Source organism: Ambystoma mexicanum, chromosome 10 (genome assembly GCF_040938575.1).
Source record: "Ambystoma mexicanum isolate Mex_15411 chromosome 10, UKY_AmexF1_1, whole genome shotgun sequence".
NCBI lineage: Eukaryota > Metazoa > Chordata > Amphibia > Caudata > Ambystomatidae > Ambystoma > Ambystoma mexicanum.
Genome location: NC_090932.1, coordinates 283,008,079 through 283,080,167, shown reverse-complemented (window position 1 = coordinate 283,080,167; position 72,089 = coordinate 283,008,079).

Genomic DNA, 72,089 nt, shown 5'->3' with positions numbered 1-72,089 from the left:
TTAGGTTCTCTTGCTGTGTAAAAGTCTCCCTGTACATCAAAATGGTGGACGATGCCATTCCGAATAGAATCTAGATCGTCTTGACCTCCGTACAGCTAATGTATAACTTGCCTACAGGCCACTTGTTAGGGTCGTGAACTGAGACCTTGTCCTTCTGTTGACCTGCATGTAAATGGATTACCTGTATCAACGGAACTGATCTATGCGCATACTGATGTATATATTAGAGGATTGACCTGGCAGAGACCCTAGACCAGTAATACATTCATGGAATGGTTAACCCGCGAAGGGGTTGGACAACAGGCTGGGAAATGTATAAAAGCCTAAATGTCCCAATGTACAGTCTCTCACTGAATACATTGAACCCCGTTGAAGTTTGTTGTGTAATACTGAGGGCCGATAGCTATCCGATTTGTCATTGACTTTGTCATTGCTTGACCTTAAAATAAAGTACTTTGTATGTTCCTTTATAACCGGTGTTTGGTGTGTTTCCTTTGGGTTTCCCGGCCTCATATTATTTTTTCTCTTTTCACAGTTGGCGCCCGAATAGGGACCCTCAAGATTGATGCCGGACCATTGAAGGTTGACGCATGCTATCGGTCCGGGATCGGACGGTGTGATACTATGGGCCCGACTGAACGAGATGCGACACCTCTACAACGCTGTTCGATCCGATCCTTGGACGATAGCCATGCGGTCTGAGATGGCATCTTGACGAGGGTCCACTTTTGAGGTGGGCAGATTTGCCGAAATCACCAAATACAAGGTAAAATTTGTTAGGTAAGTTCTTTGATAAACCGTACGGTGCTCCTTAGGTTTGGTCAGGTGAGTCATGACCCGACTCTTAATTTAACCCTGACAATTTGAATTTGGTGCATTGTATCTGCAGACACAATTATTGACCAGGTAACACCAAGTTTTTGAGAAATGCCTGGGAAATTGTCTAGCTGCTTTAGGGCATTATTCCGCAGCGATCGACAATCTTTGGAATTTAGCCGCCCGGCACCACAGGAGGGGTCGTCTGCGTTTACTAGGTATTGTAAACATGGCATTGGAAGTGTAGTATTTAATGATATTTGGCACAGACAAACCAGTCATGCCTCCGTACTTCAGTGGCCAATCAATGGTAGTTTTGAGATCCCTCGTATTGAATACTTAGAGTCGGTCTTGTTAAAGAAAAATGCCAGACCCGCATCATTTGATGTTCTACAGAATTGGAAAAAAGAAGCGTTGCAGCAGCTTAAGAGTAGGGAAAAACATGCGCGCCGTCACAAAAAAAATGCTGAAAAGGCGTTGTTATATGATCAGGACAAACAGTCTGAGTCAGTTAGGAATATGGATAGGGCTTTCTCACTCGGTATTCAGAAAATCTATCCTTCTAAAGACCTTCATGTTTCTGACGAGTTTCTCGACAAATTGTTAAACGAGCGAAGGTCTGGTGCCTCTGCACCACCTCTGTATGATCCTCTTCCTGTTGCTTTGCCTCTTCCTGCTGTTATTCCTGCTCTCCCTGCTCAACCTGTTGTTCCTATTCTTCCGGCTGTTGTTCCTCCGCCTGCTCTACTACCTCTTCCCATTGCACCAGTAATAACACCTCCATTGAATCTACCTGCACCTCCACTCCCGAGTGGTTCTGTACCGACTATAGTTGATCAGGATGCGGGGTCGAAGGTTGTTACTCGTAATACTGTCCCTACAGATAAAAAGTGGGATTTGTTTGCATGGGCTAAGCATTGTATGGAGAGTGATGATCGAGCTAATGTTTTTGCCACACTGTCTAATATGGATAATTTTCCTGAGAAAAATGTTTTTATTGAAGGTTTAGGGATTCATTTATGCGTAATGTGGGGTAAATTAAATAATGTGGATCTCCCACAAGGGCTTAGGGATCTGAATACTTTAGCACTATCAAGAGATACTGTGGAGAAAGTATATGAGCATGTTGAAAGGTTATTTGAGTATAGGAGAGATTTGGAGAAGTTACGGAATGAGGATGACGAAGAAGAGAGTATGTATGTACAGAAACGATTTCTTCCGTGTCGTAAATTGGCATCTGAGGAGGCACAAATTTGTACAAGAGATGCGATTTGATGGATTTCGGATTTATCGATAACTCTGGTTGAGGTATATGACACATACAGTCAATATACACTAGAAATGCAGAGGAAGGTGATTCAGGTAATGGTAGAATACCTGCAGGATGAATGTGTGAGGAAGAAGGTTAGTTGTTCCACAGAGTAACTGGGTATTTATAAGAGAGATTTTTCACTTGACACTTCTTTGACTGCTTTAGCGCTCGACTTAGCTCTGTTGCTTAGTAAGCATTCGGAGTTGCCTATATCTCAGTTGCCTATAAGAGAGGTACCTCCGACATTTGTCCCAAAAGTTGAGATTGCCGCTAATGCTGCAGCAGGTATAGCTGCTGTGGACATTCCTGCACATTATGTATCGCAGTTTGTTCACGTCCCATTTTCACAACAGGAAGTGAACACTATTAGGCAATCTATTCCCGACATTAGGAAAAATCCTACAGGATTCTATAAAGAGATAGAGTCCGTCTTGCAGTCCTCAGTGTTCACCCTAGGCGATATTGACTTGTTATTCCCTGTACTCCTGCCCGTAGATTTGTGGAAGCAGGTTAGAACAATAGATGATGCACCTGGGTTGGGAGATACGTGGGCTAATATAACTAGGCTTGACGGGGAAAGGCCAGCTGGTGAGAGACCGCCTCCAGTGATACTCACTTTGCCTGACAGAATCATTGCGAAATTAAAAACTATAATTCCCGAAAAAATAATTATTTGGGACAAGCTTACGGCCTGTGTCCAAGGAAAATCTGAGGGTGCCACCGAGTTCTTTGATCGGTTCGAACAAGTAATCTCGGACTTCAGTGGACAGGATTTCGGCACAGAATCTGGGAATAGGTTATTTGTAGACAAATTTGTGCGTGGATTGCTGCCTGACATCCAGTCACAGATTATGTCTTCCGAGAGTGCTTGGCAGGCGAAATCCCAATCAGAAGTACTGCACATGGCTCAGTACTACGAGAACCGTGTCAATAATGAAAAAGATAGAGTAGAAAAGAGAAAAGGAGACTTAAAGACCAAAGTATTATTACAACAAATTGTTAGAGGCCCCAGAGGGGGTAGTTCGCAGATTAGAGGCCAGTATGTTCCACAAGGGAACGTGCCCTTGGGTCCTGTGAACATTAACCAGTGTGCCTATTGTCGCCAGGAGGGTCATTGGCGTGCACAATGCCCCGTCCTTCGACAGAGGTCGAATAACACATTTGGGAGTATGGGTAGACGACCCAGAGGTCGGCCCGGGGTGGGGGGCCCTGGTAGAGGTCAGTTTCATAGGATCCTCAGCAACCTTTTTCACAGGACATTCAGACTTCGAGTGTGGATACTAGAAACATATTCGATCACCCTTCTGCTGCTTACCTCTCTGAGGAGCTTCCTTCTGATGATATTCTGTTTCGTTAGGATTGCCCGAAGCAGAGTTTGGAACCTACACCTATTCCCGTTAGTCAGAAAGGTCCCTACATTGAAATGGTAGTGGGAAATAGGAAACATCAGTTCTTGATAGACACTGGAGCACTGAAGTGCTCCATTGATCATTCTCGGGTTCCAAACATTCCACTGTCAGGGCAAACCAATGTCTCCGTAGGGTTTTCTGGCACACCAGTCATTTGTCCGGTTTCTTCGCCGGTACCTATTTCTTTGGGTCCCTTTACGGACCGCTGCCCATTTCTTTTGACTTCGAATTGTGGAGAGAATTTGTTGGGGTTGAATCTGTTGAAGGAATTAAATGCGGTAATTCATTGTTCATCTGATGGAGTGCATTTGACGATTTCACCACAGCAATTTTCTGTTTAACTATTTTTGACTAGACCTTTGCCACCAGAATTCAGTAATGTCCCGGAGTGTTTGTGGGCAGCTGACGACAATGATGTTGGTGTTCTACAGATTGAGCCTGTTAGAATAGTCTTGAAACATGGTATTAAGCTGCCACGTATCCCGCAGTATAAGATCTCGGTTGAAGGTGAGCGAGCTTTGAAGAGCATTGTTTCCGATTTTGTGCATCGTGGGGTAATTGAGGAGATTACAGGAAGTTTGTGCAATAGTCCGATCCTACCCGTGTACAAAAAAGGCGATAATGCTATTCCGTTTCATTTTATAATTGATTTGCGTGCCATCAATAGAGTTGTCGCTCCACAATTTCCAATTGTGCCTGATGTGACGACAATATTATCTATGATTCCAGCTACGGCTACTTACTTCAGTGTTGTGGACCTGAAGAATGCTTTCTTCAGTATTCCTATACACAAGGACAGTTGATATTTGTTCGCGTTCACCTTAGGGGGACGCTCATTCACATTTACTCGTGCACCTCAAGGTTACACCGAGAGTCCTAGCATTTGTAGTAGGGCCTTGAAAGAACAGCTTTATACTCTTGAATTACCCCCTACTTGTACGCTGCTTCAGTACGTTGACGACTTGCTTTTAGCAGCAGATTCTGAGAGCTCTTGTAAAGAGGGCACTGTATTGTTGCTCATCCATCTAGCTAAGCATGGTCACAAAGCTTTGCTTAAAAAGTTTCAATATTGTTGCCAGGAGGTCGCCTATTTAGGCTACCTCCTGTCAAAGGAGGGAAGAAGATTGACACCTGAAAGAATAAAACACATTTCTGACATGTCTGTCCCAAGTACACAGAAGGAAGTCAGAGCCTTAATAGGTATGGCTTCTTACTGTAGGTTATGGATCCCGAACTTTTCACTAGTGATAAAACCGATGTTGGCTTTGACAAAGAAGGGCATTTCTTCGCCATTGTCATGGAAATCGGAACATCAACAATCATTTGAGCTTCTCAAGACTGCATTATGCTCTGTACCGGTTTTGGGTACACCAAATTATAACAAGGCTTTTGTGTTTGTTTGTGCATGAATGTGATGGATGTGCTTTGGCTGTATTAACACAGGAACATGGAGGGAAGAATAGGCCGTGCGGTTACTACTCTTCCGCCCTTGATCCTGTCGCATGCACTTTGCCAAGATGTTTGCGAGCTGTCGCTGCTGTTGCTGCGTCTGTAAAACAGAGTGAGAGAATGGTCCTAGGCCATGATCTAACCCTGATGGTGCCTCACTCTGTAGATGTTCTATTGAACAAAACTCAAACGCAACGCCTCACTTCCGCACAATTGATGAGATATGAATTGATTTTGTTTGCTCCCCACATACAAATTAGGAGGTGTTGTGTTCTTAATCCGGCTGAACTCCTACCTTTCCCGCAAAATACTGTTTGCTGTGATGATGAGTCACATGACTGCCTGTATACTACTGAACAAGAACCGAAGGGCAGAATTGATCTTAAGGACACTCCTTTGGATAATGCGCAAGGGGAGCTATTTTGTGATGGCTCCTGTTTCAAACTTCCGGATGGTACATCCACAGCTGCTTATGCAGTCACTACATTAAGCACGGTTGTAGAGACGAAGCGAATTACACATAACTCCGCGCAGGCCGCAGAGATTATAGCATTAACCCGAGCTTGTGAGCTTTCCGAAGGGCTAACAGTGAATATATATACTGATAGTCAGTATGCTTTTGAGGTGGCTCACAACTTTGGGAGACTTTGATCAGAGAGAGGGTTTCTAACTTCACATGGGACCAAGATTCAGCATGGCCCCCTGATAGTACAATTGCTCTCGGCGCTCGTGCTCCCTAGTCAGTTAGCGATCATGAAATGCGCAGCGCATCGCAAGATCACAGACGATGTAGGAAAAGCGAATGCTTTCGCTGATCAGATAGCCAGACAAACGGCCACAGATCTTCGCACAGAAATGTATGCTCTAAGAGAAACTAGGGATGTCTATGTAATGGACGAGGATATTGGGTCTGTGCGGGATATCCAAGCTGATGCCACAATGGAAGAATCTAAGAAATGGGCTGAAGGCTTGGGGAAATTAGATGATGATGGGTGTTGGGTGGACACAGTTGAAGGGAAATGGTTACTTCCTAATGCCTACATAGTCATGATGGTTACTATGGCACACGGTCCCACACATATGTGTGCTCAACAGATTACGAAAATGTTAGAGAAAGTCTGGGTACATGATAAGATTTCGAAAATTGCTCAGCATTATGTCCAAAATTGCATGATTTGCCTACAGCACAATGTGGGGAAGGGGACGGTAACTCCAAGGGGTAGCTTTGGGCCTCCTTCTGTCCCATTTGAAGTGATTTATTTTGATTTTATTGAGATGTAGCGGTGCAATAGCAAAGATGCTACAGCCATGACCACCCCGAAAATTATGATAAAAGAGTACTTCCCGCGGTTTCGGTTGCCAAGAGTCATTTGGTCAGACAATGGTCCACATTTTGTTGCTGCTGTAATTTTACAGATATGTACAGCACTACATATTGATAAGCAATTTCATTCGGCTAGACATCCTCAAAGTGCCGGGTTGGTAGAGAGACATAACGGTATCCTAAAGAACAAACTTGCTAAGGCGTGTGCCGGTACCAAACTAAAATGGCCGGACGCTTTACCGATCATATTACTAGCCATGCGCACTACCCCTCAAACTAAGACTGGGCTCTCTCCATTTGAGGTGGTGATGGGGAGGCCTGCCAATATTTGGGGTCTTCCAAAACCTAAAGCACTGAGAAGTGTTGAGAATGTTTTGCTTTCAGACTACTGTAACCAGTTGACTAAAAAACTGTATTTCATTTATCATCAGGTACGATCAGCTTTACCTGTACGCTACGAGGGCCCAGGTCACAACATCCGGCCTGGAAGCTGGATCCTGGTGAGAGCATACGAGCGGTCCTCTTGCCTCGTGCCTCGCTGGCGGGGACCATTCCAGGTCTTGTTGTTCACCCAAACGGCAGTTCGGGTGGCTGGAAAGAAGAACTGGATACATGCGACGCATGTCAAGAAACTTCCTCACCCAACGCCGCACGTTACAGAAGAAGCAGAACCCCTCGCTAACGCTGCAATCGATGATCCTGAAGCAGCAAATAGCACTGTGAGTGAGTGGAGAATCTCTCTGAGCCCTTGGGGCTTGGGGAACTGTCCATTTTGTCTCCACACTCTTTGGAAAAGTCATTTCCGGAAACCATTGCTCCGAATTCTGCAACTTCCGTTGCCTCTGATACGTTGCTTCCCTCAGGGAGTGACGTTAACTTATTTCCGGATCAAACAGTACCGGGAACCACCAGATATAATCTTTGGCAGAGAAAATAGACCTACGGCACGGTTCGACTGTGCACTCAAAAGAAGGAAAGGATCATCAAGGGTTTGCTTTTGCCCAAATTTGAGAAAGAGGGTTCTGTTGGCTAGGGTTGGGGAAGGACAAAGAAGCCGCGCGACCAGGGGGTCGCCAGCAACGAACATTGGGTTTCCATCCAAAGACTACGATGCCTGCCACTGCTACTGCCCGTATTGGACTTTTGAATAAGGGGGTGACCATCTTGTACAATGAACAATGTGCCTGGGCCCCGAAAACGTATTGCTGTGTTTTGATGATAATAATTGGGGTTCTTATAGTAACTGCTTTAGGATTCTGGTACGTCGAGGAGATTTATCCTCTAGAGCCTCTTTTGCCAACTGAAATTGTACCTACTGTTTTTACTCCTTTTGTACATTTGCATACTCTGTCACCTAGGGACTCTCAGGATAGACAGAAGTATCACAATAATACTATGATGTTGATTATGAATTCAACACATGCCATTTTTAACAAAACCAATTGTTGGGTCTGCTCGCATTTACCGCAACATGGGGATAAGGGACTAGGTTGGTATATTCATCCCTTACCTTTGACGACTGCTTGTTATGCCTCTCTTAGAGCACTGTTCTTTGGCCGATGGAATGATAGCAACTCAGGGAATTTTGATGGAACTATTTTGAATAATTTTGAAAAACGTGTTCTGACTCCCCTGGGATGCTCGCTTTTCGCAAATATGAGCAAACTCAACGTTGCTTCAATTAGGCCTTCTGATAGACTATCTCGTATTTTCCAATCTTTGGTTTCCTTTAAAATGGCTCCGATAGGCAATAAGGATGCCGTGCCTCCTTCTTACTCTGTTAACCAAAGCCCCGATTCAGTTTCTTTCTGCATACAGAGGAATGGTACCCGGTCAATGGGAGATTTTAAAGGCTGTGCCAACGTTGCAAATTTGACTGGGGAAAACAGACCTTTGTATGTGGGCGAACCTGTCTATTTCGTTTGCGGTAATGTAGCATTTCCATGGTTGCCCAGGGATTGGCAGGGAACCTGTTATTTAGGAATCCTGTTACCTGGGGTATTCATAGCAAGCACTTTGGAAGTTTCAAAGGCTCGTCCACGGCGGGACGAGAATGGTGATACCCCCGCACAAGTGATGGGAGATATAGCAAAATCAATTGTGCCATTTTGGGGGCAGATAGCAAATTCCGAAGACATCAGGAGACTAGCGAGAGTACTGGAGAGAACCATCAACCGGACCACAGATATACTCTGTAACATGACATTAGAGCAAAAAGCGATAAGATTAGTAGCACTCCAGAACCAGATGGCATTAGATGTCATTCTGGCTGAATGTGGTGGAGTATGTAAATTAGTGGGGTTCGCTTGCTGTGTTTTCGTACCAGTCTCCTCCTCAACCATTTTCAAAGCAATTCAGAATCTGCACGTCCTTAGCTCAGAAATGCATGTTCCCGAGGGGAACTGGAATCTTAGTGCTTGGTTTTGGGATTTCTTGCGATCTTGGGGTTGGAGGGTACTTTCAGTTTTGTTGATCATTTTGGGAGTTCTGCTATTCCTTTGTTGTTGTATCCAATGTCTGCCTAGTATATGTTCGATGCTAGGAGGATGTTGTGCTCAGGCGATAGGTACGATAGGACAAAAAGTATATGCCCCGGATAAAACTTCCAAGGAGTATGTGTTAAAAGAGATCTTAGTGAACGACCTGATGGCCATAGATATCTCTGACAGCGATTCAGGGTGTATGGACGATGACGTATGGAGTTACTTGCAAGGGGATCAGAAGTAGTGTTAGCACTTGGCATAGGCCAAAAGGAGGGTTTGTCAAACTGGATATTAAATTATGCCTCCTATTGTAAACGATTGTATGTATATTGGCCTACGCCAAGTTCCTTAAAACTGTACACGAATAACTCTCTACGGCAAGGTTTTCACCTTGGAAATTGATGTAAACCGCCATCTTAAATCAAACCGCCATTTTAGGTTCTCTTGCTGTGTAAAAGTCACCCTGTACATCAAAATGGTGGACGATGCCATTCCGAATAGAATCTAGGTCGTCTTGACCTCCGTACAGCTAATGTAGGCCACTTGTTAGGGTTGTGAACTGAGACCTTGTCCTTCTGTTGACCTGCATGTAAATGGATTACCTGTATCAACGGAACTGATCTATGCGCATACTGATGTATATATTAGAGGATTGACCTGGCAGAGACCCTAGACCAGTAATACATTCATGGAATGGTTCACCCGCGAAGGGGTTGGACAACAGGCTGGAGAAATGTATAAAAGCCTGAATGTCCCAATGTACAGTCTCTCACTGAATACATCGAACCCGGTTGAAGTTCGTTGTGTAATACTGAGGGCCGATAGCTATCTGATTTGTCATTGACTTTGTCATTGCTTGACCTTAAAATAAAGTACTTTGTATGTTCCTTTGTAACCAATGTTTGGTGTGTTTCCTTTGGGTTTCCCGGCCTCATATTATTTTTTCTCTTTTCACACACTGGGAATGCTAGAGTCAAACTTGGAGAGCAGATCCTCACGGATGTTCAGGAGAGCAGTTTCTGTGCTTCTGCCAGCTCTGAAGCCAGACTGATGGTCATGTAGACAGCCAACTGAATCGGAATGAAGGTTTAGCTGAGAGATGGCCAGATTTTCCAGATGTTTGCAAAGAAAGGGAGCAATGGAAATTGGGCGATATTTGGCCGAACAAGAAGGATCAGCTGTCTGTTTCCTGAGAAGAGGATGGACCAGAGAGTGCTTAAGAGGTGAGGGAAAGTATCCTGAGTCAAAGGAGTGGTTGCAAAAATCAGCAAGGGCCTGACTGAGGGTATCAATGTGGTCCATGCTAGTTTTAGAGGAACATGGATGAACCTGTTTTGACGAGGCTTTCATAGATCAGACTTGTTTAGCGACCTCATCAGGGGAGAAAAGAAGAAAGGACGAGAAGGAGGTTTGGGGGATGGCTGAATGAGAATCAGCAAGTACAGCCAGAGAAGGGAGAGGAGAGGGAGTGGAGGAGAGGGTGGACAGGATGTCTTGGGTTTTTGAGATAAAGTGAGAGGCAAGGGCATTGCAAAGAGTCTGGGAGGCAAGAGGAGGGGTGAGACTGCAGCAGGGTTGGCCAGCTCCTTGCAGATTTTAAAGAGTTTGGCCGGGTTGTTAGATGCCGCAGCGACACAGGCTTGACTGTGGGCTCTCTTCTTGGTACGGAAACAGAGTCGGTATTGTCTTGGAGTAGGCGACAGGCCAGTTTGTCAGAAGATGAACAGGAATCCCTCCATTTTCTCTCAGCCGCCATACACTTACGTTTAATTGTAGCTAGGTTGGAGTCATACCAGGAATTGCCCTTGGCTTAGGACTTCAAGCGGATCCTCATGACAGGGGCAAGAGTATCAGGAGTATGAGAAATAGAAGAGTAGAGAAGAGACAGAGCTGTGTCAGAGTGTGAGTCACCCAGAGGATGAGGGGGAGGAGGTGACATTGAAAGCCTCAACTGACACACACTTCATGGGCCGGATGTCCAAGAAGGTAGGTGGTAGTGTTGGGCTAGGCTTGGCTTTGGGGAAGAGAGAGAGATATGAGAGGAGAGGAGGCATTGGTCACTCCAGGAGAGAGGAGTGGACAGAGGGATAGAAAGGGGGAGATCAAGACATCAAGTGTGTGCCCTGCAGAGTGCGTGAGAGGAGACTAGTGAGGGAGAGGGAATCGTTGACGTCACGAAAGAGCAGAGATGAGGGACAGGGAAAGTCAAGGTGAATGTTGAGGTCACCAAGGAGGAGGAGTTGAGTGGTTGAGGCCAGGAGGGAGGAGGAGAGGTCAGCCCACTCAGAGAGAAAAGAGGTGATTTGACCAAGGGGCTGGTAGAGAGTAGCAACAGTAAGAGAGTGGCTAGGAGAGATTGAGACCCTGCATACAAGGCATTCGAAAGAGGAGAACCGACAAGAAAAGAAAATATAATGTCACCTAATGAAAGAAGTCATTGAAGAATACAAGGAGAAACATTCTAAAAATAATATTTGCTGTTAAATATAAGAAAATTAGCAATAGATTACCAAACAAAAGCATTGTTCAACCTAAAAGCACATGAATTAATTAGAATATTTCATAAAAACAAACAAACATTTTGTAAGCATATATATTACTCAAACAGAGGAAATGTCCGTCAAAAAAATAGAAAGGCAACACATGGTTACCCATATTTTAACAATTAGTTTCTGCTTGTTTTAATATTCAAACTATACTAAAAGTATTGTCACGTAGTCATCAATTAGAACAGAATTATGAATAATATGTGAATGGATTGGATGACACAATGTCATTGAGCCAGTTAATAGAGTAAAAAAGGCTGCCTACTCTTTAACAGTACTCGATATTTTGGAAATTCAGTTATCTGCCACTAAAACTTTATCTGGCAGTTGTTTAACTGGACCAGTTCTATTTGTTGCCGTACATGTTTTCAGATAATAAAATGATCCAGTTAATTGCTGGTTAGCACACCTTTTATTTTAGACACACAAGGTAAAAACAGACAAGAAACAAAACAGAAATATCTAATAGCACATCAGATGTTTACGCCTTTCAATATATTTTTAAATGTAACATTCACATGTCATCTTAAATGTAATATTTCATATTCTGGTCAAAAGCTTTCAAGTCGTGGATATAATCGTGCTGGTTTCATGTTTGACTTTTAAACTTTCAAAACCTTTTATTTTCCATGAGGTGCATTAACTTTTTCCATTAAAGATAACAAATGAAATCTATGAGGAGGAAAAGCCAAACAAGATAATGAATGGGTCCACATAGAGTGTTCAGCTTGCAATCAGCTCCATTGTGTACATGACCTTGCCCCAGAACTGTGCATTTCTGTAATATGAAACAGAATCATGTTATTAGCATATCTGAAATCCAAATTATTTAGAGCTCTCATAAATTAGTAAATATTTTAATCAGTTGTATATCACACAGTTTAGGTCAAGGTGCCAGTCACATCTGCCTATCATGTAAAGCAATACAAATTTCATTGGAAGTGTTTAATGGTTTATAGAAGGAGTAGGAAGAAGTTGGACAAGATCATTCTGAACAAGCAAATCCACTAACATTCTATATAATAAAATGTCATTGTTTCTTAATTCATATTTCGCATTCAAGAGATCGAACATAACTAGAAATCAATCAAATGAAACATTGGTTAATCTCAAGATTCAACTTGGCCCCAAATATTTCCGATATAGAGACATATTATTGCAAGGTTTCGCCAGGCTTCTCTGGTGCAAAGCTTCCCCATGCAGCAAAAGAAGTGTCCCTCATCTCAGAACCAGCATGTCCCCATTTGTTTATGGTGTGATTGGAAGTATAGGGAGAATACGCTGGCTGCAATTTTTTATCCTTGGGAACATCCATTGAATGATGAAAAATATGTGCAAGTTAGCATTTGCACACTATTGCATTAAGCATAGGCATATAAACACTTCAGTTTCCCAACGTGTGCTGTACATACAGCGGAGAGCACAAGGGGGATGCAGAGATGTTCTGCGGTTCAAGCTGGAGTTCTGACATTGCGAGTGACCAGAGGACCAGAATCTACAACTGTCTTTTGTTATTCAAGCAATATAAACCAAGCAGGGGAGCATTACCAGTCAGGTAATGCCCCGGACATCAGTTATAAGCCGAGCCAAGCAAGGGTTTTAACATAAGCGCTGGGGTATTATCTGACCAGTAATGCCCCCTGTGAGGGTTATATTGCTATTAGTACCCCGGCACATTGTACCAGGGTAGTAATAGTGTTTTTATCTGAAGTTGAGAAACAACGTGTTTGCCATTTCTCAGCTGGAGATAAAAACTACAAATCAACTACATCGGGGATGCGCGGGGAACATAGGACGCGTAGGCGCACTCTTACCTGATTCATTGTGAGGGAAGATGGCAGCCACCTGCTCCGAGGAGGCTCAGAAGAGGGTCTTTACCATGTGATATAGACCACGTTCTGAGCCTCCTCATTGTCTGGAAGGCCACTACATCCCCTTGCAGGGTTCCAATAGTCATTCATTTTACTTGGTAATGTTAGTGCATTCTGTAATTTATGGGCCATGCAAACCAGTATAGATTGTAATACATGTACAGATTCAGCAGTGAATTCTCAGCAAAATAAGCTTTTAAAACAAAAGCACATTGTTCAATTCTACTATATTGTAAACTGCATATTTAAAACATTTCACAATTTCATTTCTAATGATCACTTTCAGTATATAGTGTAGGCATAATATGAACATTATACTTGTCTTACTGAGGTGAACACACTATCAAAACCTAGGTTAAAATCATAGAGTATGGTCAGACAGAAGGTTACCATTCCATGGTGGACAATCTGGTACACTCCTTTAGTTCTCTTTCAAAATATCCCTATGAGAAAGGGGAAGGGGATACATCACATGAGTGACCTCTCCAGCTTGCTCTACATACAATTCAAGAACATTTTGGGAGCATAGGAATGACCATGTATGTTCACAAATATGTCAGTAATAAAAAAGTATATGCTTCAGTCACTACATGATTTAGGCATACTGGACTTGGTGTTCATTTACTTTTTTGTAACTCTCACCATAAGATTAAAGTGTTTGCAACCATGAATCATATATACTCATTCAGACATTATCATGATTTGGATTTGTGGAGAATATAGCGAAGACATCTGTCACAGAGTTGCCATTTGAGACGCTAGCAAATTTTCAGAAGATGAGGGTCTGAGAGGTGGGTTTGTGTGTGTGCAAAGCTCAGACATCCTCATATAATTATACATAGGATGTCTTTATGTTTGTGACTTTAACAACTTTCGAACAACAAAGCAGAAACACTAGTAGGTCGACACATCACACAGGATCTATCAGTGATGATTTAAAAAAATGGCAACTCTAATACCACAGACAGAAGAACATAGAAACTCAAGTACCGGAAGATGCTTAAGCTAAAAGACAGAGGTCTGATCATAGATATAGGTGTTATGGCACTCTATGGCCAACTTTGAGCCCATAACTAGCAAGTCAATCATATCAACAAAACCTGAAGATGACCCTCCAGTCCCACCTCTCACCAACAGTTGTTGGGCACTACTGTTCAGGACCCCAAATTAGTGATAACAGAGGACATTGACAACAGAGATCTTGGGTGTCTTATCTCCAATGGTTGGGATCCATTATAGAGCAGGAGACCCACTGAGAAAAGGCATTGCACCATTAAGCAATGGATAACTAACATCCTCCTTGGAGAGGAAAACACTCACTTGTGGTGTACATCTTTGTATTTGGCAGCGCAGAGACCTTTGCAAATATTGCCCGGGCTCCAGTGGAAGCTGCCAAAGCTCGTATCAGATGCAACCTGGCTATGCAAACACTCTAAGAGAAGCTGTTCTGAGAATGCATGCTAAAGAAGGGCTTTGGGCATAAGTATTTAACAATAACAAATTAACTTACCAACTAAGGGGCCGATTCATGGAACAACTGTGTGCCGAAAAAAGGCAGCGCAAGCAGGCGCAAGTTGGTGAAAGCGTGAAAAAGCAAGCACATATACATGTGTGCGATTTAAGGAAGGGCCTGCGTGTGTTTCCCCCAGGATGTGTGCCAAATCCGTGCGTGGCGCACACGGGCGCACGCGTCATTGCAACATCCCGAACACCGTGCACGAGGCGGACAGCAAAAGCGCACAACGATAGCGCACACACCAAAAAGAGGGCGTAACACAGGGCATAACGCGTGGAATGGCGAACAACGCGTGAAAATAAGGGTGTAACTGGGGATGTACTGCTGGGAAGTACACGGAATGCCCACACGCAGGCGAACCACACGTATTCATGGAATCGAATAGGGCAAACCCACGCACGGCCAAAGACACGCACAGGCCTAAACACGTCTGACACACAAAGGCAAAAACACGTATATACAGCTACGATGAATGTCCCATTCAGTGGCCCCCTAGGATAAATGACATGTCACACAACGCACAGGCATCCCTGAAAAGCAATAAAAAGAGATGTGACCCCTGTTGCCTACGTGCGTGTAAAAAAAAACGCAATACGCTGTGGCAGCCAGGAGCCCCAAAAATACGTACGCCATCAACACGCAGGCTAGTATGCCCGTGAAAAAAAGGCTACGTGACAAACATGGACACCCCCAGTGTGAAAAATAGCATGTGCGACTAACCGTCTGCCTTGCCTGTAGAAGAAGAACGCGTAGCCAACACCCACCCGCTGTGAAGTAATCGCGTGTGAACCCCAATGCCTGAAAAACACATGCACCGCATTCAACAAAAAGCACGCACAGAGTGATGGAAACCCAAGTGGGACCTGTGCCAGGGAAACGCCCGTGCGTGTTACGTCACTTACGCGCTTAGGCCCTTTCCTCGGATTACATGTGGACGTGATGTTTTTTCATGTGCTGAATCACTATGCACCCTCACGTGCCCTGCTATTTAGTGCCTGCACGTCAGCCATCTGCAGGGGTCCAGTTGCTGTGTCCACCCCTGCTGGAACAGAAGACTCCTGACTGGTATACCATCGCTCCACAGCCCAGCCCCAGGACCCAGTTGCCCACCCACACCTGCCTCGGGGGTTGCCATGTCGGGGCAAACACCATCTGAAACCACTGGCGACCCCCAGCCAGAGGGGCAGAGGGCTGCCAGCTCCAGCAATAAGAAAGTTGGTATCCTAGTGGAGCAAGTTCTGGGGCATTATGATGACCTCTTCACACCATCGCACGCCGACAAGGAAGGACGGGAGAGTATCTGGGAGGACGTAGTGGTTGCCATCAACTCAGAGGGGGTATCAAACACGTCTGGAAGCGCTGGGAGGACTTCAGGTCCAGGACCCTCAGCAAGGCCCGGCGCCTCTTGAAGGCAGAGGATGCAGAGGGGTGCCGGGTCAGCATGACCAACATCCAGACGAGGGTCCTGGAACGCATAAACCCAGCGCTCCACATCCAGATCCTTCAGAGGCAGACCCGTCTGGAGTTGAGCGGTAAGTGGCCATGCATTGCTGTGTGAAACAGGGCATGTTGAGTGTGCTGGTAGTCAGCTACTTGCCTGTCTGTGTGACATAGGCCATGTATGGATGTGGTAGAGTTAGTGAACAAGTGTGGATATGAAACTGAGTATCTGTGCGCTAGTTATCACTAGTATATTGTAATCAAGAAGTAATTCAAAGGAGGTGCAAGCAGCACTTCAACTCCCGTCAACCAATCCACCCTGGTTGGAATTGAAATAGAATGCTTAGAAAAGGAGAGTGGGTGGTCGTGCGCTTTACACCATTACAATGAAACAAAGCAAAAGTAGTTCGATATTTAATTCTGAAAAGCCGACACGTGTTTTGACCCACAGTTTGTCTTCAAGGCGCGCACCAAAATCAAACGAGAAGTAAGGAAAACTCCTTACATGCTGTTTCTGGGATTTCCCCTTCGATTCTTGCGTCACTCGATTTGACGAGCGATATATACACTTCTGCCACTACGGCCTGACATTTCCATTGTCTGTCAATTAATTGACTTCATTGATCCACTAGAGCCGTTTACCCACACGGCCCTCCATTAGGAGTTTTCCATACTTCTCATTTGCTTTTGGTGCGCGCCTTGAAGACGACCTGTGTGTCGAAACACATGTCGGCTCTTTCGAATTAAATATCGAACTACTTTTGCTTTGTTTCATTGTAATGGTGTAAAGCACACAACCACTCCCTCTCCTTTTCTAAGCATGTATGGATGTGTGTGTGCAGGGACATCATGGTGCTGCATGTGAGACCAGTCATGCATGAACCACATAGATGGTGCATGTGTTACAATGCAACATGGGGAGCCGCATGCGGAATGCACACATGAATGCATGCCTGTCTCTGTTCTTGGACATGGATGGGGTGTGAGAGATGGGTGCTGCTGTCATGGATATGTACGGTGTACGTGTCTGTGTGTCTGAGTAGCGTGTGTGTGACTTTGAAACGCCATGGATGCATGACACATGTCCGTGACGATGTGTTGATTCACTGATGCAGTCTAGTCATCCTTGTATCCACTGTGTCTGTGGTGTATGAGGCCAGATGCATGAGCCTCAGGTGATGTGTGTGCATGGGACCAGTATGACCCATGATGCATGTGAGTTTGAAGACAACATTTATGTTAATAGAGGCCCTCGTACATGGATGCTAATGTTGATTGCATGCTCCGTGCCTGTTTCTGCATGTGTGTTGCCTGCATTCACCCATGTGTTGTGGAGGGACAGGATGGAAGTGACATTTGACAGTGCCACTCATGTGCTATTGCTTCCTGTCTAGGGGACTATTGTACAGTACACTGATGCTTGTGTTCTAAGTCTCTCTCTACAAACTGTCGAGTGAAGAAGAGGGCAGAGACGGCGCTGTGGAGCAAAGTGGCGGGGATGCCTCTACCAGCCGGCGACACAAGGACCAGCCATCCTCCAAGGAATTGCCATCATCCGGGAGCGAGGGGACAGGTGCCGCGTCTGCCACTACGGCTGCAGCGGAAGGGCTGAGTGAGCCTCCACAGGGGCTTACGATGGCGGAAGACAGTGCAGAGCCATCCAGGTTGGTGGTTTACACAGAGGAGCAGGAGTCCACTACTGAGCCGCACATGGGGCCTGGTGGGGGTGGTATCACTGGTGCAAGTGGTGCAGTCCAGAGCCAGGGGCCGGAGGCAGCACAGGTCACCACAGAGGGGCCTGTGCATGTCACTGTCCCTGACCCTGTGACTGCACCACCATGCACCAGCAGAGATGCCCCGTCCCAGGCCCGTCTGCAGTTAGGGGGGAGGCCCACGTCCCATGGGATCCATCCTGATTGGTGTTGCGTTGCGCACGCGTGACATTCGTGATGACGTGCGTGCTTCCTGGGGGGACCACGCACACCATCACGAAGAGCTGCGTGGCAACGTGGCACAGTTGGGAGGGGCCCTGGTTGGATGGTTCCTACATGTGTCGGGCACTCTGGCGGCCCTCTCCTCCTCTGTGGAGAGTATGCGCCAGTCGTTCTCCCTGCCGTCTTCCGGCCCAGATTCCACCAGGGCCCCCTGTGGACCTGGCCTGACCAACGCAGCCAGCTTGGTGGAGATCACATCCCTGCCACAGTCAGGAGTTGGAGGTCCAGCAGGGTGGACACCCCATCAACTGGAGACCAGCAGATGGAGGATGTGCCGGCATCATCAGGCAGGGCACATGGACAGCAGCAGCAGGCTCAAGGTTGGAGCGATGATGGCGCGGGGCCATCAACATCAGTGGGGCAGGCATTGGCCGGAGGGCAGGAGGACCCTGGAATGGGAGTGTGTTCTGTGTGGCATCGGTTGGGCCAGCGGATAGATGCGGAGCGGTGGCGGGCGGAAGAGGCATGGCTCACCATGGTCAGGGCGGAGTTCTCTATGCGCAGGCCGTTGAGGCGGGCTGAGTGCCTCGAGTCAACTCGCAGGGAGTTGAACAGGCCATGACTGCATCCCTGTGAGACCTTGGGGCCAGGGGAGAGGCCCGCCTCCGGGACATCGACATGGAGTTCGATGATGCCATGGCCCGGGACATCACAGAGTGAGCCGTAAGACTTGCCTGCCACCATTGTATATAGATAGTTAGTGTTAGGTTTCCTTTCTGTTTTCATTCATTTTGGGGTGCTTGGACAATGGCCCACCTTTTTGTATATAGTTGTTCATAAGGTAGGGTTTTTTGTAGGTTTCCTTTCAATGGTTGGGCTCATGGACCCTGGATTAGTACTTTGTTTATAGTTCTACACTGGATTTCACTTCTTTTATTTTTTTGTTCCATGCATCAATGGTTTTGTCTTGTTTTTTTCACTTTGGATTTGTTTTGATGGACAGACACTTTGGACCCATGTGCTTTTGGATTCATTTGGATTCTGCTTTCACACATTTTTATTTTATATTTTGGACATTCCCTTGCTTTTGTGTTTAATAAATGTTCATTTCATACTTCAATGTGTGGTATTCTTTCTTTGGTTTCATGCATGTCATGATGTGTGTTTTCTCTATCACATGCACCCATTGTGTGTGTATGACGGAAATGTTTTGATGTGCAAACTTGCCATTTGGGATGTATCATGTGATGGGGATTTCAATGTGGGGTGGATGTAATACCTGGTTGTGTGTTTGGACTGGGGTGGCGTGGGGTGTGATTTGGGTGGCCATGAGGCCCATGATTGTGGATCGTCATGACGTGTTGGGGGTACATGAGTCGGGGCCTGCTGGCAGGTGCCTGTCACTGCTGGGTGGGTGAGTGGGGGGGACATGAGTCGGGGCCTGCTGGCAGGTGCTTGTCACTGCTGGGTGGTTGAGTGTGTGGGGGGACATGAGTCTGGGCCTGCTGGCAGGTGCCTGTCACTGCTGGGTGGGTGAGTGGGTGGGGGACATGAGTCGAGGCCTTCTGGCAGGTGCCGGTCACTGCTGGGTGTGTGAGTGGGTTGGGGGACATGAGTCGGGGCCTGCTGGCAGTTGCCTGTCACTGCTGGGTGGGTAAGTGGGTGGGGGGACATGAGTCGGGGCCTGCTGGCAGATGCTTGTCACTGCTGGGTGGGTGAGTGGGTGGGGGGACATGAGTCGGGGCTTGCTGGCAGGTGCCTGTCACTGCTGGATGGGTAGGGCTGCAGGGGGACATGTGTTGGTGCTCACATGTGCATGGTGACATGTGGGCTGGCTGGGGGACATGGCCAGTGTGGAGGGGCTGCCTGCAGGGCATGGCCACGGGTGCAGGGTCGTCCCCTGTGTTGTGGGCTGCCTGCAGGGCCTGGGGAGGGGGGAGAGGGCACACCTGGGAGGACACTCACTGCCAATTCATGTTGGGGCACCAGAGGAATACACGTATCCCCCCGCGGCAGTGAAAACGGGTGTAAAACTCCCTGCACACCCCTCAGAATACACGTACCCCTCCCGCGGCAGCTAAAACACATGTAAAACTCCCTGCGCACCCCTCAGAATACACGTACCCCGCTCGCACAAGGCCTATCGCGTGTAAAACATCCCGCGTACCCCTCTGAATACATGTACCCCACTCGCACAAGGACTATTGCGTGTAAAATGTCCTGCGCACCCCTCTGAATACACGTACCCCACTCGGCCAATGCCTATCGTGTGTAAAATGTCCCGTGCACCCCCAGAATACACGTACCCCGCTCGCACAAGGCCTATCATGTGTGATACTTCACGCGCACCCCCCAAATGCACGCAGACACCCCATCCACCCTGGGCATGCCCCACAGGCAGCCCACGCCACAGGGGGGTTGCTTTTTCTACGCTACTCTAATAATAGCTGTTATCATTTCACATTTTTACGGTACTCCACTTCACACCCCTGGAACAATAATTAGGTGCATTGGCAATGCTGGGATTTAAACTCATGAAGTAGAGGCTTGCCTCATGTAAGAGGAATTTGCCTAACCCGTGAGCTAATCATCTGAGGCTATATGATGAATATGCATAGTGTCAAAGGCTTTACTTGGCATAATATGCCTTTAATCTGGCATTTGAGGCAGCACTCGACAATTGTTGCCAACACCTAAGCACAAGCCTGGACATGTCCTGATATTACAAAGTGTGACTATGCTTGGTAGGTGGGCTTTACCTGGCATAAAATGACAGTACTTGGACATTGGAGATTGCACTCGGCATAGGATTACAGCATCCAGGTATGTGTGGCTGTTGCTTGCATGTGTCTTTCCTGGCATGGTGTAACAACACCTGGCCATGTTTGGCTGTACCTTGCCTCAACTTGGGTATTCGAGGATGCACTTCGCACAAAATGCCAACATGTGGGCAAACTATCCTGTATCTCGCACATAATAGTCCATTCTGTCAATTCAGATGATACTTGTTATATGATATGGCTACATGGATAGTTGATGCTGTCATCGGCATAAGGCGCTATATGAATAACATAAATATAAACAGCTAAATACTGTCCTTATGTGTCGTGAAGCTGAGGCCTGCTGTCTCACCCAGCCGTGCCCAGGTTTTGGGATCTATTTTTCTAATCTAGGTAGTCATAAGAACCAAAGTTGGCTAACAATAGGCACTATTTTTCTCCCACATGAAAATTGGTAACCTAGTTGTGAGTATGTATAGCGATCTACTTACATCACATCTCTATTTATTTCACTCAGACATTTATGTATATATGAGTGCCTGTGGCCCACACACACATACATATATTTATATACATATATGTGTGTGTTCCAGTAAGAAAAGTCTGAGTGGGAGTAGAACTAGACTAGAGCCACACATCAAGAGAAAACCCACGCACCTATGTCCAAACAGGAGTTCTCTTATCATTCAGGCAGTGTCCAGGAGCCCCAGGCGATATATAACACTGCAGAGGTAAGAGCACCATGCTTTTAATCTAGGGTTATCTGCGTTAGTACTTAGCTAACTGAGCAATACCTCATTTTTCAGTGGAAGTTTAGTGTTTCAGCTCCCCTCTGGATGCTTGCCTCGTGAGATTAAGAACATTCCTTTGTATCCATTTTTCTTTCAACAAACCAGCGGTGCCACAGTCTGTGTCCACCCGCCTCAACTGACTACCTGTACAACACACGTCAAACACTACATCGCTATGGTCACTGTTATTATATATACATGGAACAATACTATGAGTTAGGCTTTTTCAAATAGTGTCATGCAGTGTGACCTGAATCAACTCTAGGAAATTCTAATTTTGGCCTAAACGGCACATTGAGATAAAAACATTTTGCCCAGGATCACACACTTTAGGTAAGAAGTGAAGTCAGGAATTGGCACCAATCTGCACCTTAGGCCCTTGACCACCTATCTAGTCAGCTCTAGCATTGAGAAATATGTTATTTGGCACTAAAGGCTATTCTGTTTGTAGTAATTATGTGAAAACTACATACATTATAATAAGCAACCTTGACAAATATATATAACTTGTTTGTAGCTTTACTCTCCCAATCTTGAACAGAAGCTTACAAGTATAAAAAGGCAAATCTGTGTCAGGGTAAAAAAGAAATAACCTCTAGGTTTTGTAAATATACTTTGAATTTTAAAGATACCAAGCAAAATGTACTGTGCGAAAAGGTCACCCGGTGAGCAGGCAGCGTCAATCATGCTTTTACAGGACGACATGGCATAAATTGGGCACAGCCAGCATAAACACGTTTCTACCGAGGTGTATAATGGGCACAACCTGCATGAAAATGTGTTACGTCAGTGGCAGTGCTGTGGAAACATTGATCATTAAAATGTGTTGTGTTCTAAAATCATCTTGTGTGCTGTTGTTGATATGAAATGCTCATGTTGTCCTTCAGAAATGATTATAAATTATATGGCTTTTTTGGTCAATTTTCCTGCTGTGCAATGCACCATTTCAGCCCCATATTTGAAAAGAATGTTTTGGGGGGTAATCCTCCAAAACCCTCCCTAAATCCTTACAGCCCGCTCGCTACGCTCGGTTGCTCCAACTATTTCAGGAGACTATTAACACCTACACTGACAGAAATCACAAGCCACTGACATTTTATCATTTATGATGGATGGGCCCCCTTACAATACTCACTGCCGCTGACACCAAAAGCCATCTTTGGGACTGGATGGCACATCACTGCCTTTGATGCTGTTGTGTCAAAGGTCACACACTATCGCTTTCTAATTTGATACTGCTTTTGGTGAGGTCGTTGAATTTGGCTTGCCGGCCCACTGTGTGACAAAACGTTAATGCTTCGGCCCCACATTCAAAAAGGTTGGAAAAGCCTGATCTAAACCCTGGTTAATAAAGGGGAAATCCTCATACACAATAAAACCATGACAATTACCAAGAATGTTGATTGTACCCATTGTACATTTCAGTGTTAATAAAAAAAAAAAAAAAAATGTTACAAAATGAAACTCATCAATATGCGAGCCAAAACCTGAGGTAAAATCTCACATGTCAGCACATATATAACACAGGCACCAGCTATACAGCACACAATAAATTTAAGGCAGTGATTAGACGCACTCCTCATGCCATACGTAAATTGCAAAATGCACCCAGGGTAACAGTAACGCCCACACATATTTGTGTAAGTATGCACTACTGTAATGACTAATAAAGTGTTGTGTGCAAAGACGTGTTTTGAATAAACATTCGATTCGCCAGATGGTATATATCACAAGTAGGGTATAGCTGTGGAGCGCACATTAAATGCTGTACTAGCTATTCAATGGCATAATCGTATATAATCCCCCACAAATAAAATGAATGCAGTGCTAATGCCAGAGGATACAGGCCCACTTCAGCAATAATGCAAATAAAACATAGGCAACTTGATGGAACAGCCTGGCATCACATACAAGAAAGATGCAGAATACATCATCCAGAAAATAAACAGATAAAATGGATTTGATATTAAAGTGCAGGATGCGCTAACAATAGACCAGCCAATCTGCACACTCCTGAAAGTGCAAAGTACCTGATAGTTCATTTAAAGTGGAAATGCAAAACATATACATGCAAAGTGCATGATCAATATTAAAGTGCACATGAATCTCATAAACAGATCTATGCATAGAATACAAATATCAAATGTGCTAAAACTTTCGAACACTGTAAAAAGAAGAAAATGAAAGCCAGGATGACTACATCAATGGGCCCAGATCTAAATAAAGTGTGTAGTGCTTGCAACAGTCCACCTCTTTTAGCACAAAGGTAGAATCTCAATACAAATAAGCCCAGTACCATCAAAGATCAAACAATGATGATACAGACACACATGGGATGAACAGAGGGCCAACGTACAACACAACATTCTATCAGAGGGTAAATGTGTATCGAAAATAACAAAATAAAACAAAAATGCTCAATGACACAGCCTAATGTAAATCAAACATCACAACACCCAAATGCTATAGCATACATCCTCACATGAGCAAAACACAGACAAAACTGAAGGAAAGATATTAAAACAGACAAGAAGCAGCACTGCATCAACAAGTAGTTCCTAGACTCCAACAAAAGTATACAATTCCTCATCTATGTCATGACTCTTCGGTACTTTAGTGTCCAAATCCAAAACCATTGTGTTTCCAGTTGTCATAATGTACATTTCTTATTACCTCGTTGTGGATGCACAGGTGCATGTCCAATACTGAAAAAAGACAACTCATCAATTTTGCTTGTATGTTGCTCAATTACATTTTTCACCATGGGATAGGAGTGATCAACAGTTCTAATGGCATGCAAATGTTGGGGTATCCAATGTACATGTTGTGCTCCCTACTTACGATTTTTTGCATGGGCAACTCAACACATATACCACTCCGTGGATAAATGATCACTCAGCAGGCCATCCCGGTTGAGGCTGCTATCTTTCAAATAGGCACTTTCTGTCAATAACACAAAGGAGGAGAGAGTATCAACACTCTCCCCCGAACTACAGAAGCCGAAACGATCGACCCTCGTACCGTGGTTGGCACGGGTGCCTGATGTTTAGATGAACAGGTAGTCACGTGGCAGTCAATGGGGGGAAGAGGGATAAGGGAGAGGTTGTGGATGGGGGTGGGGAAGTAAGGAAACCCAGAAAGAGGGAATAGGGAAGCATAGTTGGATAGGTATGGGGGAAGTCAGGAAAAAACAAGACACACATATATCCACAAACCTGACCTACTCTCAACAGCAGACCTGCCTGTCGCCTGAACCTAGAACTTTAACCTGGAGACTTCTGCCACGGCCCACCACCACCCTACGATGATTGAGACACATAAAAGGGACCTTAATGCAACATGGAAACACATATGGACATGGTATCAATGTAACGCTCACCTGACTCTCACGGAGGAGCTGGCCTGGTTTGCGCTGCTATGACCTCTTCTAAGGTGATGCGCAGGGTTCGGAAGACGGACTGGACCGGCCCCCCAAATCTGGCTTGTCTGGCTCGCAGAAGTATCCTTCTGTAGGCGAAAATAGGGGATTAACTGTCTGCGGGGTAATGCAATCGGCCTCCCACTTTCCCCTCTCACCCTCCTCGAAACCCTTCTGTAATTCCTCGTAGCGTCTCACCTTAGGGTCTGGAAGGACAAGCTCTCCATCCTGCTTCTGATGCAGGGGCGCGTTGGTATACAGTTACTTCACTGGATTTTCGGATTGGTGAGAACCAAACTTGCTTGGCTTCCAGGTAAGTTTTTTTGATAAGAGGTTCCCCTTGTGTCCATGCATTAATGTACTAATGCTAGTGTCTTTTTTCCCCATAGGGGCCGGGGTACGGAATGTCGGGGAACAGGCACCGACCCGAGATGAGAGGTGAAATCCTTGTAGAAATCAGGTAAGTCTTTAATGAGCGTTTTTTGGTAATGTCTTTTCATTCTCTCATTAACGCTGATGTCTCTTTTTCCCCGTAGGGGCCGGGGTCCGGAAATGCCAGGATGCGGCGCGGACCCGAAATGGAGAGGGAATGAATCAACAGGTAAGTCTTAACATGGAGATTTAGCTTTCCTTATTCCCTTCTCTCTCTCACCTTTTGTTCTGGTCTTTTTCTCCCTAGGCGCTGGGGCGTGACTGCGAATCCGGATGATCGCTGCTGAACATGGAGTCGCCCTGTAAAGGTGAGTGTAATGCGGCGCTGCAGCGATCGACGCAATGAGCTTTTAAATAAAAGTCTTCCTTTTCAGGATTGTCGGCAATATGTCTCCGGGATGCGGTTTTAGCAGGTAAGGACTTTTCCTTCCTCTGTTCTCTTCTTCTCTTCCTTTGCAGGTGATCCAGGATGCTGGCAGGCGTGGCAGAAGTCAGGATGCAGGAGCAGACACGGTGAGCGTCCAGCTGCTAGATGCAGAACAACGCGAAGCACGTGTGTGTTACAATCGTTCGTCCTGCTCTCCCCGATAATAGTGCAAATCCAGCTCCCTCGCACCGTCTCAGGCATTCCACGCACTTGGCACTCGGACACAAATAACCCACAAAGCCAGAAGTGGGGTTGTAAAAGTGCTGTAATGTTAACACACACACCAGGCTCTGGAGGGCTGCATCGACTCTGCCCCCTCCCAGGCCTGGCTCATACTTATGTACAATGCAAAGCTACATATTAATCTCCTCCCATTAGCCGTACGTATTCATAACAATAGTTCATTTCGCCGAAGAAAAGGCAATCAAGTACATTTCGTAACTTCAGATTGTCTTTGCAAGTCAGGCTCTTATCAACCTTGGGACTTGAGCCAGCAGCATCCGAACTGTGTACATTCTCGAAGGGAGGGCTGTTCATGCCCGTCTCTGCGAGGCCTGCGGCATTCCACAGCTAGCTGGGCTGGTTGTGCTCTGGTGGTTCTCTGCGACATCTGCTTTCATGGCTGTTAGATGTTTAGGCCAGTCCTTATGTCAAATCATTAGGCCAGTGTTCCTGCTTCAGATGTGATGTATCTCGAACCAAAAGAAAGTGCAGAATCAGAAATGTACCACGTAACATGTGCCCACTTTTTTTTCATCTCTTCTTATTTTATCTATCAATCACTAACGAAAACCCTTGCACTACTTCTACATAAGCACATTGTAATAAAACTATTCTTACTCAATAAAGAAGCAGAAAAATAACAAAAAACATTACCAAACTAAGACAGCTTATTTATGTCTTTACTCATCTAAAGCCCTTCACTGTACTGTATTGCATAAACACTGCCACCTATTAACCTCAGCCATAATCTACAGTGCATCTAAAACAAACATAACTACATGTCCCGCCCTTTCCAGCTCTGAGCATCCCTGTCACTCTCACATTCAGCAACACCACATACATGTGCCTGTCATGTTTGTTTGCACTGTCCAAGTCAAACTCTCCCTTACTTTCCAATAGATAGTAACCCTCTAGTACCTCCCATTCCCTAGGTGCACCCGCAGTCAGTGTCAGCAGCCACTTGTCAGTGCTTGTCATATTTTTCCCAAGTAGCATCTTCCATGGTGAATACCTGGTCGCTGAAAACTCTCTCAGCAGTCCATGGAGAACAAATGACAGCCAGTCTTGCCACTGTGTGTCTTTCTCATCCATCTGTTTGAACTGCTCCTTCTTGGGCACCTCTTTCTGTTTGTTCTTCCATTGAGCCACACAAATGTCCATGTGCTCCTGCCACTCATCTTTTGCTGTGGGCCCCCAGGCCCTCTCTGTCGGGCACTGAAATGCATTGTCTTGCCCTTTCTCTGCATTGAGAAGCTTAATCATTAGTTCATCCTCTGCTTTCCAAATACCCAGGAGGCGCTCACATTTCCTTTGATCCTGCTTCTTGCTCTTCTGTAAGATAATCTCCACCACTTCAAGCTGTGGCCCCTCCATCAAATGACACTCCTTATCTTCTATGGATGCCATTAGCTCTGGCTGTGGATCATTGTCAGGTGCCACGGGCCACTCTCGCTCAGATGCAGTTACCATCTTTCTTCCCAGATGCAGCACCACTGATTGTGCTTCACCATGCTTTGCTCTTTCCCCCCCAAACACTATTAAGTGACGCTGACACTGACCACCAACTTCATATGTGGGCCTGTCAATGTGCTTCTCTGGTGCACATGCCCTGAAAGCGTCTTGTTGTGATTTGACATTCTCTGGCATGTATTCGCTTGACACTACACCTTTCACTATCATCTTGTTCAATTCCTTGTCTAAGGTGCACACTGCACAGTCACCTGTCCTTCTGAAATTCAGTTTATTTATTGCCCCTTTGTCTGGACATGCCTTCCCCCATTTTGTCAGGACCCCGTTTGCCAAATAAGTGATTGCATCTCTCTCTTCCAAAATGTCCTCCCTCCGGTATCTTCCCCCACTTCCTTCCCTTTCTCGGAAATACATAGAGCCATCCCCACAGCGTTGTGCGTCATCCACCCCAACCCCCAAAGGCACTGGTGCTGGCACCTCACATTCCTGCCCCTCTTTGTGTCCTCTCTCCTCCCCCTCCTTTACTAACACTGTTTTTTTCATTTTCAGCCATGCGTCATCAGCTGCATTCAGAATGTCTGCCCACCCCTTGGCGGATCTTAACCTTTCCTCCACATTCCCTTCAACCACCCTTTGTAACTGATGTTCGTGGGCAGCCCCAAACTCCTTCTTCCTTTGTACCGACTGGGGGATCACATCCCAATTGTGCAACATGCTCTTCAGCCTTTCTAGCACAGCCCTTGCCCCCGACTTATATGACAGATCTTCACCCGCCTCTTGCCTTGTCAGTGGACCGGCATCTGCCATGTTGCCACTGAAACTGTATTCTGTAATCTGTATTCTTTAATCTCTTTTATTCCTCTTTTATTCCTCTTTTTATTCCTCTTTTACTCAACCTTCATACAGACCTCCCACTCTGTGCCCTCTACAGCATCGACCCTACACCCACTCTCCACGCCCCGGTGCTCTGACTGTATTACAGGTGCCTAAGAATGCTCTGCCCTATCTTTGTATTATTCCTAGAGTCCCTGAAGACTCCAAATTCCCCAAATTCCACTACCGCAACATGCAACAGGGTCCGCGAAAATGTTTTCACTTACCCGTTGTATTGCTGTTATCTCTGTGCACTTGATGAACAGAAGAGCTCCCGGGTTTCGGCACCATATGTTACAATCGTTCGTCCTGCTCTCCCCGATACTAGTGCAAATCCAGCTCCCTCGCACCGTCTCAGGCATTCCACGCACTTGGCACTCGGACACAAATAACCCACAAAGCCAGAAGTGGGGTTGTAAAAGTGCTGTAATGTTAACACACACACCAGGCTCTGAAGGGCTGCATCGACTCTGCCCCCTCCCAGGCCTGGCTCATACTTATGTACAATGCAAAGCTACATATTAATCTCCTCCCATTAGCCGTACGTATTCATAACAATAGTTCATTTCGCCGAAGAAAAGGCAATCAAGTACATTTCGTAACTTCAGATTGTCTTTGCAAGTCAGGCTCTTATCAACCTTGGGACTTGAGCCAGCAGCATCCGAACTGTGTACATTCTCGAAGGGAGGGCTGTTCATGCCCGTCTCTGCGAGGCCTGCGGCATTCCACAGCTAGCTGGGCTGGTTGTGCTCTGGTGGTTCTCTGCGACATCTGCTTTCATGGCTGTTAGATGTTTAGGCCAGTCCTTATGTCAAATCATTAGGCCAGTGTTCCTGCTTCAGATGTGATGTATCTCGAACCAAAAGAAAGTGCAGAATCAGAAATGTACCACGTAACAGTGTGGCTGTTCGGGTGGGGTTTAAATAGCCTTGGAAGAAGTTCCAGGTATGTATCCTTCCTCCAATCAGGTATGTATCCTTCCCCGACCACGCCCGGATAGTAAATTAGTCCCACAGGTAAAGTAGTTCCTTTCAGGCCTCAAGGAGGCCGGGATCCTGAAGGCATGGTCTGCATCAGGTAAGTGCACCCAAGCACTCCCATAATGAGCCTGGCGCCTATGGCGCCAGGACTGATGTCTTTTATGAGCCTGGCGCCATAGGCGCCAGAACACTGTCCAAAGGGCCCCTATATGGGGTTGCTGGGTGTTAAGACGGATTTCTGAACTCTGTCCTGGTGGCGCAGAGGTTCAGAAGGCCAACCTAATTACTTGGAACAGGGTAACCTCTGGACAAGCCAGACCAATCAAGGTAGCGATCGCGGCGGTCAAGACTAGGTCTCAAGAGGGGTGAGGGTGACTGAAAGCCCGCAATGAGCACACAAAGCAAGAGCGCTTACAAACTACTCCAAACAGTTGTTTATATCAAAAATAGATACACATTTATTATAAGGCCTTGAAACTAATAACCACAGTAAAAGCAGCAATATACAACGATATTAAACCAACACATACACTATCCACCCAATATATATACAGAATACACAGTTTCACAGCATTAGCAGCACGAAATATGTTATCCACCTGCAGGGGAAGGAAAACAGGCAGTGCGAACCAATGCGAGTGATATGTCCGCCTTCTGAGGCCCCTAACTGGATGGTAGTCCAATCCCTACGAAGAGTGGAGCCTAGCGCTCAAAAGTACCTGCACACGCCGGTGCCAATGGGCAGAAGGTGAAGCTCTTCGGAGGACGTTGAACAGCTCTGTAGGGAGCTCTAATGAAGGAGAACACGGTCCGCGACTCTAGCGCAGCCTCCACTGTGAGGCAGAAGCCGGGCGCGAGTACGGACAAGGGGTGCTGTATTCACAGCGGGGAAAAGCAAAGGGCACTGCAGGAGGGCGACCAGATCCTAGCTAATCTACTCACCGGTCCCCGAAGCAAGCAGGCCCGAGCTTCTCCTCGATAGATGCAGCTTCTGGCAGGTTCTGAAGAGCAGGGAACGTCTCGTCGTCGTGCAGAGTAAAAAGACGTCCCGATCGAAGAAACAAGCACAGTTTTGTCGCCACCGCAGGGCAACGGAACGGCCGGGTGTATTCAAGCCAAACGAGCACCGCTCACCTCTAGCTTAGGACTGCTAAGCAAACGAAGCGTGTGAGCATGCCCCGGACTCAGAATACCACCCAACCTGTCGGCGATTACAGAGCAGGCCTCCTTAGTAAGCTGGTCAGTCAACTGGATGGCCCAGAGACACTTCCGAAGGCTTACAGCAGGAGTTGATGAAGGTGCCGGGAATAGCTGGTCCTGCTATTCCAATAGGTCGAAGCGCCAGTACAGGCCTTCTTGTTCGATCTTAGGTGGAAAGGGCTTCACCGGACGACAGCAATGAGGAGCAGAAGTTCTTCAGGGGGTCACCAGTGATTCCTCGGTCCAGCCTCGTGTTCGCAGGATACTTGGCTCCTGTATCCCTGGGTTCGTAAGAACTCAGGAGATCGACATGGTAGTGGTGTTTCCAGCTCCCTCTTATCCACGGTTCCCTTCGCGCCAAAACGGAGGGGAGCCAATGGGAGATCCGCTCATCAACACCCATACCATACGTGGACCAATCACGGACCACAGTGGTCCCAGGCATTCACACCACCCTAGACTCTCTGGCACCCAGGATGTGTATTGGGACCAGACAGCCCAGCCCACATCCTGGGGGCACTCAAACGACATGTAGAAGCCCGCGAAAGCAACCGTGTTTCGCGGGAAACTACATGCCCAAATAAGGAAGGCCCCGGGTCGCCTGACCTGGGGGAAGGTAAAGGGAGCAAGACGGACAGTGGACGAGACAAAGGAGCCTCGTGGTCCGGCCATTTTGTGTAGCCGGGCCACCCTTTTGTGTTCGCGGCAAAAACGTGCTCAGAACGGCAAAAGGAGCTCAAAATAAACCAAATGATCGCTGCCACCAGCCCAGTCCCTGAATGACTTGCACCGATCCAAAAACCATCCTACAAGAGTGTCTAGGGTCTGTAGAAGGCTAGAGACCCAAGAGAGCTGTAACTTAGCTTACAGTGCCCTCTTGTGTCGTGTTGCACTAAAATGGCGACACGATAAGAGAAACTACGGGAAACAGCGTTCCCCGGTACTGACTGTCTTAAGGGCATGTCAGTTTCCCCGTAAGAAAGGAGCGAAAGCCCAGAGGAGTACAGCAGAAGGCTGCACTTCTCTGGCAAAGTCAAGAAAACAGGTTGAAAACAATAGCAAAAAGTTTAGGGGTTGCCACATGGAAGGAAAGTTCCCTACAATAACGAAATCTTTCCTAACACTCGCCCCTCCCAGACTATGGACAGGGGGAACTAATCCACCCCTGGATGAGTCTCTTGTTCAGGTCGGTAAAACATTCGGGACAACCCATCAGCATTGCTATGTTGGACACCTGGCCTATGCTCAATAGTGAAGTCGAAGCCTTGTAGACTTATGGACCACCTAAGCAACTTTGGATTCTCCCCCTTCATGTTCATTAGCCACTTTAACGGCTTATGGTCAGTCTGCACAGTGAAGTGGGTCCCATAGAGGTAGGGCCGCAGCTTCCTTAGGGCCCACACAACAGAGAAACATTCTTTCTCTACCGTGGACCATCTGAGCTCTCTGTCCTTAAGCTGGCGACTAATAAAACCGATAGGGTGTTCCTTACCCTTCTCATCTACTTGTGATAGTACAGCTCCTATCCCAGTGTCAGAGGCATCCGTCTGCACGATAAAAGGTCTTTGATAATCAGGGGCCCTGAGCACAGGGGCCTGGCACAAGGAGTCTTTCAAGCCATTGAAGGCCTTCTCACACTCGTCAGTCCAAGTTACCTTCTTGGGTTTCTTCGGAGTTGTGAGGGCAGTCAGAGGAGCAGCTATGGTGCCATAGTCTGCCATAAAATTGCGGTAATAACCCGTGAGTCCTAAGAAGGCTCTCACTTGGGTTTGTGTAGTGGGGGTAGGCCAGTCTTGTACTGCTTGTACTTTACTGGGGAGAGGCTGTATCCTTCCTCCACCTACTTCATGCCCAAGGTAAACCACTGAGCCTTGTCCAATCTGGCATTTACTCGCCTTTATGGTCAAGTGGGCTTTCTGAAGAGCCTGGAGCACAATCCCGAGGTGTTTCACATGGTCTTCCCAGGTGGCACTGAAAACTGCTATATCGTCCAGATATGCAAGACAGAATTCGTCCAACCCATTCAACACATGATTCACAAGCCTCTGGAAAGTGGCAGGTGCATTCTTCAATCCGAACGGCATTACCCGGAATTGGTAAAGCCCGTCGGGAGTTGAAAATGCTGTCTTCTCCTTGGCATGTTCTGCTAAAGCTATTTGCCAATAGCCCGCAGTCAGGTCAAACGTGCTGAGGTACTTGGAGGCACCCAAGGTATCCACCAGCTCGTCAGTTCGAGGCAAGGGGTGAGCGTCTGTCTTGGTGACAGCATTCAGAGCCCTGTAATCCACGCAGAACCTCAATTCAGAGGTGCCTGCCTTTGGAACCAGAACCACAGGACTGGACCAAGGACTACTAGAGGGTTCAATCACCCCAAGGTCTAACATCTTGTTGACCTCGGTCTTAATATAAGACCGTACTTTATCCGACATCCTGTATCCCCTACTTTTGGTAGGTACACTGTCTCCTGTGTCAATGTTATGTTTGCACCAAGGTGTCAAACCAGGCGACTGTGAAAACAGGGGGGAAAACTGCCTAAGCAAACTTTTCACCTCAGCCTGCTGATCAGAAGTCAGGTGAGGGGCCACTCGGACACCCTCAACGGAGCTATCTGAAGGACCGCTTTGGAACAGGTCGGGAAGAGGTTCTGACTCCTCTTCCTCAACGTCTGACGCCAGTAGCAGTGCTGCGATTTCGACTCTTGGGACGAAAGCCTTCAGCCTATTTACGTGGAACACTTTTGGGGCCTGTCCAGGCCTTCCAAGGTCCACTAAATAGTTCACCTCACCCAGGGGCTCCACCACTGTGTAAGGGCCTGACCATTTGTCCTGTAAAGCGCGAGGCCTTATAGGGTTCATGATCAGGACTTGCTGACCAGGGGTAAAGTGAATTAAGGAAGCTTTCTGGTCGTACCAATGTTTCACCAGCGCTTGTCCTGCCTTCAACTTTTCACTAGCCAAGCCCATCAGGAGTACCATCCGTTTTCTGAGCCCTAGCACATAGTCAACTACATTGGTAGTAACCGGGGGAGTGGGCATCTCCCATCCCTCTTTGACGATGGCTAAGGGTCCCCGTACGGGATGACCGAACAGAAGTTCGAAGGGGCTGAAGCCAACACCCTCCTGTGGTACCTCTCTGTAGGCAAACAACAAGCATGGTAAAAGAAGGTCCCATTTCCTCCTCTGGGGCTCCTCCAGAGCCCCAATCATGCTCGTTAACGTTCTGTTGAAACGTTCCACCAGACCATTGGTCTGGGGGTGATATGCAGAAGAGAACTTGTAGGTGACCCCACATTCTTTCCACATAGCCTGCATATACTTCGACATAAAGTTGCTGCCACGATCTGACACAACTTCTTTAGGGAAGCCAACCCTAGTAAATATGCCGAGTAACGCTTTTGCAACTGACTTGGCAGTTACAGTCTTTAATGGGATGGCCTCAGGATACCTGGTTGCATGGTCGACCAGCACCAGGATAAACCTATTGCCTGAGGATGTTTGCGGGTCAAGGGGACCAACGATGTCGATCCCTACCCTTTCAAATGGTACCCCCACAACTGGGAGCGGTACCAACGGAGCTTGGATTGTCGCGCCAACCTTACCAGACAACTGGCAGGAGGCACAACTCCTGCAGTGACTTTCTACTTGCACCCCCATCTTGGGCCAGTAGAAGTGCATAGATAACCTTTGCTTGGTCCTCTTCATTCCAAGGTGACCAGCAAGGGGAACTTCATGCGCCAACTGCAGGAGGAAGGGTCTAACAGAAAGGGGAACCACCAACCTCCTATGGTCTCCTTCTGTAGACTCTGTGGGCTCACTGTACAGGAGTCCACCTTCCCAATAAATCCGATGCTTCCCAGGAGGTTCACCCTCAAGCTGGGAGCAGGCCTGTCTCCTTAGGCCTTCCAGAGATGGGCACTCACGTTGGCCCTTACTGAAGTCGTCCCTATCAGGACCTCCTTCAACTAACAAGTCTTTTAGTTCAGGATGGTCGTTGGGGTCGAACACTTCAGGCATCGCCACCTCCTCGTCAGGCTCGGGCGATTGACCAACTCCCTCCACCGCAGTGGTAGGCGAGCTCGGGGGAATATTCTCTTTCCCCCGTCGGGACTTGTTGACTCCTTTCGCCTTGGGTTTCCCCTTCGGCTGGGGCGGCGTATTGGACTTGGCCAATGCTGCCCGTGCTTGAGACCGTGTGTAGGGTCTTTCGGCAGTGTCTCCTACGAGCCCTAGAGCTCTGAGATCATTGCCCAACAAGACCTTTCCCGGGACGTTTCTCTGAATGCTCACTGGAATCCTAACTGCTGTACCATTTAAAGTTAGATTAACAGGGATCACGGGAAACATACGGAGGGGGCCGTCAGCCAACTTAGTGGGCATCAGAGTAGCTCTGGCAACTTCCTCTGAGTCTACCAAGGTAGAATCCACTACAGTTCGACTGCACCCACTATCCCTAAGAGCTGGAGTATCCACTCCATTGGTCAGCACACTGTCTTTAAAGTAGTGCTTGGTATTATCCGGAATCCTAGCATACGCCTCTGCGACTTTAGGCTCCCAGGAACCCAGGGACACTAAAACTACCTCAGCCTCTATTCCGCTGGGAAATGAGTCTGAGGAGAAGGATGCTCCTGTAATCTCTTCTTCCTCGTAGGAGGAGAAGGCCAGATTAGCGGAGTGGACCCCCAAAGGTCTAACCTTACAACGGGGATCCCCCTTCACATGGTCAGTTGCTCCACAAGAAAAACAAGCCCCATTGGGTCTGTTTACGTAGGGAGGCTTATTATAACCAGAGTTCTGTTTCGGAGGCGAACCTCCACTACCCTGTGAGTTCTCGGATGGCTTACCCTTATTTTTCTTTTTGTGGCCCTTATGGGAAGAAGATTTAGCAGATTCCCCACCCTCCACATCTTTGGACTTTTTCCCTTCCTCCTGCTTACCAGGATGAGTTTTGTCCTTATGGGACACTCGATGTGACACCCATAAATCTGCTGCAATGGCCAGCTTCTTAGGATCTATCTCCTTCGAATCGGCCAAATGCTGCTTAAGCTCCGGGGAAGAAGAAGCAAAAATGTGTTCCAGCATGACCAGATTGATCATGCCTTCGAAGGTAGAAACCTTATAACCTTCAACCCAGCCAGTCAAGTTTTTCAGGGACTCAGCTACATACGACACCCAAGTACCACCTTCCTTTTTCTTATACTCTCTAAACCTTTTCAAATATTGGGTCGGAGTCTTCCCAAACTTTAAAATGAGAGTCTGCTTCAACATTGCAAAATCAGCGCGCTCAGCCTTCGACATTTCCATAATGGCACTGCAACCAGAATGGGGCAGTCTGCTGAGTAACCATGCAATCTTATCCGCATTATCAACCTCTTGAACCTCGCATGCATACTCAAACGCATTTAACCAGTCCATAATGTCATTTCGTTCCTCATACACACTGAGCAGATCTTTTGGAAACCGTGGATGAGAGGAAGCCCCAGAACCATGTCCAGGACCCTTGGACCCATTTGCGAACTGAAGCTTGGCCAGTTCCAACTGGTGATCCCTGTCTTTTTGTTTTTCTGCCTGGTCGATTTTCAGTTTGGCTATGCTGAATTCAAGCTCCTGCTGCCTAAACCGCAGCTCTTGCTTCTTGAATTCAAGCATAGCCTCCCCATCAACACTGGCAGAGGAAACGTTAGACATTACATCCTCCCTGTCCTCGTGGTCGTGATGGATCAGTGCAGCGGCAGAACCGTCGGTTCTGCCAGTGAGAGCAGCCCCACCACCTTCTGCACTGTCCTCGGAAGTTATAGCGTCAAGCTGCGCTTCTTGCCACGCCACGATTCTCTGGATCATTTCCAATTTAGTGCCTTGAGAGGAAACCCCTCTCTCCGCACACATCTTCTTCAATGTTTCAGATTTCGAAGCATTTAAGGTTAATAAAGTATTCGTTTCCATACTGTCGATAGGACTATGGCCTTTTTAACGTTATATTCAATACTTTACTGCGTGTCCTGGTTGGAATAACCTGAAAACGCCTTAGCTCGTGCGCAACACTGGATACCTTCAGTCGTATCCCACCGCTGTACACCAATTTGTTAAGACGGATTTCTGAACTCTGTCCTGGTGGCGCAGAGGTTCAGAAGGCCAACCTAATTACTTGGAACAGGGTAACCTCTGGACAAGCCAGACCAATCAAGGTAGCGATCGCGGCGGTCAAGACTAGGTCTCAAGAGGGGTGAGGGTGACTGAAAGCCCGCAATGAGCACACAAAGCAAGAGCGCTTACAAACTACTCCAAACAGTTGTTTATATCAAAAATAGATACACATTTATTATAAGGCCTTGAAACTAATAACCACAGTAAAAGCAGCAATATACAACGATATTAAACCAACACATACACTATCCACCCAATATATATACAGAATACACAGTTTCACAGCATTAGCAGCACGAAATATGTTATCCACCTGCAGGGGAAGGAAAACAGGCAGTGCGAACCAATGCGAGTGATATGTCCGCCTTCTGAGGCCCCTAACTGGATGGTAGTCCAATCCCTACGAAGAGTGGAGCCTAGCGCTCAAAAGTACCTGCACACGCCGGTGCCAATGGGCAGAAGGTGAAGCTCTTCGGAGGACGTTGAACAGCTCTGTAGGGAGCTCTAATGAAGGAGAACACGGTCCGCGACTCTAGCGCAGCCTCCACTGTGAGGCAGAAGCCGGGCGCGAGTACGGACAAGGGGTGCTGTATTCACAGCGGGGAAAAGCAAAGGGCACTGCAGGAGGGCGACCAGATCCTAGCTAATCTACTCACCGGTCCCCGAAGCAAGCAGGCCCGAGCTTCTCCTCGATAGATGCAGCTTCTGGCAGGTTCTGAAGAGCAGGGAACGTCTCGTCGTCGTGCAGAGTAAAAAGACGTCCCGATCGAAGAAACAAGCACAGTTTTGTCGCCACCGCAGGGCAACGGAACGGCCGGGTGTATTCAAGCCAAACGAGCACCGCTCACCTCTAGCTTAGGACTGCTAAGCAAACGAAGCGTGTGAGCATGCCCCGGACTCAGAATACCACCCAACCTGTCGGCGATTACAGAGCAGGCCTCCTTAGTAAGCTGGTCAGTCAACTGGATGGCCCAGAGACACTTCCGAAGGCTTACAGCAGGAGTTGATGAAGGTGCCGGGAATAGCTGGTCCTGCTATTCCAATAGGTCGAAGCGCCAGTACAGGCCTTCTTGTTCGATCTTAGGTGGAAAGGGCTTCACCGGACGACAGCAATGAGGAGCAGAAGTTCTTCAGGGGGTCACCAGTGATTCCTCGGTCCAGCCTCGTGTTCGCAGGATACTTGGCTCCTGTATCCCTGGGTTCGTAAGAACTCAGGAGATCGACATGGTAGTGGTGTTTCCAGCTCCCTCTTATCCACGGTTCCCTTCGCGCCAAAACGGAGGGGAGCCAATGGGAGATCCGCTCATCAACACCCATACCATACGTGGACCAATCACGGACCACAGTGGTCCCAGGCATTCACACCACCCTAGACTCTCTGGCACCCAGGATGTGTATTGGGACCAGACAGCCCAGCCCACATCCTGGGGGCACTCAAACGACATGTAGAAGCCCGCGAAAGCAACCGTGTTTCGCGGGAAACTACATGCCCAAATAAGGAAGGCCCCGGGTCGCCTGACCTGGGGGAAGGTAAAGGGAGCAAGACGGACAGTGGACGAGACAAAGGAGCCTCGTGGTCCGGCCATTTTGTGTAGCCGGGCCACCCTTTTGTGTTCGCGGCAAAAACGTGCTCAGAACGGCAAAAGGAGCTCAAAATAAACCAAATGATCGCTGCCACCAGCCCAGTCCCTGAATGACTTGCACCGATCCAAAAACCATCCTACAAGAGTGTCTAGGGTCTGTAGAAGGCTAGAGACCCAAGAGAGCTGTAACTTAGCTTACAGTGCCCTCTTGTGTCGTGTTGCACTAAAATGGCGACACGATAAGAGAAACTACGGGAAACAGCGTTCCCCGGTACTGACTGTCTTAAGGGCATGTCAGTTTCCCCGTAAGAAAGGAGCGAAAGCCCAGAGGAGTACAGCAGAAGGCTGCACTTCTCTGGCAAAGTCAAGAAAACAGGTTGAAAACAATAGCAAAAAGTTTAGGGGTTGCCACATGGAAGGAAAGTTCCCTACAATAACGAAATCTTTCCTAACACTGGGTCCTTCCTTGGGGACTGGATGTCCGCTTTCGGGGACGCAGGGCTTGAACCGGCTCCCCGGGAGCAGGCATCATGACAATCAAGCAGCATGGCACTCACAAGGGCTTTTCCCTTCATGAAATGACTAAACACATGGCCTGTTGGGCAAGCAAAAGCAAACATAAAATACATTACTTTGAAGGGGTTCCCATAATGCATCCTCGTAGTATCTGACCCCTCCCTCCTCATGTAATGACTGTGTCTTTAACATAGCATACACTTTCCCCTGCAGATGAGCATTCTGCGCTTTTCGGTGGACTCGTATCTTCCCTTGAGCAACATTAAAAGATGCTTGTAACGTAAAAGTTCCAACTCAGCACTTTGCTGAAGAGTAAGCCAAGCGTGCAGGAAAAAGCCCTCAATAACGTTGCAAACTCCCCCCTCCCCGTGCTGAGTGCACGTTCAGTTCACACACATACCCAGCAGGTAAATTACATGCAGCTACTCAGCTGAATACCCTGGAGCCCTGCAGGCTTACCCGGACCTGGAGAAGTAGGGTGAGGAACTGTCTGGCCCGCCTCCAATCACCGCTGCAACCCGGGTTGAGTTAATTCCTTTCTCCGGCATCCCTGTTCCTTCTAAATCTCCTTACAAATGCTGCCGTGACCGCTAGTGCTGAAAAGGCTCAATAATCTGCACCTGAGCATGGGCGGCTGGTGTTAAAAATAGTCCCTACAATTAAAATCAGCTTCTGCTGCATGCGAAGCCTGGGAATACAGAACCTTCCCACGGTTACTGGGAAGTGTAGTTCTTGCTGCTATTTAGCCTTTTTGATGCTCAACACGCATTTTCTGGCCCCAGCCCCAATTCCCAACACTTTCAATGACTCCACAGGAATACAGCTTTGTTTGAAAATGATGGGCTGCTCTTGAACATTCATTGTAGAAATTCAAAATATTGGAACAATTTCTACGATAACTTAAAAATTTGCCATAGGGGATAGCTTTTTTTCAACTGACAGGGTGGCTACTGATGGCATGAAGCAGAGTATTGGAACTAATGTGTTTCCTATACAGACTAGCCTTTAACCGTTGATAGTCAAGTTGGACACTGACATCCAGAAACACAATTTCAGATTGAGAATGCATCTGTAAAACGTAAATTAAAGCTATTCTGATTCAGTTGTTTAACAAATTGTTACCAAATCGATTAATTTCCCTTCCAGATTACAAATAGATCATCTATGAAATGCCAACATGCCATCACTCTTTCAGTTTATTGATGATTCAAAGACGGGCAGACAATAGTGTCTTCCCACCACCTCATAGTTAAATTAGTATAAGGGGTGCAAAGATACTCCCCATCGCAGTGCCACTTACTTGATGGTAAAATTAACCCTCAAAGAGGAAAACATTGTTATTCAATCAAAAGGCAAGCATCTCAAGAAATATTTCCATATGGGACAAATAATTCAAAGATCGTGTGTCAAAAATATTTTTGCATGCTGTTAAACCCACCAAATGGTCTATTGAGGTGTACAATGAAGCTACATTAATGGTAGTAAGCATAAGACCAGTTTCCTAAGGAAGCCCATTTACATGTTTTAGAAAATCTTTATTATTCAACTAAAAGGAGGGCAAAGTGGACACAAAAGAAATTAGAGTATTGTCAAAAAATGTAGACACATTCTCTAAAAGAGACCCTGATAGAATGACAAAGGGCCTCATTACGCGGTAGGTGGTAGCCATGGCGCTATTAGCGCCATGGTTACCTCCTTATCGCATTCCGGGTCCAGGTTCCCGAAATAGTGACTTACCGGGTCATTCCAACCTTGGAGGACCCGGTAACTCCCTATTCCGGGAACCATTCCCCATTCCCATTCAATCCCCCATAGTGCTCAATGGGATTGGGGATGGAGCTAATAACGGTACCGCATTTTGTGGTACCATTATTAGCTCTGAAGTCCCTTAACGGGTCCCTTCCATAATGCCTGATAAAACCAGGCATTAAGGAAAGGACCTGCTAAGGGACCTTGGAATAGGGTGGTGAGGGATTACCGGCACCGGTGCCCTTACCGGCGCCGGTAATCCCTTACCGCCTACCGCGTAATGAGGCCCAAAGTATCTACCAAGAGGCTTGACTGTGGACTTTTACATTTTTGGTTAAAAAAAAATTGTGGATATAACAGGAGAGGTGGGTGACAGAAAAGTGCCGATATCCAAATACAATACCTTTTTCACTCTATTTACTGGGGAGTGAATCAAGCTGACATTGTATATCAGTATAATGGTTAGCATGAGCCATCTCAAAGTTGATGATATGCCTCTGCAACAAAATCTCTGAGATTGAGGATAACAATATTAGAGACTTTATCAGAAGGTTTAATAACCACTTCTGATAACTGTTGTGAAGACTGTATGGAAAGATGTTGTTGGGTAGTAAAATTGAAACGCTTAGCCGACAGATTATTTACTCTGAGTTTATGAAAATCAACAATAACCACATACCACAAGGCCTCCAAGCAACCACCCTGACAATATTGTCAGGTTAAATGTAGATATGCTCTTAATTCATGAGGAAGCAGCCCAATCAGGATCAATGTCATACTCTGAGAGAACAACACTCTCCTGATCACTAACAAGATCAGACAATCTAGCCAAACTATTCAAGGTTGGTAAATTCGAAATCATAAGATCAGTTCTCCCTTGTCACGTGTTGGAAAAAGTACACTTTTTAGGATTTACAGCAAATAATTTTGGGAGTTTGATTTTCCACATAAATTGATCAAAGTCCAGTCTGGTTTACACATAGTCAACATTGAAGTAAGGACAACAATGAATGCCCAACTTTAATAACATTTGAGATGTTTCCATACATTTCCTTAGGGGAGGGCTGTGATTTTCATCTGAATGTGCTTCAGGCCAATCAGAGAATGTAGTTCCTCCCAAGGGAGTGGCTTGAAGTAATTTGGGGAAGCCAGCCTATGTGACTTGCAGGAAGAAGCAATAAGCTAGGGCAGATCTTCTGGAGAATTGTCATTTTCTCCACAGATTGAGAAATACCTTGTTTTCTCCATTCGATATTTGTTAAATGGGAAACCACACGATCTGGCATTTCCTCCTGTTGCTCCATTACAGGTATGCACACTGGGAGGTTCTGTGGTGAAGCTGGCCACTTTTATGACATCTATATACTGGAGTGTTCTTCAACATAGGTCAAAGGTTTCTTGAAGCTTTGCAGGACACAATTGCCAGCTTGCACTGTCTGTATTAAGTTTAATACATATAACACAGCCAGCTAATTCGATACACAGGTGACAATAAGCAGATTCGTTCATTGAATTGGAAACCAGGGGACAGTCAACCAAAGAGAGTGGATCAAGTAACCTTGAAAATAGAGTAATAAATGAGAACACAGTATATTAGAGTGCTTGCAGCTGGAGAGTCTGTCATGAAGTGCTACTAAAAACACAACATTAGTATCATGTGCCTCGAAAAAGGAGAATCCTAAGGAGATTTTTACAAGTTCTGGAATGTTCATAATTTATTGGAGTACCTCTATTTTATAAGACCCCTGGTGCAGGGTTTCTGTCAACAATGAATTCCTGTGTTACCATATGCTGCCCATGTCAATACTTCAAAATGAACGTTTAATGCCTTTCAACAATAGATAGGTCTTTACTACTTTGACCTTTCCAAAGGTTACATTTTGATTGGTTGGCCGTTCAGACGCTTCCCCGTGGACTTATACATTAGGAAATGAGAAAAGGGTCCATGGAAAGCCAGCCGGAACGTGTCCCTGGAACAGGGCTGCACAACCTAGGAGGACATGTTTGTTAGTCGCTCTCGGGAGACAGTTAAATTGTCACCTTTCTTTTATGTGACAACACGTAAAGTAATGAGGTCAGAAATGGCAGCGCATTAACCGAGCCTCGTAAAGATTGGAATGAAAATGAGGAGAGGGAATGTAAAATGGTTGTCATGTTTTAAATGCCACACGTGCTTTCCTTCTTTATGGCCATCGTTGCAGGGCTGTTTCCTCTGGTCTGGGCCAGTGCGAGGTGTGTGGGACCACACCACCAGTTATGCATTTAAATAAAAGCAGTGCAAAATGAATAGTGCAGCTCAGACAAGGGTTGCCGGAAAACAGGATGTTCGACAAAATAACACACTCCCACTCCCTCAAGGAGTTTGCATGGTGGAGCTAGTAAAAAGATTGAATTCACTTGTGAAGGGGTGACTGTAATTTTGTTAATAAATAAACCATGTATTGAAAGCGTAACAATGAGCAAATGAAGCACCATAATACCTCTGTGTGGCAAAGGGGACACACGTGGGCGATGCCACCGTTATGCTGTCTTTCCATATCGCCTATTTGTTGAAGAGTAAGGATGGAATTTCAAGAAAAAAAGCCTTGCGTGTGATTCAGGTGCCGGCGACGGCTGCAATCCTTGGGTCGGGCTCCTTTACTCTGCGTGATGGTTATGGGCTGAGGTTTCAGCAGGCGATGGAGGGGTGATTAAAATGAGACACATACCAGGGACTGTGATAAGCTAGCATGCACAAATAGAATTTAAGGTGCCTAGTGCTGGTATTTATGTACAGACCCACCCAGGATATTGCAGCATAGGTTATCAATTGCGCAGCAACAAAAAGGGAATATTGTGGTACAAATATCTATATGTTGCATCATTCATACTTAATCTAAATAGTTTTAGGTAAATGTATCATTACACAATTCCATTTCTAATATCTGTATTTTGCCTCTGGATTGAAAGCAATACCTCACGAGGAGAGTTCTTACATGTATGTGATGTGTTGAGTGTTGGCCCAATGTAGTTGATGGCACTGGAGATCAGAAATTGGCATGCATTTGTCCCATCCAGGCCTCAGGTGAGCGTGTGCTAATGACCCCCTGAACCACCCTTTTTGGCCATCATGGCAGCGCTGCTGTTTTCGGGACCCTTGCAGGCTCCCCAGCCACATCGTAGCCTCCAATCTTGAGGTCCCGCCTCACGGGCCTCCCCTGGTCCTCATTGGCCAATCTAAAAGCAGCATGCTGATTCTGGCTGACTCACTGCACCTCCGCTCCCTGGGTCATTTCCCATCCAGACCTCAGGTGAGCGTGTGCTATTGACCCCCTGACCCCCCTTTTTGGCCATCATGGCGGCGCTGCTGTTTTCGGAACGCTTGCGGGCTCCCCAGCTGCGTCGTAGCCTCCAATCTCGAGGTCCCGCCTGGACGGATCAGGTCAGCCCTCTGCCCAGCAGCTCCCTTCGTCTAAGGGCCCCAAGGTAAAGGGCAGCTCCTACATGGGCAGCTCAAGATGTGTCTGCAGGTGTCCGCAGGGGAAGCAATGGAAGCCAGCAGCCAACAGACACCAACAAAACTGTGAGTGTGGCATGGGTGTGGTCTACAGCAATTACTGTACTCCACAAAGCCCTCGCCACTCTACCTTACCTCTCCATAATGTAGACTGCCATAGAATTACAACTTGCATACCTAAAGAGATTTGTTACCACCAGCCTAATTACATTCTTGGCTGGACTGTAAATGTTGCATTGCATTACGCACTAACATTCTAGCCAAACGCTAACTAATGCCACACCTGTAGCGAACGGTCAAGATTAGCCTGCGTCAAACCTAGATGGAGATATGATTGTTAGCATGTGCCACACTTGGATGGAATTCTTAACTTTGGCCTGCATCACACCTAGATAGAAATGTGAATGTTAGCATGTGCTACACTTAGATGGAATCCTTAACCCTACCTTGCATCACATCTAGACGGGATTATTAATGTTAGCATGTGCCCCACTTAGATGGAATCCTTTACCCTAGCTTGCGTCACATCTAGACGGGATTATGAATGTTAGCATGTGCCACACTTAGACGGAATTCTTAACTTTAGCCTGCGCCACATCTAGACAGGATTATGAATGTTAGAACACTCAAATGAAACTGTGAATGATGACAAGTACGACTCTTAAATGGAATCATGATCACTAGCCTGCCTCACATCTAGACAGAATATTGAAAATTAGTAAGCGCCACACCTAGACATAATTGCAAGGACATAAATGCCAACTAACCAATCCACTAACAATTCCATCCCTCTGTATACACCTCTCAAACTCTTACCAAACACAACCACAAGCCTAAAATGCAGCAATCCGCACAAACTTCACTACACTGCAACAACAAAACAAATCGCACATAGTCTTGCACAACAGCACACAACGACTACCGACTGTAAAACACCTCAAGCCCAGCCAACGGACCCACTGGGCTGAGGCTGCCAACAGTACATCACTGCTATCTTGCCCTTTCCCAGCTCATACCCTCTAACCTACCCCCCTCCCTTTTTTAAGAGCCGCCAGAGCGCCAGGGACCACTCCGGTGGTGATAGTGCACGGTACAAATATCCTTTAACATTAACATTAACATTCAAACTAATCAAACGTGGCAGATGGGAAACATATTTTGAGCCTTTTACCGAAAATTGTGTCCCATTTAAAAATGACACATTTTCTGTTTTCTTGCGAACACAATATTGCTATAAACGTTGGTCTGTATATAGAAGAAATGTACACAATAACATATTTACAAAGATAAGTAACATCAAGGAGTCTGTCCCAGGTGCTGCATTTAAACATATTCAGGTTGACGCCAGAAATGCATGACAGGCTACCCAATCTTTTCTAGCTACTCTGAACCAATAGCAGAGCTCTCCATACATTTCTTGAAACATGAAGCATCGATGCCATCTGGAGTAATTAATCAGATGAGCTGATTTCCATTTCGCTGTAATATTTCTTTGGGCTTCTATTATAAGAATTCGCAACAGATGCGTGTTCACTTGTTCGAGATGGTGATCAGGAACCAGTGTTTCCCAAGTTATAGGGAGAGAAATGACGGTTACTCTAATGATCGTCCTCCATGTTGTCTGAGAGGCTTTCAGCATATTGGCCATCGTAATATCACGTCTGCCTGATTGATCCCTGATGCTGCCCACAATTACAGCATGAGCCAGAGTCACCAAGGCCAGCCCCACGGTTTATTACAACTTATATTTACTTATTTATGCATTGGTTTATTGCGCATTTGTGAGAAATTACATCAAGAAATTGTGTGTTAAAGCGTCCACTGGGCAAAGGGGACAGAACAATGGAACAAAAAACAAATAGAATAACAATGATTAACAAGGATGGAGGCGGTCGTACTAAGGCCTGGTGAACATTCGGAGCGTGCAAGTGCAGAGAGAGAGAAGAGACCAGGAAGGGGTGTAGGTGCTAAATCCAATAGGGAGCTACACTAATAGTCAAAACCACTGACCTCACAGGTGTACCTTTAATTCTCTGCGTGCATCCTGCCCCAGGTTAGACTGCACATTCGCTTTGAAATCCTTCTTTTATATGTCTCTTGAATTGGTGATCACACCATTACTGCTGAACGAGCAGGACTTTCGGTGTCAAAGAGGAAGGCCTAAGTCTTTCAAAACTGGCACAGAAGCGATATTTGGCTAATGAAGTATTTTAAAAAAACTTAAGTCCAGGATAAGTCTCCTTGTGCTTGAGAGCAATGATGCACTGATGATGACCACATCCCTACTGGACATTGCTGACCCATTCTTCCAGTGTAAATATCTAGAAAGCGCCCACTTTCCAGATTTTTAAGCAGTCAAAGTTCTGAGATTGATTCTGCTGTTCAGATCATTTAGACAAAGCAATCATGATCAGTGAAATCAGAAAGGCAATTTAAGAGTCAACTTCAACAGACGTAGGGCAGCCTTTACAAGATAATTGGGCATCACTAAAAGGGACCATGTCAGGAACATCGACCAAGGCAAGGATTATTACCCCTCCAGTGCCAGAGAAGGATAATCGACCACCTACAAGAAACACATTTATATCGAAATATATACATGCTACATGTTTAGTGAACCAATTGAAACAGATAATGTTGCTTTGAGCATATATAATTGGTTATTTATAATGTGCATAATACCAAAGAGATGCCTAAGTGCGGACTGGGGATTCGAACCCGGGTTGCTCTATGTCCTCCTGCTTCCAAGACAAACACTGAGCTATACCACCCGATCAAGACCGGTTTTGTCCGTGTCGAATGACTAGGCTAGGTTGTTTGATACATTGTTGGGCCTCCCAGGCCCTGTGGTAATCCAGATGCCCTTAATGCAGTTATGGAATCCTTCCTGGAGTGTTTTTGGGGGCTCAATTTCATATATTAATGGTTTCATGTTGATGACCTAAGGCTTCATCCTTGTAAGCCTGCTCATCTCTACAGTTTTCCACTGAGAGGGGCCCGATTTCACCCATTCATCTTGTCTTGCTTGATTGAGAAACTTGCTTCTGCTATTAGTCAATAACTGGTCATTAAGGCAATAGGGATTGGTCCATGCAAAAGATTCGAAAAGTACGCTATCAATCATTTCTCGAGCACCCCATTCACTTCGAAGTCTCTTGTGACTGTATTGAGAACTGAGGGGCTGGTAACTTTCTTATTTTGGAAACAGACACATTTTCACTGTCTCTCAGAAGGCCAGGTGGTCAGCAATTATGTGACATCACATAGTAATTAGTATCGTAACTAGGTCACCAGAATTTAAAAATAAATCCTACAAAGTCTTTTCGTTTTCGAAAGGAGTTACACGGCAAATATTTTGGGGACCTGGCCAGGTGGGTGTGGTGTGCTTAAATTGCAAGGATAGTGTCCTTGATGTTTTTTTTTTAAAGTATGTATGGACTTCCACCTCTAGCCCCCTCCAATATGGCTTCTCTCTTCCCTGCCACTCACCTCCATAAACCTTATGATCTAATAATCTTGTTAATTTGTCCTTCCCTCACTAACACTGCATTTCCTTTTGGTTCATCTCATTTTACCTCCCCGCACCTCAGCACTGAAACGACCTACCCCGTGGCATAAACAATCTTGCCAACACTCATGCATTCAAGTTGTCTCACAAGCTCCTGTGCCTTGAATGTGGAACTACCCTATCATGGCCCCTTTCCGTCTCCTAACTCAAGCTGTTCCTCGCTGGCACTGCATGTACCCTAACATAGTCATTGCCGTTGCCTTGACCATATGTTTTTGTCCCTGCTTTTTGTTCCTCTGGATCATGCTGCATTCTTCATTGAGTTCTATTGCAATGGAACCACTTGCAAAATGTCCCTAGCTACAGTGAGTAACATTGGAAGAAACAGCACATACTTATAAATTCAAACTGCAAATCCTCACAGATAGGCCATATGGTAATTGTGGTGCGCCTTAAACAGAACCAGGCGTGGTGGGAGCTGACAGTCAAAAGGATACAGCACCAAGTATACAGAATCAGAGCAGCAAGATCCAAAGAGAAGGCAGGATGACACCTCTGGAATACTTAGAGGCATTTTGTTTTCTGAGAAGAGCCAGACTGCATAATTAAAGGGAGGTTCCATAATCTAAGACAAGATGTTAGCAGCTCCCATCAAGTAATTTATGAAACAGATTGAGGAATGGTAAGATCTTCTGTGGAAATCTTAGCTGGAAAACCATGTACTTGAGATGGAGTTGATCTATGAAATTAGAGAGAAAGAGAGATATTTGTCTTAAAACCAAGTTTCTTTACCCATGAAGGAGGCTATAGGGGAGCACCAATCACTCCAAACCGAAAATAATACATCCAAGTGTTCCTTGCTGTTCCAACAACGGCAATCTAAAACTTGGCTTTGCCCATCCACTCATTCGACTTTGGACCGCACACACCCATACAAGTTATCACCTCCTGCCATGCATCTTTACAAACATGCATGTGAGTGTAGACTCTGTGTGAGCACAAGTATAACTGAAGGCAGCAGAAGTGGATGAGTTTGGCCATTAGGTAGATGGAGAGGTTGAAGAGATTAAGGGAAAACAAGGGTGGTGGGACTCTGAAGAGAGTTGGTTGAGGTCAGATGTGTATGGGGAAATCAACACAGACTATGTTCCATCATTCATAAAGTGCTGAACCCAGGACATAGTTGCAACTCTATTTCCAGATCCCTCTACATGCCTCAAAAGCAACTCATATATTCATATGATATCGTTTATTTCTGCAGGTACTGACAATACTAATTACATAACCCCTGGTACTGATTAGAACATACCCACTTGTATTGAGTTACAAACTTAATATAAATCAAACAGATGACATGCTGCTACCTACACATAGTGGTCTTTCCTATTCTTTTTTTTTTTTTTAATTCTTTGACAACTTTATTTAAAGATTTATCAAAAGAAATACATATCATTCCAAAACAACAATTATGATAACAAGAAAACGACAAATAAAACGAAAAAAGCATTATACAAGTTGATACAAATAGTACAGAATAAATAAGAAAAACCTATCAATTATCTCTACTAATCGCAACAAACCTAATTTGAAAAGATAACTAGCCAAAAATCAGAGGAAAACAAGAGGAAAAAAAAAAACTCACAACCCCACAACACAAGACAAACACAATAAAAAGAACACGATAGTAAATTAACCACTCTGAAACAAAAACCATCGCCCATCAGCACTTAATTCACACATAGAGTTCATTAAAAGCCTCCCACTGTTCCTTATAAAATTCTTCTTTATGTAAAGCATAATACTTAATCCTCTCAAATCTTGAGAGCAACTGCACCTGCGATAACCATTCATCAATACTTGGTTTCTGTCTTTCCTATTCTTTAGTGGAATGGCAGGCTGAATAACAATTGTCTGGAGGAATGCCCAGAGCATTAACCAGAAGTTAAAATGCATTCATAACCTTCCAGACAGCAACCTTCAGTGTTGCATTTGTAGCACAGAGTGGGGCAGGAGTGCCCAGACGTGAGCCACGAGTATGCTGTGCTTAGAAACCCAAGCTACACCTCACTGACTATGTCCATTAAGGCTGAAACATGTTGCAGGTGGTCTCATGCAGAATAGATGGGACCTAGCAGTTAGGGCTAGACTACCACTTTTGGGTTGGGACAAAGCATGTGCAATCTTCTGACTTGTGTAATGGTGTGTGAAGCTGAAAAGAAATGGTCTTGAGGGTTGCCCAGAGCAGTTGCCAGTATTAACCTTCCAGCCATCAACCTTTGCTGTTGTGTTTGCCACCCCAAGTTGGACGTGAATGCCCAGATGTGTGTCCCAGGCCTACTGTGCTTAGAGACCCAAAATATATCTCACTGATGATTCCCAATGAGACTGAAACATGTTTGCTGTTGTTTGGGCTCTTCAGTAGCGCGGATATGACCCAGCAGTTTGAGCTCTGCTGCCCCTTTTAATGGTGGGACCAAGGCTGATTATCATATGGTCTTTTCCCTTCTGTAATGGCATGACAGGCTGCAAAATAAGGGTCTGTACCCAGAACAATTGGCAGTTGTTAAGATTCATTCATATCCTTCCAACCGTCAAACTTCATTGTTGCTTTTTCCACCCCACGTGGGACAGTATGCCCAGACATGGGTTCCAAGCTTGCAGTGCCTAGAGTCCCCAAGGTACACCTCAAGATGATGACAAAATATGTCTGTGTTTACTCGTGTCCTCATGCAGAAAAGATATGACCTAGCAGTTTTGGCTGAACTGCCTATTTTGCGGTGAGACCAAGCCCGATTTACATAGGTCTTTCCCCTTCTGACATGGCAGTTTGTGAAACTGTTACAGATACATGTGCCATGCCTTCTGTGTCTACAGACGCAAGATACAACTCACTGATAAGTCCCAACAAGGTTGAAACATGTCTGTGGTTGTTTGGGCTCTTGCGTTGAATGGATGTGACCTAGCAGTTTGGGATGGACTGTCCCTTTTAGTTTAGGACTAAACTTGATTTGCATAGTACCTTTTACCTTCTGTAATGGCATTGCAGGCTGCAAAAGTATTTTCTAGAGCCAGAACAATTGTCAATGGTTAAGATACATTCACAACCTTCTATCCATCATGCTTCATTGCAGTATTTTTTAATCAGCGTGGGATGGGTATGCCCAGACATGGGTACCTAGCCTGCTGTGTCTCGAGACCCAAGCTACACCTCACTGATGACACCTGAAAACGTAAAGTCAGTTGTTTTTTAAGTTGATTGATTCTCGGCCTCGGCAGATCGAGCAGAACATCATCTTTCATATCTGGCTTCAGCCCAGAGACCCTGTCGTGACAGGGCACTACGGCTTGGACGGACATGTGGGTGGCTAAGTAAAGTGATCGACTGGGGGCTTCGATGTCCGGTGCTAGGGAAAGTGCCAGTGGGTTTCGTGGTCTGGTTCAGCGGGTGCTCCAATGGTTGGTCTTTTTTCAAGGCTACTTTGCAAAGGTGCTAGTCACTGTGGGTGACATTTTTTCATGGGAGGGCTTTTTTTTGCCCACGAGGTCCAGTCTTCCAGTTCACCAGGGACTGTTGCCACAGTGGGCACAGGTGTTTAAAACGTCCTTCTCTGCAGGCTATCGTCCTCCTCGTCAAAGTTTTTGTTCTTAGGCTCACATTTCGGCTGTTTTGCCATCAGGACTGCTAAATGGTTGGGGTCCTTTCTCCACTTTGTAAAGCTTGACTTCACAGTTGCTGAAAATGAGCTTCTTTTCTCGAGCAGGATTGTTCTGCAGAACATAAGAGATGCTTTGTTTAATTGTGCTCCCCAATGGCAATGCATGAGAAGCCCGCTGTGTTGCTCTTTTGGAATAGCTTTGATATGATATGGTATTTGATATGATAGGTTATTTATAACGCACTTAATACCCAGAGGTTTCTAAGCATGGACCCGGGGATCGAACCTGTGTTGCTCCGTCTTGTTTCAAAGGCAAGCACATTGAGACTGAGCAATCCTCCCAAGACAGAGAAGAAGAAAGGAAATTTGGATTTGACAAAGTTTTATGTGGAATCTCTCACTGATGTCAGGTGCAAGGTTACTGCGATTACAATGTTTAATGACAGAGTTCCAAGACATGATTTGAGAATTTTCTGAGGAAGGTATTGTGTATTTCATAATAAGCATTTCTAAAGTCTGTGATGATGTAGAGGCTTGGTTAAGCTTGCTCTGGTTCCCTATGGGCATGGTGGATTCAGGCAAGCGCATCTATCCTTTATGCTGGATCTGAACAGAGGTCTGCATTTTTACAGTGGGGAGCCAAACACATGTAGAGGAGGTATCAAGCACGACCCGCACTCCAGCTGTCCATTTTAAAGTACCAAGAACGTTCACGCCGAAATATGTGATGAGCAAATAAACCAGCAGAGAGCCACAGTGGGGCTCTGTCCAGTACCTATCAGAAGCACAGCACCTGTTGAAGTACCGCCACCTAGGAAAACCTGGACAGTAAGGTACACATTGAGAAAGCCATATCAACAAATGAAACAGAATGAAGATTGTCAGAGCGCAGTCCCAGAAGAAGCTAAAAATATACTAAAGGAAGATGAATGGTGACGTCATAAGAACCTGGACTGACTCACATATATAAGATATGACAACCTGCGAATGATGAAAAGAGACGAAACGCCATCGATAAGTGACATCCTGAGCCTAAAGTGAAATAATCAATGTCAAAGATATCAGAAATAATGCCATGAGCACAATGAAGACATTCAGTTAAGTTTACATGTGTACATTTGCATGGAAAGGCAAGAACCAAAGAATCGTGAGGCTTGCTTATGCTTAGTAGTAAAATAAATTGCAGCAAGCGCCACCTATACATATCTACCTCAAAAGGAGCACTTTATATAAGTATACTTCCACTATGCACAAAAGTAGAACCAACCAAAGGTTTCTTAAGAGGAGAGCTCAGCAGCAACCCAAACCATGAATTAAAGACAGAAAGAAACTCAGACGAGGACAAATCATGCCAAGATGTCAAGGTCGTATCAGCTGAAATAGACTAACAGTGGATACAATTTATGAAAGAATTGAATCAAATACTCAAATTGCATGAAGAATAAGATGATTTCACGGTGTCGGACTAACGTGACCAGCCAAGCAAGACAGGTTGAAACTTTCACACCTATGAATGGCTTTGTGCCAGGAACAGATATCTTAATTTTTCCAGACCAAGAAGCAGTTTCGATGCCAACCACAAAGAAATAATTGACACATGACCACTGAGGTGATGATTGATTGTAGCAATAATTGGAGGAAACAGACAAACTCCCTGCACCTGGCTGGCTATTCTGCACGCTGCTAGGCAAAGTGGAAAAGTATGAGTGGGGTTGTTGCCAACCCAATCATAGTGGACCAAGTAATCAGGGGTCCTATAGTGAGTAGAACCAATGAGATGTCATACTTTTAGTGACGTTTACAGTAGTCGTTTTGAAGGAAGGGCTTAGATGCCCCACCTGACACTGTTTACCCAATCCCCTCACTCCGTTACCATATACAGATGTAGTACCTACATTAAAGTTACTTCCTAGAACCAATAGAATTGCATGCAACATTTTTAGGCGTAACACATCAGTGATATCGAGTTTTTTGTATAAATGATGTGTTTTTTATGAAGTTCATTGGACTTGTTGAAGTGGGAAGGAAGATCGAGAGATTGCTGATATTCATGAACTCCCTGTTTTTTGTACTTGTCATTAAACGGACTCCCTTTGCCAAACCGTTGAGTTGTCATTATTGATTTGATGATAGAGTATTAATCTGCATCCCCATCCATCTCACAGGTGCTGCTGCCTCATCTTAAAGTGCTATTGGGCAACCCCCAGCTCTATGGGCCGGTTGGGGTCCTAGTGCACACTTGGTAGCAGAGAGAGGATGTTTTATCGACTATCGATTAGTTAAGACACCCATTGACCGTCGACATAAGTAACTGGTAACTTAGACTAAAGTGTAAAACCTGCAGGTTGAGATCTGAAGGAACTTGTGCTTTCTCCCACAAACCCCTTCCCACTTCTATGAGCAGCCAATCGAGCGAAAAGCAGGAGAGGCAATAACGAAGACGGTGATCCCGAGTATCCAGAGAGGATAACATGTGAACGGTGAGTGAAAAAGACTAAATGCTTTGGCAAAAAGTTGCGTGCCTTAGAACAAATAAGGGAAGGTAACGGAGGTAGGCGGGACAAAAATAATGTCAGAGGTAGAGTAGAATGTATATATATAAGGGGAAGGAAATAGTGACTCGAGAGTGACAGAGCAAGAGATAAAGGTACCGGGAGGATACCCGAGCATAGAGGATACCAGGAGATTACCCGAGCTAGAGAGAGGATACCAGGAGGATACCTGAACAGAGAGAGGATACGCCCAGATTCCTACACTTTAATATAGCACTAGAAGAAGCCTGCATTCAATGTCCTGAAAAGATAGGGGGCAGTAGGAGACCAGAATCGATCAATGAGGTGATCTGAAAGGGATGGGCTTAAATTCCATGTCGGAATAATGATAGGGGCAGGAGATTCATGTAGCTGGCCAGAGTCTGTCTAGTCTGTCATGTCTGTCTTGTGATTTCTTTCCGTCTGATGTCATAAAGTAAGAAGATTTTTGGGAGGAATTAACATGAAAATTACACGATTGTATAGCCAGGATGTTGTATGATATGAATTGATGATCATTGTTTGGAAATCTAAAAATATTTTTTTTGTGAAAAAACAGGATTGGAGTTTGCGACATTTGGTGCTCGCTCATATTGTTGGTTTTGTTTAAGAAATGTAAAAGCATAACAAAATGTTATATGAGGAGAAGGTAACAGATTTAAGCATGGAAGACTTTATACCATTAATACACTTGTGCAAACTGTTCCCAAAACATGTACCTAAACTGAAAAAGTACAGTGCAGAATGGGTTAAAGGATCCACCCACAAAATGTTTATGCCATAGCCCCAGGGCTGATCGCTATCTAAAACAGTCCTGCAACACATGGCAACATATTTGCGTGACACATACACTGGCAAAACGTTAGACAAATGCCTAATTAGTTTAGAGCTTTGGAAGATGTACCAAGAGGATAAGGAGGGGGAGCCGCCATTAGATTGGATACTTAACGTATGCACAGAGGGGGCTGAAATGCCTTCCGAGACACCCCGCCTGAAACAAAAATCAAAGCCAGTAAAGATGAAGGATTATACCCCTTGAGGGAACTTAAAGCAGCCCCGGGATATAGCAACCCGGCATATGAGTCACCTATGCAAAGTAGTGACAAAAACCCAGGGAAGGAGAGAGACAGAAATATCACCTCCAATGTCCCGAGGGACAAGGAGAGACGAGAGAAAGAAAGAGGAGACCAGGCACAAGCTGGTATATCTCTAGATACAGATAGAGAGGGAACGAGATGGAAAAGAGATGAGGATAGAACTGATGAGATAGCATTCAAACAGAACAAATGGATGGATGGGAGGTCAGATTCTATTGAAACTCGGTGGTAATGGCATTGAGGACGTGAGACAAAAGGGAGAGCCAGACGATTAAAAAAGGAAAGAGAAAGAAAAGGAAAAAGGATTGAGAGAGAAAAGGATCAGGAAAAAAGATAGACAGAGACGAGAGCAGTTGTATCGTGAGGAGCAAGAAAGGAAATCCGATCATAAGCCAAGAACAGATAACGATCAGAGCAGACAGAAACAACGAATAGATGAAGAAGAACAAAAGATAAGGGAGAAGAGAATAAAAAGACAAAGGGATGAGGAAATACAAAGGGCAAATGAATGTAGAGATGCGTAGAAACAGGAAGAAGATAGGGTCAGAGAGGAAGCGAGGAAGCACCGAGAATTTGATGATGACATAGAACGTAAGCGAAGACAGGGAGCATGTGATCTTGAATATCTGGAGAGAGAGGTTAAAAAGCCTGATCCAGTAGTAGACTGGGAAGACATAGAAGAGTTATTTCCTGAGTACGATCCATTACCAGAGACGTCTAGGGCAAATATCGAAGATGACTTCGACACCAGAAACATCGGAGAAACGATTGATAGAATATATGATGAAATGTGGCTAGAACAAGTACCACAAGGAAAAGGAGAGGACGAACATCTTGAGAGCACTCAGATGTATGACACTGAGGACGCCTCCCGAAGTAGCAGAAATAGAGAGCTGTCCCTAGACAGGTTTACACTAAATAGACATGAGGAACATGAGAAGAGTTACACAAGTTGGACACAGACAATATCAGACACAGAAAGAGAGGCATATGAGGAAAAGGAAGAAGAGAGAAGATGCGAAAGACACTTCTCTGGAGGAAAAGGGATAAGATGGTCAGATTCAAGCGAGTCTGCACCTAAGGCATCAGAGTCAGCCACACAGTCGGACCGATATGAATGAGTATTTTACGGTCAGAGGGGGGTGTCTCCACCACCCTATGTGAGCCGACTAAGGACATTGCCAGGTAAACAGCGATGCAGGACTGTCACCCATGCAGTGGATAGAAAAATGATGAAAGAGGAAAAGGGGTGCCATGTATTACAATTCCAGTTGCTCGAAAAAGGAGGAACGAGGCCACAGTATATACCATGGCTACACATGGATCGAGAAAATCTGAAAAATAAGTTTCCAATGTTGACATCGGGAGCCGGAAAATGGATACATGAGTTAGAAAAAATGACGAGAGGAAACACGTTAGCTATCGGGGATATTAAGTGTCTTTTAATCGCCATACTTGCTGATAGAGCTGACGATGCGTGGACAGGTGCAGGTTATCCTGGCGTGACTACAGTTAATACTGCGCATGATGGAGCTCCAATTAACAATTGCAGAGCCGCGGTATGGAAAGCGTTACGATTGCTATACCCGGACACTTCTGACATGGGAGCTATAATGACACGGAAAATGAAGGAGTCAGAGGATTCTTTACTTTCCATTCAGAATTTCCAAGACTCTTGGGTATTGGAAACGCGGGAATCTTGGGGCAAATCTATACCCGTGTTTTACCATATATTATGCAAAGGGCTGACAGATCAGGTGCAGAAGCAGCTCAAGAAGTTGGTAGGAATCGAGGGCAAACCGTGGTCTGAAATACAGTTGACCATAGCTCACTATTGCAGATTGCTGCAAGAAAAGAATCGCAAAAAAGAGGCTCACAAAAAGCTAAATAGGCAAAATTAGTGCAGAAAAAATTGTCAAAATATACCATTGAAGGGGCAATGATAACTAGCACAGATGGATTGAACATACAGCAGGTCAATAATCAACAGCAGGTAAATAAGGGCAGTAACAGATTCTACCAAAGGGGGTGAAGCTTTCGAGGAAGAGGATGGCAGAGTAATCAAGAAGGTTTCCAAGGTAATCAGGGAGGTTTTCAAAACATGCAAAATGTCAATCAGGATATGTCAAATAGGCAAATAATCAGACCACCGCCGATATGTTGGACATGTGGAATGACAGGGCATCTAGCACGCACATGCAATATTCAAGGCATGGTGCAAAACAACCAAGGAACAAGAGTAGGAATGTTGAATCCACCTGTGTTTTTACAGGAGGGTGGAAAAGGAGTTGCACAAAATCACACGGTGCAGCAGCAAGCACCGGGAGCACAGAAAAGCTTGCAACATCAGAATATGACAAATTTTCTGCAAGTACAGTCTCAACAGTTCCTATGCAACTGTCACAGACAACAAGTGCAGGACAGGTACTGAATTCTGGAATGAGAAATAACACTGGTGATGGAGGAAATCCATGGGACAAAGTTATATATGTATAAGGACAGCTTGCTGGGAAACCTGATGTGTTCTATCCTATCAGTGACACTGAACCCTCACAAGGAACCAAAGGTAGATGTCGTTATAGGGGATAAAAAATATTCCTTCTTAGTTGACACAGGTGCAACACACTTGTGTATACGTGAAGGCAACTTTTCCTTGTCTGGCGATGCCATAAATACTCAGGGCTTCACAGGAGCAACAAGTCGTGTCCCTTTTACAAATGAACTTCCAGTCTCTATAGGAGAATGTGACATGAATGTGCCACTACTATATTCAAGGCAAACCCCAGTAAATATATTGGGACGTGACCTAATGACGAAGTTAAACATGACAATCTCGTTCACAGAGAATGGCATAGTATGTTCGACTCCAGGAATGCATTATTTGAACGTATGCAAAATGATTAGAGCATACGCAGGACAAACAGTTATGAGGGTTGCCCCATTGGAACCAGAAATATTTGCGTATGGAGTGCTTGTATTAATGGCAGGGCTACCAGGCCTTGCAGGCAAAACTATGAGGACCCCCGATGAGTTTCTATTCAGGCCAAGAATACCTGTGCATGAAGAAGAGGGACAAGTATTTCCCTAGACAATACACACAGCCATAGTGTGAGGGAAGATGGTATTGATTGATGGTTGTGATGATGAAGGCAGACAATGGTGCACAGTAATTGCCATTGAGGAAGGATACAGGTTGACTGACGTCACTGATGATGATCTGTTTGACGAACAAAAAGGTGTAGAGGAAACAACAGTTGAGGTAAATCTCATTTTCTGGGTGAGAATGAACAAAAGAGAATTGCCCCAGAGAATGGTGCTGGCACAAAACCGTCCTGAATATTTTGATGACGACATGGCCCAAGTGCCTGTCTCATAGTGGACCACAGGCCCCTATGACGTAGGCTCACTGAAACGAGTCGGAGAAGTGAGGATTAAATTGAAACCAGGAGCAATTCTACCCAAGGCACGACAATATCCCAAGTCTAGGGAAGCAGATGTGGGGATTTTCAAGACAATTTATGCCATGATGGAGCAGGACAATTTGGTGACGTCAGAGTTGTCATGCAATAATGCAATGTACCCTATCAAAAAATCAAAGGGAGGGTCGTGGAGACTAATTCAAGATTTACGCCCGATAAATGATATAGTAGAGGCCGTGTTCCTTCTAGTCCCTAACCCATCCACAATCCTATGTAATATACCCGTTGAGTAAAAATATTTCACAGTGATTAACTTTAAATGCATTTTTCTCAATCCCATTGCACAAAAACTCACAAGATTTGATGTCATTTTCGTTCGGACAGATGCGTCTGAAAAGCACGAGGATACCCCAGGGTTACTGTGAGTCTCCTTCAATTTTCAACAGAGTCCTGAAGATGGACCTAAGCAATATTGAATTAGAGAGTGTTGTCTTGCAATACAAGGCCGACTTCTTAATTTGCAGCACAGCAGAGGAGACGTGCAGACATGATTCTATTCAGCTGTTAACTATATTGGCTGAGAAGGGATATAAAGTTGACAAAGAGAAGTTACAATATTGTCAACAAGAAGTGTTTTACATAGGCAAGCTGATCTCACATGAGGGGAAAAGGGTTACCCATCAAAGAGCTGAGGCCATGTTGAAAGCAGCCCAGCCACACACGATAAAACAGATGCAGAGTTTTCTAGGCCTTTGCAATTATGTCAGGGCATGGGTCTTTGACTACAGCTCTTATACCAAGCCCTTGTTACAATCCCTAAAGAAAGAACACATGATGAAAGAAAAAATTGAATGGACTGAGACCATGGAAGAAGGGTTTGTTGAACTCAAAAAAGCCATCTGCACGGCACCAGTTTTAGGAATTCCCAATTATGCAGAGGAATTCTACCTGTTTTCACACACGAATGGCAGTATTATGACTGCAGTACTCACACAGAGAACCACGTTTGGGTTCAAGCCCCTGGCATATTACAGTGGGAATCTAGACCTAGTGATGAGGGATCACTTCCCTTGCAAACAAAGTTTAACTGCCGCAGCATTCACCATTGAGAAAGCTACAACCATTGTACTGGGATGCTCAATGACGTTGTTCGTCAAGCACGCATTATTTGCCATTCTTGAGAAACCGAAAGGCACATTGACATCTCAAAGAACTTCTGCTTATGAAGTGATCAGATCAAATCCATCGATTAAGATAATTCGATGTAAAAGATAGTGAACCCAGCTATGATTATAGCAGAGCCAGTCACTGACAGAGAACCAATCCATGACTGTGCTAACTATGAAGAATTCTATGATGAGTTTCCCAGGGTGAAAGAGAATGCATTGGCAGAAGGAGAAATTGTCTTTGTTGATGGTTCCTCGAGAATCTATCAAAATGACGGGCAAAGATATACAGGCACTGCTGTGGTAAAGCACACAGAAAATGGAGAATTTCAAGTACTCATTAGTGCACAATTGCCATCTCATTATTCAGCAAAAGCTGCAGAATTATTGGCATTGATACTAGCTATTGAGAATCACGCAGACCAGGAAGTGATGGTGTACAGTGACTCTGTCATACTTGACGTCGACAGTGCATGCAGGCCTAGCGTGCTGGAAAAGGAGGGGCTACCTCAGAGCGGACAGCATGCCAGTGCAGCACGCAGCCTTATTGGACAGGATCATTATGGCACTACAGCTCACAGTGGGCATAGCGGTCGTGAAATGCGCTGCTCACACAAAAGGGACAGATTTTATCTCACGTAAAAATCAAGCAGCGGACACGGAAGCCAAGCGTGTGGCGTACAAGGACGAAACAATAATGAATGTGGAAATAACTGATATGCATGAGAGGATGATTGTTGCACGAAGTGAACCTGAGGGTTATAGTAACATGCGGCAAACCCAGTTAATGGAACTCCAAGGGGAAGCACCACAGGAGGAAAAGAATCTCTGGAAGCGGCGAGGGTGTTCTTTAAAACCCTCCAAAAGCTTGTGGTGACAAGACAGCACTGTTAAACCGGTGATGTCTATAGCCCTGTTAAAAATAGCATTTGAACAATTGCATTATCCAGCACACATGTCAAAAGAGAATCTAGCAGCAACGATCGCTGAAGACTGGTTTATACCAAAGTTAGCAGAGCACGTTGCATTTTTTATGGTGAACTGTATAATCTTCCAATAGTTCATGGCTGGGCATACACTAAGAGTAATTACATGAGTCATCCCAAGGCCCAATGGACCTTTTCAGCACTTGCATGTTGATTATGTAGATATGATTCAAATATGTAATGACTACAGGTATCTAATTGTTGTGGTGAGTCCATTCTCTAGATGGATAGAAGCAGGTCCATTTACACACCCAGACTCTACCTGTTCGGCCACATTTATGGTGAGAGAGGTATTTCCCAGGTGGGGAGTATGTGAGGTCATGAGGTCAAATAATGGACCTCACTTTGTTAATGCAGTCTTTGAACAGATTAGCTTGCTGCTTGCTATAAAGCACATGTTCTCGTCGGCGTATCATCCACAAGGTAATGGGATATGTGAGAAGCTCAATGGCTTGTTAAAGGAAAGGATAGCCAAGTTGAAGCTTACTCTAAAGAAGGTATGGCTACACTGCCTTCCATTGGCACTGCATGCACTCAGAAACCAGCCTGGTTCTGACCATCATCTTACACCGCACAAAATAGCAACAGTCAGAAGGATGCACACTCCATTGACACCCTGAGATAGAGCTAGATATGATGCTCAGCCAACAGGGGAAATTCTAGGATCAGAAATGCAAAATTACCTGAATTGCATGACATCTTGTCTTAATGTAATTTCAGGACAGCTGCAGCGACAACAAAAAGGGTGCAGGGCAGCACAGAATACAGAAGGAGACACTACGACAGACCCAATTCAAAGTTTACGTCGACCACCAATTTTCCCTGGAGACACGGTCCTGGTTAGGAACCACAAAAGAAAAAAGTGGGACGAACCGAGGTTCAACTGACCCTTTCAAGTGGAAGACGTCACTCCATCTGCAGTCAAGCTACAAGGAAGAAGAGCTTGGCTATTCCTGGGTGATATCAAGCCATACAACAGAGAAGGCCCCTTGCCTCCACCCCAAAACGTAGAGACTACAGACAACAGGGAAGAACCGCAGCACGTGCAGATGAGATCCATGACGAGGAAGAAGAACGCATGACCAGCAAAGCAAAGACAAAGAACTTTTGTGCAAGGTTGGGGCTTAATTTTTGACATTTCCTCTGAGCAAAACAGGGGATAAAAACATAAAAATGGACACTCTGTGCATCCTAGATGCCGGGTGAAGAAGAGAAATTGCATGCATAAGCCACACCCTAAGTTATTAACGTTGAACTTTGGACTGAGGCACACTGAAGCCTTGATGAGAAAAGGATATGGCACATTTTGATCGAGGACACACAAGTTGGAAGAAAATACAGTATCCAGACTTGTTCCAAACAGGAGCATTACTTGGCTCACTTATGGTGTCTCACAGCAGTGACATCACTAAAGATGCTTTCATTTACTTTGAGTTAGTATTGAGATCGTACCCATCGTTAGTGGGAAGGCTCACTAACATCACTGAATTTCTTCAAGACCCCGAAAACGAAAAGACAATAAGGAGGCTGCTCACTGTGATCGGCGAGCAGTTCCTCCTGCTTCCGGAGTACAGATAGGAAAAAACAAATGTCCCAAAGAGAAGAAGAAGCGAATAGGCTTGTCAGCGTGCTATTCTTTCATTTAATTGAAGATTGCCCAGATCTTGTTGGGAGACACACTGATGTTTTGACATTTCTTCGAGATCCAGCAAACACAGAACTTTTAGCATAATCCTGAATGGAATCATAATCCAGGTTGCTCTTCACACTCATCAAAATCAAAGAAGCTGCTCATCATAATTGCCGAGCAGTTCCTTTCATAGCAAGGACAAGACAAATGTCCCTGTCACCAGAAGATAGCAGGCTACCGAGCAATGTCTTCTTTCGCCTAATTGAGGACTTTCCAGAACTTGTGGGGAGGCCCACTGGTGTTGAGGTCCTCACTTTTATCAGAGACCCAGCTAATTCTACACATATGAGCATGCTCCTGCATGGTATTGTGATCCAAGTTGAACTTTCTAATCATCATCATAATTTCCGGATGAAACTGTAAGACTTTCCGCTGAGGGACAGATCAAGAAAGTGTTACCAGATACTTCACTCTTGTTTATACTAACAAGGGCACAACATGTCTTCTGGAGCAAAACAGATAAGAGGAATTGATTGGGAACTTGTGTATTTTGAACACGCACAGTAAAAAAGACTTGCTGAACTTATAGTTAACATTTTTCAGATACTGAAAAGAGATCTGTATCCAGAGACAATAGACAGCCCATTGTCCATGCAAAGGAGGACAATTAATCCAGTACCCGCAACCGACAAGCAGAGACAGCAGAACCCAGATAAATGATTGCCTAGAATGCATTAAAAGTCAGTCTTGTTTCCTTAAATGATAGAGATGGGCAACCAAAGCAGCAGCAATTTGTCATCCCTCGGGAGAAGAGACACTCTCATTATTCCAGAAGTGTTGCTGACTAACCTATAGAGGTATAAGGTACCTATGCATTACATACATCATTGTTTTACTGTCACTGACAATTCAAACTGCATTTTTTATTGGTGCACAAAGTGTTCCGATTCCAGTACACCCACCTAATGATGTACGCATGACACCCACAACGTTACCCAAACCCTTTATAGTGATTTCAGTCCCTAGAAGGTCTGACAAAGGAGTGAGTTAACTTGAAATGGATGTGATTAGCAATGACACACACACACATTTGGTAACAAGCAAGTTGAAAAGCCGGACAGAGGGTCGGCAAAGCAAGAATGAGAAAAGTTTACTGACAACCATATGCATGCAAACGATGAGTGCACCTACACCAGGACATGTGTCAATAGCTACAGAACCACAATTCAAAGAATGGGAGAAGGTAGGACAACCAACGATGAGAAGTTTGACAACAAGCGAAGTGAAAAGACAAATGGAAAAAGCTGAACTTTTAAAGAAACAAAAGGAGTTGTAAAAGAAACCAACAGAGACAGCATTGATAAGCACCCCTGACTCAGCACTGAAAGAGGCGAGTGCAAGCCCAGCAAAAATCTCACATGCAGACATGATAGCAGAATCATTACGGCCGTTCAAATCCAGAGAGAGGAAAAGACAAGAGGATGAGGAAAGAATTGCCAGACTTTCATCTACCCAAATGGTAGAGATGAAGAGACCTGAACCATGGATGGAAGTACCTGAGAAGAAGTTACATGAAGGCTATTAAAGATGTGATGAAAGCAAACTACATGAAAACCTTGAGAGTCAGAAGAACCATACAAGGAGATGATAATGAACTAAATGACTACCTGGACAGCACAGCAAACATGGGAAATAACATCTGGTACCAACATATGAAATAAGTTGGAAGACGGAATTCAGAGGAGGAATGCTTTGTTTGTGCACTCCTACCTTACAGCATGGGGAAACCAAAGATCTTTGTAGCTGTTGAAATAGATGTGCAGACGGCGCACTGTCTATCACATGTAGCAATGTGCAAGACCAGAGGCCAGTTCATGGGATGTGATGCCTCATTGAAATGGGCAAATGAAGCAACAGATCCAAATGAAGATGATTATGTCCAGGACATAAAGATAAGAAACAATGGAAAAACAAAACATTGTGATCAGATATGAGAAGCCTGGAGATAAAGGAGCAGAAATCTGGAGAAGCAAATCAAAAACTAAACGTTCAAGGCAAGGAAAACTCCAGAAGAAGCTGGGAAATGGAAGAACAGAGGCCAAAAGCAAATGTGGGGAACAGTGCTTTCCCCAGACGGATGGGAGAAAGGAGTGGTGATCTGCAGAGCATGGATGGTCTTCGGTCACTACGAGTCCACCATTACCATAGTGCAAAATGGATGCAGCCATTATAGCCAAAACTTGCTAAACTCTTGACATGGGTCGAGGACAGAGGAGGACCCTTAGACATAGTGCCTTTGGAGAGCCCAGAATTCTGCTTCAGGAATAATGGCACAAGGAAAATGTGGGAGAATCAAAACTGTGGATGAGTTTTTAACCCCCCAGGAATGGTACATGGTACTGCAGTGATCATGGATCATTATTGGGCATCTGGATCCAAAGCGAGAAACTGGGGAAGTATATGCACAATAGTGAATGTCCATGTCCCAGCATTGGTGATTCCAAAAAGCGATCTGAATATTGACAGCTTCCAAAGGCAGATTCTCACCTGAGGAAGAAGAGATCTGTGGAACTGATGAATCAAATGAAGAGAGAGAATTACTTTTCTGCTAAATCAGAAGAAGCTTTTCATGCAATCCCATATCAATACATGTTCAGCATAACCTCATCAGTGTTCATGAAAAATGTTATGCCAAGAGTTCAGGTTGGAGCAACTACTAAATGGTTTTAGATAACCAGATGGGAGTTACTGCAAACCATCAACACGACCATAAAAGGATTGAACGCAATTAAAGAAGAGTTAAGGGCAATACGACTAATGACTCTCCAGAACAGATATGGCCTTGACATGATCACAGCTATGGATGGAGGTGTTGTGCAAAAAGCAGAAAAAGCGGTATAAGAACCCAGACTGACTCACATATAGAAGATATGACAACATGCAAATGATGAAAAGAGACGAAAAACCATGGATAAGTGACATCCTGAGCTTAAATAATCAATGTCAAAGATCTCAGAAATAATTCCATAAGCACAATGAAGTTATTCTGTTAAGTTTACATGTGTACATATGCATGGAACTGCAAGAAGCAAAGAATTGTGAGGCTTGCTTATGCTTAGTAGTAAAATAGATTGCGGCAAGCACCACCTGTACATATCTACCTCAAAAGGAGCACGTTATATAAGTATAGTTCCACTATGCACAAGAGCAGAATTAACCAAAGGTTACTAAAGGTCTCTATAGGAGAGCTCAGCAGCAACCCAAACCGAGAATTAAAGACAGAAAGAAACTCAGACGAGGACAAATCTTGCAAGAAGCCAAGATCGTATCGGCTGAAATAGACCAACAGTGGATACAATTTATGAAAGAAGAACAGAGTATCCTGTTCAGAAAGGTCAAGATAAGGCAGATGGCTGGCAGAATTGAATCAAATACTCAAATTGCATGAAGAATAAGACGATTTCATGGTGTCGGACTCACGTGACCAGCCAAGCGAGACGGGATGAAACTTTCACACCTACGCATGGCTTTGTGCCATGCACAGATATCTTAATTTTTCCAGATTAAGAAGTAGTTTCGAGGCCTACCACAAAGAAATAATTGACACATGACCACTGAGGTGATGATTGATTGTAGCAATAATTGGAGGAAAGCTGGGGGTGCAGACAAACTCACTGCACCTGGACGGCTATTCTGCACGCTGCTAGGCAAAGTGGAAAAGAATGATTGGGGTTGTTGCCAACCCAATCATAGTGGACCAAGTAATCAAGGGTCGTATAGTGAGTAGAACCAATGAGATGTCATACTTTTAGTGACGTTTACAGTAACCATTTTGAAGGAAGGGCTTAGATGCCCCAACTGACACTGTTTGCCCAATCCCCTCACTCTGTTACCATATAGAGATATAGTACCTATATTAAAGTTACCTTCCTAGAACCAATAGAATTGCATGCAACATCATTAGGCATTACACGTCAGTGATGACGAGTGTTTAGTATAAATTATGTTTTTTTATGAAGTTTGTTGGAGTTGTTGAAGCGAGACAGAAGATCGAGCGATTGCTGATATTCATGAACTCCCCGTTTTTTGTACTTGTCATTAAACATACTCCCTTTGCCAAACCGTTGAGTTGTCATTATTGATTTGATGCTAGAGTATTAATCTGCATCCCCATCCATCTCACGGTTGCTGCTGCCTCATCTTAAAGTGCTATTGGGCAACCCCAAGCTCTATGGGCTGGTTGGGGTCCTAGTGCACACACGTGTAGGCCATGCGATGTTCTGAGTCATGTCCAAGCTCAATGTTAACAGATTGTTTGTTCCAATTGCAAATAAGGGGTCATCTTAAAAGAGAATGCACCAGTGTGAAATGTGTAATTGTGTGGAGGTAAAGGTAATTTGTTTAAGGAATGCCTTTTTTCTTGTGTGAACAAAGCAAGGCATGTTGATGGGACCAGTACAGTTAGTGTATATTGAGCAATATCTGATGTGGTGAATACTGAGTCCTGGTATCCTTTTCATGACAAGGACGAGCTACAAGAGGTATTGGAGGAAATGTGTTTGGATAAAAAGCATAGCATTTAGGGTGAAGCACAGGGGTATCCCATTAGAGGTGAGGAGGATGGGGGAGGCAATTTACCACAGATGGGAGCACACACCGTGGGTAATAATAAGCAGCGGTCAGATACCTGAGGGTTCGTAGCGCTATATAAATGCCAAATTATTATTATTATTATTTATTATTGTATCTCTGTGGAAATGTACAGGTCTTGGAAGCAAGACCACGCTGAGGAAACACAGGCTCGAATCCCAGACCTGCACTTCGAAAAAAGAAAATATATATTTTTTTTAAACTAGCGCGTTATAAATAACTCACCCTTCTACAGTGAAACTAGCTTACATGCGGGTTATGTACGCTGCAAATAATTGCAAAAATACAAATACCATCTGGACCACTTTTGGTCTTACAAGACAGAAGTGTTTTACCCGAGGATTTGTAGATTTTGGCTGGATTATAAAAAGGGAAGCAAATGGAGGAGGGGTGAAAAAGGAAAAAGAAAACAAAAGAAAATGTATTAGTATGGGGCGTCTCAGATTCTGATCACTGGGGTTGAGCCAGAGAGCCACAGGTGCAGACATGGTGTTTCCACCTACCATTGATTTGCCTTTAACTGCGTCAGGCCCTTATTGTTTTGTTGCTTTGGGAACTGATGGGGAAGAGAGTGTATTTTTCTTGTCCGATGGAGAGGTAGAAACATTTGAGAAGACCGTTTCTGCTTCTAGATATCAAAATCTTGAGTAAAAGGGGTGTTCTTGTTTTTCATTTGGCCTATTTTTCATGGCCCTCTGAATTGCATCTCTGAATGTAAGGGTAATGAAGAGCACATTGAGGGATGTTGTGTGATGCAATTTTGTAAGAATGTTGTTGTTGAGATAATTTGACTGGAGGAATGTCGAATCCCATCTGCAGAGTCATATAAATATTGTGAACATAAATGGCACGTGGTGCCTCCTCTTGGCCGGCTTCAACGAAAATAGGAATGATGCAGAGGCTGTACTGGTCACAAACACATGGAAGGGCTGTGGGTTTAAATTGATCATTTATGAACAAATCTGTGTTATTGGTGAATGTTCATGCTCCCACTGATAAGCAAGAGAGGTTTGCAATGTTGAAAACGCTCAGAAGTCCTTTAATTGGTGGGAAGTGTTTGATTTTTGTTGAGAATTTGAATACTTCTATGGTAACTAGATACAAAGTGGGTAAACGGTATTCAGTGATTATATGGAATCACAAAATAACGAATCCAATTACAATGAATACTAAATGTCTGATTCCAAAATAACGAATTTGACAAAAAACAAAAAAGCCATCTGAGTTTTGGGGGTGGGGGAAAGTATTATGAATTTTAAAAAAGGGGGTTTTGCGGAGAACACCCCCAAAAACAATGACAAATAAATGTGTCTTTTTGCAATTTGTTATTTGGGTATTAGTTGTAATTGGATTAGTTCTTTTGGATTCGCTGAAATCACATCCAACCGTGTAAAACACCTTTGGATAAATATTCCAACTTACTGAATGAGATTGTGTGATATTTTACATTGATTCTCTCCAAGTTCAGAAAAGTTGAGAGAAGGCCTTTAATTGGTTTAATAGTGATAGTTCCAGGAAGTCTTTAACTGATTTTATGTTTGAGTAGATTGATTTATAGTTTGTGATGTGTGATGTGTAAGGAACTGAAATGCTCAGTTGTTAAAGTACAAGCCCATAAAACATCCTATATATGGGCGCTTTGAGGCTGGCAAGTGGGTGTCCGTGTGTGTGTGTGTGTCTGTGTGAGAGTGTGTGCGTGCAGCACTCAGGGATAACACTGGCAAGAGAAGTCTTTTCAGGCAACATCCTGTTGAAATACACTCCTCTGTGCGCCCTCCATTCAGCTATTTCTGGAAAAAGTAGAAGAATTGAAACGATTTTATGTATGTATGTATTTATTTATTTATATACATGCAAGAAGAATGCTCTTTTGATCGCGAACGAACACAGAATAGATGATAATGTTAAAGATATTGGTACTTTGGACTGTCACCACCGGAGTCGTTCAAAGGCGCTCTGCCGGATCTGAAAAGGAGAGTGTGAAGAAAGGGGGAGGTCAGGGTTAAGTAGGGAGTAGTGGGAATAGGAAATGGAGAGTTGTGATTCCCTGTTGGCAGCTTCAGCTCGGTTTGCACCCGTTCGCTGAGCTCAAGTGTAGTTTTCGGGTCTGTGCGAATTCCCATGTGCTGTTGTGCCAGGTTATGTGTTGTTAGTCTGTTGTTGCAATGTGGTGAAGTGTGTGCAGATTGCTGTGCTGATAGGTGATTGTATGAGTTTCTGTATGAGAAATGTATGCAGAAAGTTGAGAATTGGGTTAGCAGGTTTTCCTTACCTCTTTGTCTTTGTGTTTCTGTGCTTAACATCTATGATTATTCTGTGTGTTTGGAATTGTAGTTTGTCTAGTTGGCAGGCATGTAGAGGAGTGGCAGTTTTCCTCTGTGCTACTCTAGTGGTATGTGTACCTGGCCTATGCTGAAGTATTCCCTCACCCTGGGGTTAGGGATGTTTAGGTCAGAGGATTCTGGTCCCTCCTGGCCATCCTTTGTGGGAATCTTACATACCTAGGTTTCCTCTGTGGATTGGCGGTATGTGGACATGGATGGCTGGGACATCCACCCTGCCTTCTGGTTAGGGAAGATTAAGTTAGAGATCATGGTTTCCTCCCTGGGATTCTTGTTTCCCATTGCTTCTAAGCTTCTGAGTCATTTCCTCCTGTTTTTGGGGCAAAGAGCCAGGTTTTGAGAAGTTTTATGAATTCCAGATTATCCTTTGTGTTGCGTATGTTTTTTGGTAGGTGATTCCAGGTTATTGCTGCCAAGTGAGAGAAGTATGATCCTCTGAATTTTCTTATATTGTATGGTTTTGGTTCTAAGCAAATGTTTTTGCTTAATCTGGGTGGTCTCGTCAGATGGTAAACAGTTATTTTTTCCTTTAGGAACTCTGATCTTGGCCGTTGATTGCTCTGTGTGTTATGCACATCGTTTTGAACTTTATTCGCTGTTTTATTGGTAGCTAGTGTAGCAGTTTCATCAGTGCTGGGGTGCTGTGCTGTCTTTGGGGTATGTTTATATATAAAATTTCATTTTTGATGGGAAGCAGTGAGCTTCTTAAAAGGGGGTGAGTTTCAGTGACTTTCTGACCAGGTTGTGGTCGGGGGAGTTAATGGAACAATCGCTCTGGACAATACACGAGTAATGGATTGAGGCAGTTGTACTGGTTTGAAGGACTTGAATGCATGATATGATATGACATGGCATTCATAACGCACTTATACACAAGTGTTTTATGGCGCAATGAGGCAAGGGAGGGGGAACAGAGGGAAGACAGAGACAACGATCTTACTAGGCCAGGTGATATTGAGAGTGCAGGGAAGGGGGGAAAGGGAAACGTGCAAGGGGAAAGGGGAGGGAGCAGTGCAGTACATAGGATAACAGTAAAATAAAATAAAAATCAATAAATACAATAAATAAGACGTGCAGCCAAGCGGTGGCAAGTGCAGGGGTAAGTGCAGACATCAGGTCTCATGTGCTGGTGGGGGCTGTAGGGATTCAGAAACAGCCCCCGAGTGCAGGAGGTTGCCAGGGGGCTAGTGCAGGTGTGCAACTGGCGGGGAGGGGATCTGGACCCAAGAACAGAGGGTAGCCAGGTGACCAGTGCAGTTTCAATTTCAGCCAGTTTCAATTTCAGCCAGGAGTTCTGCAGGGGAGAGGAGGAGAGAAAGCAGAAGCAAAGTGGAAGTTTGTGAGTTGCTTCCGGAACCGGAGATGGTTCTCCTCAAGTTTCAGAGAGGCAGGGAGGTTGCTCCAAAAGGAGGCCCCAGCCAAAGAAAGAGATCTACCACCAACTCGTTGCTTGGAGAAGCGACTGACCCTGAGGGTGTTGGAGGCAGATGAGTGAAGAGCTTGAGAAGGAAGGAGAAGAGATAATGTTAATGCCCTGAAAATGCATCCATAACCTTATGGAAAACTTGCTCTGTACAGAACGCCCAAGTCTCCCACAATGCAAGGGCGTTTTAGCAGTTTTTTAACAACCTCCCTCTCATCCTAGTGTCCAGCCAAGCTTCCCGGAAAGCAATTCATTGACCCAAGGTGCTCTAAATAGTTCAATGAAAACCCCTCCTGAAACTGATACAACTTTGGTGGACATTGCGGTTTGTCAGTTGAAAAGGATTTCTAATGCATCCTGTTGCTGCACATGGGATTTTGACATTTGGCCAAGGTAAAAAAAAACAAAAAAAAAGTGGCAGTGTTATGACTTGTAAATCTGGTCACCTTAATGTAGAGAGATAGGATTGTAGAGTGAAGTCAAGTGAAGGAGCCAGCACATACATTGAACTTTCCACAGCATATACAATAGGTTTGGAGTTCCTAGAGAGGTACTTAGCACAAACTACAATTTGAAGGCGGAGGACAGTTCCTGCGCCTTCTGTATTACATGATTTGCTGTTTTATTTCTCCATACACTCGTAAAAACCTTCCTTCCTCTACAGTTGTGCATTGCTGAGGCCATTTGGCTCTTAATCGCCTCATTAGATTGAGGAGCTGTCCCTGACATTGCCTTCACCATCATCGTGCTCCATCGCCACTCCTCCCCTGCCTTCCTGCTAGTTATTCGCTGACGTCGCTCCCATCCATCACGCACAGGATGCCGTCTGGCCCAGCTGTTCGCACATGCTTGCAGGATATGCAGCGAAAACAGACACACTGTTGAAATCAATGCCAGAGCTCTGCTAGGCTCACTGCCCACCGTCATAGCAGGGCACTCGCCATCTCATCATTTCGGAAGACAATTAATGCGGGTTTATGCCCAAAAAGGGCTGTGTAAAAGTGCCCCTACGCCCTTATTCCTGAAAGTGAACAACATTAGCACCACATCCTCGCTTGCACTGTATATACACCAAGATATATTCATGTAAATAAGCTTTGCGGTTTCGGTTCCTGCTTTTTTTTTTCAGCCCAGGTTTGTGTTCCTACCTTTAATGCCCTGGCTCGAATTCATCTACTTTATAGTAAGGCACCTGCTTGTAGAGTTACCCCGGCTACAATATGCATCTATTTAAGTGCTTAGGGCCCGATTCATAGAAAAGTGTGCATAGACACCTGTGCGCAATCCGTGGATTCATGAAATTTTCCACGCAAAGTAAGCTTATGCGCAAATTGTGGCCGGAACGCCCCTGACACGCCCCCTGCAAAGCAAATGTAACCATTAATACCTACCTATATGCGGTCCTCGAGCACAAACTCATGCAGCCCGGTAATCCTGCACGGGGGTCCCCCTCAACCAAGCCAACACCCCAGCGACACTGCATTAAGTCCCATGTAACTGTTCA